General features: G+C 45.2%; 2 protein-coding genes, 1 long non-coding RNA gene and 1 pseudogene across 4 annotated transcripts; 3 read left to right on the top strand and 1 right to left on the bottom strand.

The window, feature by feature from the left end:
- The first annotated feature begins 1734 nt into the window (after positions 1 to 1734).
- On the top strand, positions 1735 to 7615 carry LOC121835765 (annotated as a pseudogene).
- Positions 7616 to 9181: 1566 nt separating this feature from the next.
- LOC120838992 lies at positions 9182 to 11447 on the top strand. The gene is made up of 2 exons (XR_005715215.3): positions 9182 to 9294; positions 10572 to 11447. It is a non-coding gene; the product is annotated as an uncharacterized LOC120838992 (long non-coding RNA).
- A 4968-nt stretch (positions 11448 to 16415) lies between these two features.
- LOC8037695 (protein RER1) lies at positions 16416 to 29681 on the bottom strand. 2 transcript variants are annotated; one of them, XM_029992024.3, is made up of 8 exons: positions 29562 to 29681; positions 29064 to 29186; positions 25780 to 25884; positions 24040 to 24139; positions 23254 to 23332; positions 19584 to 19719; positions 18973 to 19073; positions 16416 to 16641 (listed from the first exon to the last, which is right to left on the bottom strand). In XM_029992024.3, exons 2-8 carry the CDS (start codon positions 29133 to 29135, stop codon positions 16623 to 16625), a joined length of 612 nt encoding a protein of 203 aa, XP_029847884.1. In that variant the 5' UTR covers positions 29136 to 29186; positions 29562 to 29681; the 3' UTR covers positions 16416 to 16622. The 2 variants fall into 2 exon arrangements, with proteins under 2 accessions (XP_029847884.1, XP_002412441.2); XM_002412396.4 differs by having other exon boundaries at positions 16416 to 16638.
- Positions 29682 to 29873: 192 nt separating this feature from the next.
- On the top strand, positions 29874 to 44281 carry LOC120835937 (tRNA pseudouridine synthase-like 1). Its single transcript, XM_040209162.3, has 7 exons — positions 29874 to 30126; positions 31595 to 31658; positions 36151 to 36344; positions 37560 to 37739; positions 38664 to 38901; positions 41375 to 41540; positions 43338 to 44281. The coding sequence occupies exons 1-7, from the start codon at positions 30077 to 30079 to the stop codon at positions 43496 to 43498; spliced, it is 1053 nt and encodes a 350-aa protein (XP_040065096.1). The 5' UTR covers positions 29874 to 30076; the 3' UTR covers positions 43499 to 44281.
- Positions 44282 to 53193: the final 8912 nt, after the last annotated feature.

The raw sequence follows: 53193 nt of genomic DNA, 5'->3' as shown, positions 1-53193 counted from the left end.
GTGAACATGCTAACATTTATTTTTTTTTTTCTCTGTCCGGTATAAAAGTAGCGTCAAATTTTGGGGAGCCAAGACAAAAAGAAAAGTCGGTCATACCGCGGCACGGGCTTAAGTTTTGGTCTGAAGCATCCCTTAGGTAGTGGTTCTGTCAACGCTAGCATGAAAAATTAGAGTTTGGTTTGATGGAATAAGCGGTGAACAAAGAATACACACCAGCTGAGGCATGGTTCAGACTGAGCTTTTGGAGAGATGAGCTACCAGCTGCATTCAGGCTACTCTGCCTGACCGTTGTAGTGGGTCCTCCTATGTGACATGGATAGTGTTTTGAAATGAAGGAGCGTTGCGAACGCTGCTAGTCTGCTCAGGTGCTTGGCATAGAGGCTGCACCTTTTGTATCTGCTTGCAAACGAGCATTTGCTCAAAAAGCAGAAATCTGCACACAGTGGGGTGCCAGGGATAGGCAAAATACATGCAAATATGTATCGAAATACAAATACAAAATACTTTGTCAAAAATGTATTTAATTACAAATCTAATTACATTTCCAAAAAAGCATTTAAGTACAAGATACAAATACAACCAATTGTATTTGGTCTCCTCCAAATACTTTTCCAAATACATTCATCAAAATTTGCGTCAGCAACTTAGGGCGTCTGTACGGGTTTCTGGGTATCTAGTTTTAATTTTGCATCACACACTCGGAAGTTAGTGTGCGAGGGCTCTAGTAACGTAATAGAAATATATCGCAAAAAAAAATGTAATCAGCTTGGACGTAATAGGTGAAAAAAGTACAGAGCTTCAAGCAGCTTTTTTTGTCTATTACATTTTGGTATAGACCAAAAATGAGAGATGACCAAGACGCGCAGCACTAGCTAGATAATTTTTTATTGTTGCAACTCGCACCAGTTACGAAAATCTGGACGACCCGCGCATTTAGAATGTTCCAGGCAAAAATATGGATGGAAATCGGGCTGGAAAGCATCGCAAGTTGTCACAGGCACTTATCTAGCCAGTCTGCCTGTGAATGTCGATTTCGTCACTTATTCTTGCCCTGGACTAGCTCCGTAATCAGTCACTAAACGCTTGTGCTTGATTGACAGACAATGCATTCGGTGCAGAACATAGCCTTTCTTCCTGCTCTGGACAGTGACAATAAATTTGAGGGATGTATTTTCGCCCACAAAATTGTATTTAGTTACAATTGTATTTGAAATACCCATGTTTTAGTATTTAAATACACACATCAAATACATTACCTAATTTGTAATTATAAATACAAATGCAAAATACTTGTATTTGAAATACTGCCCATCCCTGTGGGGTGCAAAGGGGACTGCTGCTTATCCGTTTTCTAATCTCTGCTTGCATGTGCGAGATTATCGTTGCTCAAAGTAGTGTTTTCCTAGCTACTCATGGAGAAGATTGGTGCTTCAAGACGTGCAGTCACAACAGTGACTCAAAGGATCGTGCACGGAAACCGATGGCTGTGACATGACAGCTTCGCAGCCTGTCCTATGGACCCAACACTCGTATAGCATGCACTAGTAAGAGGTTCAAATTCGCCCCCAAGAGCACTTTTCTCGCGTGCAATGAGAAACATTGTAGAGTAAAGGAAGGAGTTGCTTTGCCCCTGCATTTGTGCAAGTTACTACAAGTGTGTTGGCATCCGCTGGACATTTTACTTTTCTCTTCCAGACAGCAGGAAGGCGGGCAGAGCTGGGACGATGATTGGGGGGACTGTTCATCTACAACCACAAGGGGGAGGTGCTCATCTCCAGGGTTTACCGGGATGACATAGGGTGGGTGTTACACTGTTTCTAGGGTGCTTTTTTTTAAACTTTGCTTTTGTTGTTACATTATCAATTATTAGACACAACTGTGCTGGTAGGACCTGTCTCACGTGTCCATAAGTTTTTTTTAATCTTTATATGACGCATGAATAAGCTTAATTTGATGGTGTGCCCCACCTGCAATAATTAGGTGGCCATGTTAGAAAATGTTTGTGGCGTCATGTACCAGTGCGCCCTTGCCTTGTTGCTCCCTCCACTTCTTTTCTTGCCGGAAACTGATGCACAGGAAGGCAATGCAGTAGTACTCCTTGGTCACAAAAAGGGAACCAGAGGGAGCATAGGAAGCACACCCACATGGGGTTGCCTCAGTTCTGTCATAGTCACATGGTCACTAGAAAAATTAAATTTAAGTTCTGCAATAATTACAGCTTCAAAATATAGCAAAGCTTGTTGTACATTCAAGTAACCTTTTAAAAAAAATATAAAAAGTTTATAAAAAAATGTTTGTCTTGACTCCTAAGCATCCTCGGTTGTGCTATATACCGGCAGTTTTCATTTGGGCACAAGGTTTTCGTGAATTACTGGACGATGGGCTGGTGATGAAGTTTTCATGTAGCAGTTCTCAAAATGATTTGTTAGCCCTACATGGTACCAACCCCTACCTTTTGTTGGGGGTGGTCCATACTAAAGCCACTTTTGTTTCCGCAGTGTTCATTGTCTGTGCTTTGCTGGAGTTCTGCCCCAGAAGGTCCCATAGTGGCGTCGGGCACTTCTTATTCTCCCATTATCGTTGCATTAATTAAAACTTCAGTTGCACATTAATGCTAGCTAGTCTCGTCTACTCCCTCTACTTGCCCTCCTCCTTTGTGCCATTTGTGTCATAAATGTCTGCCCATTGGTGCACTTTTATGCACCCTCGGAGCAGAGTTGTGATGGCGTCGTTTGGGGCCGTAGCTAACGGCACATTCTTCCACACAGGCGCAATGCGGTGGACGCGTTCCGGGTGAATGTGATCCACGCCCGGCAGCAGGTGCGCAGTTCCCGTGACCAACATAGCGCGGACATCCTTCTTCCACATCAAGCGGGCCAACATCTGGCTGGCGGCAGTGACCCGGCAGAATGTCAATGCCGCCGATGGTCTTTGAGTTCCTGCTCAAGATGTGTGAGGTGATGCAGTCCTACTTCGGCAAGATCAGTGAGGAGAACGTCAAGAACAACTTTGTGCTCATCTACGAGCTGCTGGACGAGATCCTGGACTTCGGTTACCCGCAGAACACGGACACAGGCATTCTCAAGACCTTTATCACCAGCAGGGGGTCAAGTCTCAAACCAAGGAAGAGCAGAGGCCAAATCACCTCACAGGTGCGTGTGCAAGGGTGGCCCGCTGTTAACTTACTTCCCCACGTTTCTGCCGCTTAGCGTGACGCAATGTTGGCATGCCCAGCGTCCGAGCGCAGGTCACATTTTTACATTTGACCAGAAACTTTTCCACCTTCTTTCATCATGCCTGCGATGGATTTAGGAAGCCAGATTTGTGCTTATTTTTTCATCTCTAGTGTGTCTAACAAGCATCTTTGTCCTTGCCGAGCAGGTGACGGGTCAGATCGGCTGGAGGCGCGAGGGCATCAAGTATCGCCGCAACGAGCTGTTTCTAGATGTCCTGGAGTATGTAAACCTTCTTATGTCTCCCCAAGGTGAGGAACTTGCTGCTCACTCTGGAGTGCCCTTTTGGAGATCACTTGCAGAGCCACTCTAAAGTTGAGGCATTTTCTGTTGACGTTCAAATCTGCCGGTGCTTCGTCCCATATGTTCGGTTAGGCGACGCTGTGCTTGTTTCTAAGAATTCCAATTGTGACAAGACTTTATTACCAGCCTCGATGCATGGTGACATTGGGATGTATTGGTTGAGGTTGATAACCTTGTTATGGGGTCTCAAGGGACCATGAAACAAATTTTTCTATTTGGCTGACTAGTGCTCGCAGTAATTTGTGCATTTGTAAAGCATGGAGCAGGGATCAGTTTCTGTTTACATCTGATGGTTCTTGCAGAAAGTACTTTAAAGGGCAACTCCGCTCAATTCCGGAAAATTTAGGCTTACATGTGATTCTATTTCACAAAGCACTACTAAACAGCTCTACGTCTTCGGATTCGCAAAATGTGCAATATTATTTGTGTAATCTTAATTTAAACATCAGCTGATACCGAAACTTCGGTTGCGTCGGGCAACATTGGTATCGTGTCGCCCAGAGTCGTGTCCACGTCACGTCGAACCACGTGGTCTTGTGACGTTCGGAAAGGGAGGGGCGGGGGGGGGGGGGGGCGAGGGACAGGACACGCGCAGGTGGCTTCGCATGGCGTGGACGGTGATGGCCCGGGGGAGAGGAGGAAGGGGAGAAGACGAAAAAGGAGAGGGGAGCGGAGAAAGAGACAGATAAGCGCGCAGGGCAGCGCAAGTGGACGCCGTTGAGCCAACACCGGGAGGAGAAACTCATGACGTCATTGTTCAATTTCGCTCTGAGAAGTAAAAACAAACAAAACGTGAGAATGACGTAGTCATGCCTCTGACGTAGTGGCTCAACGTTGGCCGCGTCCATCTCCGTCGCATTGACTGCGTTGACGATTGCGCCTCACGTCGCACGCTAGAGTTGGCAGATTTTGGCGACTTGTCTCACTTGAAGGTTTGCTGGCCAGTTTATTGAATATATAGACGGAATTAGATCGTAATATTGGGCATGGGGGTCTTGCTATATGATACTGAAGAGGGCTACATAGTTTTCTAAATATCAAAAATGGAGCGGAGTTGCCCTTTAGAGGCTTGTATTGCTTTTTCTCGTCTCGTTTTCTGCCTAATGTTGTCCCATGTATGTCATTGTGCAGAAGAGAAGGTTGTCATTCCAGGCTTCCATTCCACAGTTCCTTAACTCTGCCAATAGGGCACATGTGAGCTCATTCGAAAAGGTACAGAATGCTTACAGTGTCCTGTCATCTCCAACAGGTCAAGTGCTGAGCGCACATGTGGCCGGGAAGGTAGTAATGAAGTCTTACCTCTCGGGCATGCCCGAATGTAAATTTGGCATCAACGACAAGATCACCATGGAAAGCAAGGGCAAGAGTAGCACCATGGACGACCCCACCCGAAGGCAAGTCCCGTGCCACCTCTTGTTACCCTATCCATACAGAGTGCATCGCAGCCAGTGCCAGCTAGAGCCACTGGAGCACTGCACTCCACTCCTTGGTTGTCTTGTGGGTGCCGCCATTCTGATGTCTAGTGCAGGCAGGCACAGTTGGCCACTGTGACAATTTGAAAATGAGACTTCCTCAGCTTTAGACGCGGTGTCGGGAAACTCGGGTTATATAGTCTTGCTCCGGTGCAAACTGTTTTAACGTTTTTGGGAGGACAGGATAAGTTTCCTTTATTTCAGATGGAGCTTCAGATAGCTGTAAATGATTTTTAAGCAGAAAGGTCGCTGAAACAGTGTTGCTTTGAAGCCTAGCTCATCTAGTGCAAACGAGCTGTTGCCAATTTTGTGCTGTTCTTCAACCACTGGAAGGCTGTAACCGTATCTACTGCTTTAGAGGAGTGAGCTTCTGTGGAGTGCTAACCTAGGCACTAAAACCATGGTTTGACACCGTCGACGCTCGAGCAAAAGCACCAACGTCGTGTTGGTGCTAACTGTCGCAATGCGTCGTATCTGTGGGGTGGAGCTTTGTTTTGGTCAGCCTTCAAATTCAGTCCCGGCTAGAGCAGTTTGGTTTTTAGTCTCTCGGTGTTCCAAGCACTGGTTATAGCTTTGGTAACTATACCTGTCTTAGTCTCGAGAACTGAAGTAAAGAGAGTCCGGCTCCTTGTAGAGAATTGCTAATTTCCCCCTTTATGCGGATAATTGAATTATATGTAGGCGAAATTTGGATCAGGTACGTTGTCTTATCAAGACGTGCACGTTCCAAATGCCAAAAGTATCGCTTTTTTTCCAACAACCAAATCTCGTAAGCATATGAGCAATGTGCAAAACTTGCTTTTCTTGAGGTTAAAAGGAGTATAATTCCCAAGTTGCAATCGAGCCTCAATAACTAACTTGGTTAGGAATAACCTGCGACTTGGTCCAGTGCCAGTTGCTTCACAAAATTGTATTGACAAGCACACTTTTATGTAGACTTGTTCTCAGCACTGGCACCAACACATTGTCACTGCGTCAAACTGCCATGAGTGGAGTGTTGAATTGAAGTGGGGGAATTTGTGTCAACATTTGTTTTACGCCACTGGATGCCACACCCTTGGTCAGCAATCTCCGCATGCCTCAGTACTGTTGGGGTATTTCAATAGCATGGGTGGAACCTAATTTTGTTACTTTTTGGGATTAACATGAACTGTTTGTTGATTAATTTGCTAAGTGCAACCATACCGAACTTCAATGTAACTAACCTGACTACTGTTCAAGATTAACTTACACAGGCTTGACTAGCTATTTTTTTTTGTGAACTAAACATAGGTATTTGTGCCAACAATATTATCTGGCTTATCTTTCAGCACGGGCAAGACATCGATAGCGATTGACGACTGCCAGTTCCACCAGTGTGTCAAGCTGAGCAAGTTTGAAAGCGAGCATAGCATTAGCTTCATTCCACCGACGGAGAATTCGAACTCATGAGGTATGTGGCGGCAATACTGGTAGTCTTTGTGCTGTTGACGAAACTAGATTGCCGGGCGGGGCTTACACACTGCCTGTGTGGGTAGACCTACCAAAAGTCGGTCTGGAGGTTTGACCTAGACCCACTCCGAGACGGAGTAGCTTGAAGGTGAGCTCTTTTGTGGAGTTTGACTGAGGTGCTGAAATGAGGTGTGCTGTGACAGAGCCCCTCATTGTTTGCCAGGACATGCTGTAAAATACTGAGCTAGCACCCATGGCACTGCAACTTCCAGTGGCATAGCCAAAGAAGTTTAGACTATCCTCAAAAAAAAAAACAAAAAAAAAAAAACAATTCCTGGTTATGCTACTGGCGAGTGCCTATTGTTTTTCATAAGCATCAGAATTGGCTGGGGTTTGTGAAGCTTTTACAAGTTTAGCTTGCGAGTGTACCCATCCCCAAATATTTCTGTAATCATTTCTCGTCTGGATGGGTGCCCATTCAATATTTTGTAGCATGGCCGGTAGTTTTTCCACTTTGATGCTATTTAAAACTGCCAAAGCGTGAAAGTTTCAGTATTTTGCACGAGCGTAGCATGTTGCAATTCAAGGTGAGGGCAGGTGAACAAGGGACAGCCGTAGCAGTGAGTTGTGGTGCCGCCCAGGTACCGCATCACCAAGGACATCAGCTTCCCCTTCCGGATCATTCCCCTTGGTTCGGGAGGTTGGGCGCACCAAAATGGAGGTGAAGGTGGTCCTCAAGTCCAACTTCAAGCCTTCCCTCATCGGACAAAAGATAGAGGTAGCGTCTGCCCTCCTTGGCGCCAAGTTGGGTCTCTAACTACGGTACAGCGGGAAGGGGCGTGTGCATGACTGACAGGATAGAACACGGAAGAGTTACGGCCAACACCAGAGCCGGTGTACAGTGATATTTGTGCATGGCTTTGGGAACTTGCAACCCTGGTAGTTGTACCTGTGTGACTGAAGTTGTTCTTCACTGGGCTTTTTTCTGGTCCTAGGGTGCGCATTCCGACGCCCCTGAACACGAGCGGGGTGCAGCTCATCTTGCATGAAGGCAAGGCCAAGTACAAGGCCAGCGAAAACGCCATTGTCTGGGAAGTGAGGTGGCCGATAACTATGCATATTGCTTCTTTTTGCTACGCTCTTGAACCAAGTCGTGGGAATTGCTATACAGTCTAAGGTCCGTTATAAGAGACCTTGATTTAGATTTCGGTCTGTTGTAGAAGGAGTATGTTGTATGCAGATATAAAGTTGAGTCAATGGTGCATAGAGGAAAACCAACCGAACCTCACAAATCGGCATGTTATATCCAAATATCTGTTGTAGCCAGGTCTGTTATAATGAGCTTAGACTGTATCAGGGTTCTGTTATACTAATCTCTAAAAAAAGTAGTCAAGATGTACATGGGGGGAGAAGGAGGAATGCAGGCCAAGCTGGTGTGATCCTTCTATCATTTACTGGGGCTAGGGTAATCCTGGGGGTACATTACAAAAGATGTACACAATGTGCCAGACCTGGCAGCATGCTGCAGATGCTGCATACAAGATGCTTTCCTGACTTGGAAGGTTGAGAGCATGAAGTACATACACCTGAAGGCCATGTTTTTTTTTTTTTTAAGGGGGGACATGGGCCTAAATTTTCAATTTATTTGAAAAATTAATTTTTCTACTTAGTTTTTTCGGTTTTAAAAACTAAATATCATTACACTAAATTTTATAATCATATGCCAAAGTTATGTTTATTTAAAATATTTTTAACACATTGTGAGGTGGGAACAAAGTAAGAGTTCAATGTTTGAATAAATTTTTCCTCAGTTCCACTTTTTGCTGCAAATTTCAAATAAATCTTTCGTTCGAAGGTAAGTGTTCTGATACCACAATCGAGATGTTCTGAACTGAAATCTACATGGGGAATCGGGGCTATCTACTTTATTTTGTGGTAAGTTGAAGTCCTCATTGAGAAAAACTGTTTTCAAAAATTGACATAGGACAGATGCATCCCCTATATTGAGGTAATGACCCTTCCTAAAATATTTACATTTGAGTTCTAACAACTAGATAGCCCAAAGTTTTACATCCCCCACTATACATTCAAGTAGTCAGAATGGTGCTTAATAGGTTCATTTGCATATCATAGATTTACAAAGAATGACAGATCTTCTGATGCAGGTATGTAAAAATGTCCTAGAGCATAGGCGTAGGCTTCGGGGGGGGGGGGCATCGGGGCTCGTGGCCCCCCCCCCCCCCCCCCCCCCCCCCCCCCTGGTGAAATCCAAAAAGAGGGCCGTCATCCTTAACGACATGCTGTTTACGTGCCATGTAACGAGCATCTAGTAGTGGCATGTGAAGAAAATAACGCCCACGGTGCCTTTATTGACAAAATACATGGGAAATGGAATCCCAGCGTGCCTTCGTTAGCTTCAATTTATAGTTCAAGCGAAAAAGTATTGCGCAGCCCCCCCCCCCCCCCCCCCAGAACTTCTCAGCTCCCCCCCCCCGGGAAAATGGAAAGTCTACGCCGCTGTCCTAAGAGAGCTCAAAGGTTGCAAAATACACCTACATCTTATGTTAAACCTCCCCTGCAAATTTCATTTGATCACTTGAGTAGTTCAGGAGTTAAATCTCTAGCTAGTGTCCCCTTCTCAACTAACTTTGCCTGGACGTGTCTTGACCTATGGGTGCACGAGCACTGGCTTGTCCGTAAGCCAGTGGGCTGCACCCTCAAAAGATGTTCTGTTTGGTACAGGATCAAGCGTATGGCAGGCATGAAGGAGACTCAGCTGAGCGCCGAAATCGAGCTGCTCCAGACGGATGCCAAGAAGAAAATGGAACAGACCCCCAATTTCCATGAACTTTGAGGTGGGTCATCGTATCCGGACTGCGACCACATTCGATTGACGAATTGGTCGCCAGTGCTGCCAGGATGGGACAAAGTCTTGTTTTGATTTTGGCCCTGAGAATTCTTAATGTGGAGCCTTTGAATGTTCAGTCCTCCATTAAATAGAGCTCGACAGACCTGACACTGGCATGCAAACCCTTCTGTAGGAGATGGAATGTCTCTGAAATTGGGGAAACCGATTTTACTGTCGTAAAAAGCCCCTTAAAATTTAGAGTGAAATATACAGGGTGTTTGGTTTTATTTCTAACAGATTCATTAAAAACAACTGTGAAAGGTGCACTAATGCAGTCTGTGCAGGTGAGTACACATAATGTGGGTGACTTGTTAATGAACTTAAATTAGTTAAAATAGACAATTCTAGTCAAAGAACTTCCCAAGTAGCATCTAAAACCACTAAATCGGTTAGTTTTAGCAGGACTTGAAGCACGTGGGGGTGCACTAAAGTTGCCACATGTGGAACAGGCGGTGGGAATACGCAGTAATATTAGTTTCATTACGTTTTTGCACCACTTGCTTTGCTGTTAGTGCACGAGTGGTTAATTTAGTGCCCTTCCTTGTTTCACACATGCTTCAAATCTTTGAAAAAAATTTACAGATTTAGTGGTTTTTGATGATGCTCAGCAAGTTCCTCATGCAAACCACATGTTTTCACTAATTAAGATATAAATAATTATATTTGTTCATTATGCAACTTACTGTGAGGATTTACCTCCCTAATGTTACATCCTTTAAGGCCTTATAGTTCATTTATACAGTGTGTTAGTGTACCTTTTATGGCTTTCCTTTAATTGATGAATCTGTTCAAATAAAGAAATCAAATGCCCTGTGTATTTTGTAAAAGTTGTCATAGTTTTAGTAAATTTTGCAGCTATCCTTAACATTTTTTCCTTCAGGCTCCTTTCTCGTTTTGACTCGGATGCACTCAAACTCGGCGAGCACGCAATATTGTTTTTAAACGCACTTGTGCCTTTTTTTTTTTCTTGAAGCCGCATTTTGCGTCAATAATGGCTGCAGTGTTTCTGGTGTTGGAAGGACTTCATTATGTAGTCGGTGGCAGGTTCAGAGCCCAGGAGATGGTCTGCCTCAGATGGCACTTGTAACACGTGCAGCCAAAGCCCGCCGGAAGGCAATGAGTGCGTGCTGGAGGCAGACCATCTACTGGATTGTTGGCCCATTGTCAAGTATGGGCATGCACCGGCTTCCTCCGCTTGACCCAGCATCCGCGACGTTGTTGCAGGTTCCCTTTGCTCCTTCTGGGCTCAAGGTGCGCTACCTCAAGGTGTTTGAGTCCAAGCTAAACTACAGCGACCACGACGTCATCAAATGGGTGCGCTACATCGGCCGGAGTGGCCTCTACGAGACTCGCTGCTAGCCTCCCCACCGTCGGAGCTCCCCTTCCTTCTCCTCCTCCTCCCCCCACTGTCCACTAGCTAACTCTGTCGAGCATTCCCCAGAGGCCAATCCGGTGCACCCACCGAGAGTTTGACTGTCGGTGAGGTCTTGCCAGGGTGGCGTCTGTGCACCAACCGCTTCCCTGTGGGCTCGTTAATTTATTCGCCCCGTCCGGACCCTTCCTTCGCCCCTTTCGACTTGCAGACTGGTGGGCTTATTTGGGCGTTTGCTCGTGTCTTTCCACTCTAACCTACATCGGCTGCCAGTCTATTTCTTTCCTCGTTTTTCGGTTGTTTTTCTTCGAGCTGCTCCTGTGATTTCTTGGCCTGTTCTTCTTTTATTCGAGGCCTTATTTCTTTTATTTTTTGTGTGGCTTTCCCTTTTTTTTCTATATATTTGTTTAAATCTCCTGTTGAAGACTCGAAAGACCACACCCGTTGGGACATGCGCCATATTCTCCGGGGAGGCTCTTGCTGTTCATTATTCGTCTGCTAGTGGTGTACCCTCCAGTATCGAGACGAAATAAAAAAAGGGGTAGTCTGCACTTAGACCGGGCGGGGCTGCGACATCGAACCGTTGGTGTGCAGCGTCCCCCGGCAGTGCGACTGCCACTGCAGCCACGTTGTGACGAATGCTTTGGTGTTGTCCCACAAGCATGAGAAGTTTCACAGGCATTATGGCACGTCGAGTGCGCGAAATAAAAATGTATGTTAACATTGTTTGTGGCGTGCCATGTCCTGCTTCCCACACATTTAGTGAAATTGTGTGGTAAAACAGGTTCAATGAAAGTGTGATGCAAGGTACTACTACATGCCTGTGTTGGGAAGTGTTTAAGTCGGCATCAACTGGCCACGCTGCTAGCACCAATACAAACAGTTAGCAATACTGATACACAACCAATACAAAATGAAAGTGGCAATATGGCAAATAGTTTGTCAGAATGGTTGACTCTAAAGAAAGTTTGCTCTAGCTATACTTTGTTTGAGCTTAATCCCAGACTTGGCTGATGCTACGAGGTAATAGGACCGATCAAGCAGCGTCAAAGGTGCGAATCCCAATGTCTTTATGATTGGTTCAGCGATGATGGAACACTTTGAGAAAGATGAACTCCATGATGGTGCTCTTCTGACTCTGATTGGTCCCATTAGCTCATAATGTTGGATGTGTCTGGACTTAAGGTGAAACTAAGTATAGAGTGGATCGGCAAACGAGTCCTTGAATGTTTGGACACCAATTTCAGATGCATCTGGATGACAGCATGTGTAGCGGCGCCAGTCTGTTGAACAATGTTTCGTTGACTCAATGTTTCGTATACGGCTTCTTTTTTTGCAACATTTTGTCGTGCTCGGGTTAAAACAAAAGGGTTAACCTTTGCAAGAATGCGAGTGTGGCAAATATTACCCTCGCTTCTGGTATACTTCCAGCAAGCGAAGGGAAGACTAATCGATTCTGTCCTAGAGAGATTTTGCGGACCAATCATTGCAAAAAAGGGGTTCACAAAATGTAATGTTGACGAAGCATGTGTCTATAAGATCAAGTTAACAAAATGTAATGGATTTGCAATGAAAAAAGTTGCTACATTCGAAGTCTTCGTATTGTTGCTCTGAAGAACAACATTGCGCACTCTGCGACGGAAATCCGCTCAAAAAGCAAACCCAATTTACTCTTAAGAGGGATGTCTATGTTGGGAAAGCCAGCTCCAAGAGCCAGACCACTTCCCTTGTTGCGAGCCACTTACCTGAGAAACCATGACCCTAATTGAAACTTCCCGCAAAGCAAGAAACATCCCATGTCTCCAAAACCATTCACAACCTTCAGAGTCAAAACAGTTGTAAGCCTAGGCAAGTGACAGACAGCAGGTTACATTTTGTCTGCACTTTCAACACTAAGTAAAAGCTAAAGAAATTGCGAAGGAAAAACAAGGCCGAGTTGCTCATTGCCAATAAAAGGGTGCCCTTTTGCGACCTTCTATACAAGAGCCCTTTCACAGAGATAAGAGGCAAGTTTCGACGTGTAGATAGCCCACAGTACCAGCACTGCACTTGCATTTTTCCTTCAGTACCTTTGGGGCCAATAGACACACAACCGCTGATAAAAACAAAAATATGCTCGGGGTCATTTGAACCCGAACCATGCTGCTTAAGCTTGCTTTGGGATGATGCCCATTCCTGAAATAATTTCGGCAACAAATATCTTCAAAGCCCTATACATTAATCACAAGCAAAAGATGAAAAAAAAAAAAATTATTTGGTCCATTATTATTAAGGATGACGCGAACCACCCTTGGTTCGAGTTCGAAAGGTTTCAATATTTTCGAAGCGAACTAAGGTTTGAATTAGAAAAATTTCGATATTTTCGTACCGACCAAGGTTCGAATTCGAAAAATTTGCAACTTTCGATCACAGTGGAGTTTCGAATTCGAAAAGTTCGAAGCTTTTACGGTTTCTAAAATTTCGGGTTTGAATATTTTTTTACTTGAGGTTCGATGAATTCGATGATTTCGAACTTTCCTAACTTCAAATTCGAGATATTCAAAAAATTTCGAATTTCCTGGGATCTGAAATTCGAAAAGTTCGAAGCTTTCGAAATTCTTTAAATATAAAAATCAAACGCTTCGAATTTTTATGAACATAAAGTTCGAAGATTTCGAAGCTCTTTCTACATAAAGTTCGAAGGTTTCAATTCTCTTCTAACGCTAAATTCAAAAAAGAAAAAAAAAAAAACTTTCGAAGATTTTAAGTTTTTTTAGGTCCAAGTTTTCAAAGTTTGATTTTCATGTTCCTTCACAGTTTCAGTTTCAAATAATGTTTTCACGACTCACTGGTCTTCACGAAATCAGGTATAGAAAAGTTAGGGCGTGATATTTAGACTGCGAAGTTGGGTCAGGCAATTAAATGAGACGACGAGCGTCCCGGATGTGCTGGAATATTTGCCAGTGCAGAGTGACGTGTGACCATAGATCAGTAATTGTGACACTGTTTTACGATACTCTTCCAGTTGGAAACGGCCAGGGGCGGGCAGGAGGTTGAAGCTCAGAAAAGCCTTGAAGCGACCTGGTAAACTACCTCCCTACCCCTTGCACGCGGGTAGTAATCTGATCGAACGCCGCCCGAGTGACGCTGGCATATAGTAAATTAAGTTTGTAATTGTCCTGGAGGTTTATTTTTTGGGACGGAGGAAACGTCTCGCAAAGAGCACAGAAGCCGACACAATTCGAGTTCGAGGAGCATTCTACCATACAAGTCTTTCAAAGTTCAACGAACGTCGAACTTTTACCCTAAAAGTTCAAAGTTTGTCGAACTTTTGACATGTCAGGATTCTAAACTTTTCGAATTCTCTTGATAAATAAGTTCGAAATTTATCGAATTCCTTAGCGTAGGAAGTTCGAAAGTTCGAACGGCTTCGATTTTTTTAGTGCAAGAAGTTCGAAAATCGTCGAATTTTTTGGTCTATCAAGTTTGAACGTTCGACAAGCATAGAATTTTGCAGCGTAATAAGTTTGAAAAGGATCGAATTTTTTAGTGTCATAAGTATGACGATTCGAAAGGCGTCAAACTTCTTAGTTTAACAAGTTCGGATATTCGACTTCCGTAGAATTTTACAATATAGCAAGTCTGAAAATTCAAAATCTTTCGAATCTTTCGAACCGCTTGATTCGATAGTCAAAACTTCGGTTCGAAAAAAGTTCACGGCATCCCCAATTATTATTGGTGGGAAGTAATGGGTACAAACAACTGCACAGACCTTTTGGCATCTGCTGAGCTTTTGATGGAGACATTACTTCGGCTTGTTTGATGCTTCGACACTGTTTACAAACAAGTCGGCGTTTGCCCCCATCAGGTGTGGGCATTCCGCGTGCACACAAACCAGATTCGCGTGAAGGGTCGGTGCATGCGCTGCAGAGCCATATATTCTGGCCAGAGGGGGTGGCAACATAGGCGCTAGGGGGGGGGAAGTGAAGGAAAGAGGGAAGAGCACCAAAGGAGCAAGAGGAAGGAGAGAGCAAAGAGGAAACGAGCGCCATTTCGACGCAACATGTGCTCGATGCAGAGCACTGTTAAGGCTATGCGCAGTCTTTCACACCACTCACCGCCCTCATGTCCCTCTCTCACTCATGCCCCTCACGCACTTATGGCCCTCGCGCCACTCGGGCCCGCTTCGAATGGGGCAATCTCGCCCAGAAACTTGACGTCGCAGCAACCAATTGCTGCAATTTGCCATCATCATGAAATTTTATTTTGGTTGCACTATTTAGACACAATTACGTGCTATAAACATATTTTTTTTCCATTTAAATCTTGTTGAGAATACTAATGCATCTCTCTGATACAGTTTATTTCCATAAACTATCACTTTCAAACCAGAACCAAATCTTTTGTTGTCATCACCGGCACGAGGCATCACGTGAAAATATCGCGTCCCCGATTGGATGCAGCCGCTTCAAACGTCTTCGAATTGCTCAGAGTTGCTCGCTTGTTTCGAGCCGAATCCGATCTCAGCCATTTGTGTCGATCTAGGGAAAGCTAGGGAACTTGCCATCAACACCAAAATTGCTGAGAGTTGCACAGTCTGAAGGGGGCCTCACGCCTCACCGCCCCTCATGGCCCTCCCCGCCCTCACACCCGTTACGCACTCATGGCCCTCGCACTCCTCACGGCCCTAATACCCTCACGCACTTATGGCCCTCACGCCCCTCACGAATTTTCCTAGTTCAGAAACTCACTCACCTCACCTGTGAAAATGAGGGTAAGTGGGGGCCCTCATGAGTGAGGTTCGCCGAGGTATGGGCATAACAAGTCAATGATGGCCACCGGTAACAATGATAAACATGCCCTTCTCTCCACTGTTTACACTGAACCTACTTACCCCAAACAACCTTCAAATTTAAAAATCTTTTGAGGCCTGCACCTACTATTGTAATTACCGTGCCTATGTGTGGTCTATGGGCCGTTGTCATTTGAACGTTCAGAGTTTGAAAAAGCAGACAGTTTGAATGGGAAGACGCATTGAATGTCGTTTGCGGGTGGCCCAGACAACTTGACCGTTTTCCCCCGCTCATGTTGCAACAAAATAAATCTGACTATCCCAAGCCTCTGTGCATTCAACCCGAAGTGCTTACCGCAGAAGCAATCGTGGTCCGACGGCGTCTGGTTTTCCCTTTCCGCATTGCCAGTCAAATTGGGCAGGCAGAAAAAAAAAGTGAAAACTGACCTTTGCATCTTTCCTGGCTCTTTTGGTGCAGCCCCAGCCAAGGCATTTTGACGAGAAGGCTGGTTTCTTCCGAAAAACACGACAATGTCCGGCCCGCATGGCGACTTCCGCCCACATGCCAGGCCGGAAGTGCGCCCTAAGAGACACTATTGCGGTGCAACATGGTAGATTTGAGTTGGTGCATACCATCTTTTGAGATTTTCATACATTGACAAAGACACATCCAAGGTGTTCAGTTTGCAGATGCACAACCACTAAGAACGTTCAAACCTGAAATGTAGAATTATAGTAGAGTGGAAGCAAATGCAACTAATGGACGAGAGCACAAAGTGTGCACAAGGGGGTCGGATGTTCGAAAACACCCTCTGTATAGGGGTCCAGATCTATTGTACTGCAGCCACGGTGGCAACTGTAGCACTATGGACCGACCTCTTGGTCCTGTGCCATAGCCTAGTGCTGTGCTCAGAAAGGAGGCCAGTTTCAACATTGTGCCACAGGCTGGGTTTTTATTGAGAAAGGTGTCTGTCCACTCGCCGCTGGAGTCAACTACCCCCGGGGCCACAGTGTCTCTGGGTGATGGACGCAATGCAATGCAGTCCGGGCATGCGCACACACCACTGCACCGACTGAAGGAGGGGGCGGGGCCTTGCCTTTGTTCGCAAGGACTGGTTCTCTCCTCTTCAGCTCACAATTCCTCTACACTACTGAAACAGAGAACCGCAGTTTTACTCGCTGGCCCCGAGTAGTGCTGCAATCTTGTCCCTCTAGCCACTCTACTTGCACAATTGTGAGGCCAAAGAGATGTGGGCTGCACATTTCCACGAAACCGTCGCACTGCTAGCACAATACGACATGTATTTGCGGACCATCCTTGCATTGCTGCTTTTTCGAAGTGCACGCGGGGACTGGAAACTCCATTCCTCCGTTTCTCTGCATAGCACTGCTGAAGGAATGAAAAGGGCTCTCTCATCCCACGACTTCTTCAAAATGCATCAATGCATACAGGAAAAGGTGTTCTTGTGTGGTTTCACCAAAATGCGCTGGTGCACACGAGGAAAGGTGCTCTCATTGTGTGGTTCCTCCACTATGCACCGGTGCATACAAGAAAAGCCCTTGCTCTGTGGCTTCTCCACAATCCACTGGTGCACAGAAAGGCTGTATTCCAAATCCTTCCCCAATGGATCTGTGTTACTTCCGCGGGTCGTGTCACGTGACAACACAGACTGAGAAATGCTGGATGCGAATAGGTTTTAGAATGCGAAGGTACAAAACTCTTACCCTGGAGTAAAATCGAGTAAATTTTGAAGCACTGCCAAGGAAAGGTGTTTTCACTGTGTGGCTTCTCCACAATGCACTGGTGCATACAAGAAAAGACTCTCCCATTGAGTGGCTTCTCCACAATGCACCAGTGCATACAAGGAAAGCTACTCATTGTTTGACTTCTCCGCAATACACCGGTGCATACAAGGAAAGGTGCTCCCATTTTGTGGCTGCTCTACAATACAACAGTGCACATAGAGAAAGACAATCATTCGACTGCATCTCCATAGTACATCGGTGTACGATGAAGCACTTTGCTGAACTAAGCACCATTCACAATTTGGTCCCCTAAAAGGCTAAACACTTCAAAAGGAAACTAAAAGTGTGGCTATCACAAGAAAACAGATTATACACCTAATGCCATTCAATTGTGAAGGAAATATTGTCAAAGGAAACTTGTCCAGGTGAGTGCAATTTCTGGACAGATTACTTAGTGCTCTCACCTCAGCACTTGTAATGATCTCTTGATTTATGTAAGCAATACAATGCGCTTGAAAAAGGTGCTCCTAAGTAAGAGCTCGCAAGCTGAAGAAACAAGCAAGAATCTTTTGAATACCACTGACGGCATGAATCGGAAGTTTAGTGGGGACCACACCCGACCTATAAAAGTAATTAGAGGTGCCAGTAGCGCTCAATCACAAAGCACAAAAACTTTGTAAAACGAGGTAACAAAACAGCGTCACCGAAACCTGTTCGGCAACCGGGAACAGGACATGTAAATACCGCCTTTATTGGAGTAATAAACGCACCGTTTACGAATGAAGACTGCGCAACCATTTTCCCCCAGGGCACGTGTATGGCCATTCATTGCGACAAAAAGAGGGACACAGATAATGCTCTATTATGGAAATGCTATTTGTGCAGAGTGCAAGTTCTCAGAGAATTGTTTTCTCGACCTGGTTATTCGCCAAGTTTTGTTCGTAGAATGCAACGATTGGCTGTACGCATGCTCTGCGGAAAACAAGCTGTGCGGGCCTCAGTCGCAAACAGTGCGTCTGTTGCCCGAGCAAATGCGGCACTTCACAAAAAACCGGCAGCTCACATCCAGTCAGAGCAAAGAACCGGAGACAAAACGTTCCTCCCCTGGAGCGGAGGACAACAAACGGCCGGCGTGCCACCTGGCTCGAGCTAATTGTTTTATTTCAGAAACGGTACAACAGCACGCACGCATCTGTAAGCTGGTACAAAAAAGGGGTCGGATTACGAGGCTGGGAGGGCCCAGACTCCAAAAGGCAGCCACTGAACAATAAATACTGCAACTCAAAAACTCCCGAGAGAAGAAAAAAAAAGGGGGAAAAAGAGCCACACCTTCTAGACAGCAAAGCTGTAGGGCTGGACGTCACCGAGTCGCATCCGAATGCTGACGTGGTGCTCGTGTCCTACCTGCGATTCTTGCTGGACTCCGAGAGGCGACAAAGAAAATCCAGCCCCTCGTTATCTAGGAAGCAATGGAAAGGATCCCTCCCTGCCCCCTCCTTCAACGTCGGCTGACGCAAGCAATCTATATATATGTATGGATGTATGTATATTTTTCTCTGGTGTGCGAACCACGCGAGTGATTGGTGGCGGCTCTACGAGTGGAGGTCCTGAAGCCACAACGCAGGGTCCTCGGCGGGGTCGCCGCCCTCCCCCCCTCGAGGCCGTTTGGTCTCTTGCCGCCGCTGCGTGTCGAGGAAACTCCTCGCCGGGCCGCAAGAAAGGAGGGTGAGGCTCACTTGGAAAGCGTTCCCCGGGAAACGGCGCCGTCCGTCATGTCTTTGGCCCGGTACCGGGTCTTGCCGTGGGTCCAGGGCAGATACCGGTACTTTAGCATGTGCTGCGACGGAAAAACGCCATGTTCAAACGTGCGCGTGTCACCTCGTCTGGCAGAAACGTCTAACCTGTCGCCGACCCAGGATGTAAATAGACTCTGAAAAGTTGCCACAATACGATGAACATAGGTTCCTATGAGCTTCACATACCGAGAACAAACAAAACAAACTCAGCTGTTGTACATACAATATTTCCAATAGGCTTACAGACACCTAAAAGTTCCCCAATAGCAAGCACACTTCTTGTTTCCTCGTCCACCTTAGCGTCTAGTATTCATTACGAGGATTTGTCTTCGCACGACAGACATCCGAGCCTTTTCGGGTAATGCAAGAGCAAAGGTTCACAAAACCCTCGTCCTGGTGCCAACAAACAACTCGTCGCATGTCGCTCTTGGTTAAGTATGAGGAATGCCGTTCAGGCTCAACAGACGAATAGAGGTGCCAAAGCAGGTGAGAAGGAGTCGGTCAGTCGATCGAAAGTCCTTCGTCAGACCGGCCCGGGCAGCGTGCCTCACCTTGATCTGCCTCTTCATGGTGATGCAGAATAGGGTGATGAAGTAAAGCAGCAGGATGGGCCAGAAAACCGGCACATTGAAGGCCTCAAAGAAGGTGCACCCAATGCCGACAAGCGTTGCTTTGGTGGCGGAGTACCTGCACGGGCGAAAGACCTGCGTCGAGCAAACCAACGCTTCCCGTGCGACTACTTTGCAAGCAAATAGAACCTAACTTGGAAACGTTCAGACACAGTTCACTCCCCCAAATCGAATCAAGCTGCAGAAAGTAGATTGACACATGCATTGCCTTTTCCTTGAGGGGGGCATATGAGCATGGAATTATAATTTTTCAAAAAAAGAGCCTTTCTCAAAAATGTTATATTCGTGTTTATTAACTTCCAAAGAATGGCCTCAGAAACTCATTTATAAACACACGAGACTTGTCTCAGAAAAAAAAAAAAAAGGACCTTTGGCATGCCGGCAGCTTTCACACTTATAAAACTGGGGCCTGCTCCGTGCTCTCTGGCAGGTCCATATCACAAAAGCGAATGACATTCTAGCGACAAACGACATTTGAGCGAATCGACGTTTTAGCAAATAATGGGGGCGCGTGCTAAGCCACCCCCTCCCACACGGCAAAAGTCTGCGGCGGCTCATTACAAAAATGTTAACCCACCTCGCCCACCCGTAAACGCTATTTCGCAACGGCCGACTATTCGCTAAAGTGTTATTCCGTAAAACGTCAGCGTTCGCTAAAACATTATTCAATCAACCGAGTGCCTCCCGCTCTTTGGCATAGCCAGAACGTGTCACCCCCATTGGAAGCGCCTTTTACTCTCTAGGTTTAGCCCGTAGAAGCTTCCCAAGTTTAAAAGTACCAATGGCCAGAAGAGCCCCACACATGCAAACAGAAAAAAATAGGGAAATATGGTACAAGCAATTTTATTGGTCGAGACCCGAAACATTGCTTAATATTGGTCGTGTCCGGTGACATGATATTGTGTTATCATTCAGCAGCACCATTTTGACAGTATATTTTCCATTTCAAATCATACTGCTACTTTGCAAACCTCCTTTACCATCATTGGCCTCTTATTGTAAAATCACGAGTGAGCGCCCACTCAAAATTTGGAGATAATCGTGTAAAAATGGGGGATGGGCACTCCTTAGGTCAACAATATGTAAATACATGTCCTTCATGTATTTTCCAAATGTTACAGAATTGAGGGTTTGGCACTTATTGTGGAATGGGCAGATGCTCCGTATTTTAATGAAGTTCTCAGCAGTTCATCTGTCGATAAATGCCCGCTACCAAAGTTTGCTTGCATACAAATGACGCAACCTGGTGGCCAATGCCAGGGGAACAACGAAGTCTCAAAGAAGGTGCTACCTACCATAAAATACCGCAGAAGCACCCACTTCGTTCAAGCACCTACTATTTACATTTCCCAAAGTTGGGAATTCTGCACATTATACACTAAAGGGGGACACTGAAGAAAAGTAGACTTCTGTACCACTTGCTTGATTTCAGTCAAATTTGCAGTGGAAGTTAATATGAGTGGCAAGACCATCCCTGCCAAATTTCTTTGTCCTATAATTCTGAAACTTGTTACGAATGTTACAGCATGGAAGTCACTGCGTTTGCTTAGGAGAACTATCGTTTTAAAATAAAATAAAAATTCGTGATTTTTTTTGTGTAATCTAGTTAAAGGAATGCCCATAGCACACACCCAGCTAGTTATTTTGCTATATTGCATTGTTTTTTTATAAGTGTAACTGCATCAGAAGATTAACATGTTTTGTTCATGTCTGCGCTTTTTTACAAATATATGTTTCTTTTAGCAGAAAAGAATGTTAAAGTAGAAAAACTAACCAGCCAGGTTATCCCAGAAAACCACCTAAGAATAATTCTCTATTCTGTAATAGGAAAATGATAGTTTTTCTAAAGTGAAATTTGCTGCTGAAAAGTGGAACAGAGAAAAATGCATTCAAAGTGCTCCAACCCCTACCTTTTCTTTAGAATCGGTGGACCGAAAATAATTTATAAAAATTTAAATATGCAGTGTAAACTAATGAAACTTTCTGGGAATACTCGCTAGATGCTGGTGGATGTAAATATGGCATTTTTTCAAAATCTGAATGCAGATGGCTTCCCGATTCCAAAATGCTATCTCGTTCTCCCAGATTCACTCTAGTTAATTAAAAAAAATTATATTCTGTTTGCTGCCGAAACCGAAACATCGTTCTCCCTAGTTTTTCCCCAGTTTTCTCCGCCACCCAAGCGTAATGTCACGGGTGTGCAGCGAGGTGCGCGGCCGGCAATCGGGTACGCTAGCGTCCACCTTTCTTGCGTCTAACCGCGAGAAAACCTGGGCGTTCATGCTATTTAAGTTGATAATTATCTATATTTGCGCAAAGTATACCTTGGCCTACGTGCAAAACTATAAAAAAAAAAAAAACGAAAAAAAATGGGAGCAATTGCAAATTTAAAAAAAAAAAAAAAAAAAAAAAAACGTTTTTTAACTTGGTATGTTTAAGTAGAAGATGGCTGGCGAAGAAAGGTCGAAGAGTCACGCAATACATTTTTTAACAAATTGCCAAAGCACCACAGAAAATGCTCGGAATGTAGGTACAGATGCCCCCCACGCTCATACAACCTGAAGGAACGTGCCATTTGTTTTACATTTCCTTTAGAAAAGTTACCGTTGCAGGCGCCAGCACGTGTAACTACTCTTGTGGCATGAATATGCTCCTTGGTGCCTAACTAAGTAATTTAGCAAAAGATCTATAGACCATTTTTGAAAAGCGCTTCTGGTCGATGCCATTTTCAGCGTTTGTGCGTGTGGCACGTACATTGCTCACCTTCCAAAGCGACAAACATGTGCGTGCTAGGCTGGGACCTAACAGATGTAGACTGTGATTCTTGTAAATAATAAAATGTATAGAATGGAGCGAACTGCATTCGTGTAGATCAGATGGCAGGTTACTGGTCATGAAGATTGTGTTAAAATGACAATTAAAAGAACTCTGCAACCACCAAGCCAAACATCAAGGAGCAATGGAATGCGTATAAATACACTGTTCATCTTCAAATAAAAAATATTTGCTTGAAGATACAATAATGCGTAAGGTACAGAAAGACATCATAAAACTTTTAATTCAAAAGTAAGTTAATGAACGTTACTAAAAAAAATGTGCACCCAATTTTTTTTTTTAATTTTTGGAGTAGAATGCAACACATTGAAACAATCATCCACGAGAGCACATTGGAAGGGGGTAATTCTGGCCGAGCTGTCCACAATGTGAAGGGCGACTTTTTGCAAAGGTGTCGCCTAACTGAGCAAACGCATGCTAACTGAGCATAGCATGACGAGAAATCCGCAGATGGTCTAACATAATCCTTGGCTCTTTGCTGGGGCACGCCAAAATAAACGCCCTTTGTTGGTCTGGCACATAGCCTCGCCTCCCCCCCCCCCCCCCCCCCCACACACACACACAGACATATACTGTTTTATTTAGCATTGACACTTGTTTTCTAGAAGACATAGTAGGGGTGGTTACATCATGCGACCAGTGTTCGAACAAGGCCAAGAGTGATTTTTACAATCTGAGCTAGCGTCAAGGATTATCTCTCGCTCGACATGATTATTGAGCAGCCGTGCGAGACTCTAAAAAGGAGGGGCGTCCTCACCAAAACTTGAACTCCGGTAGCCTGCGGATGAAGGGCCTAAACTCCTCGTTGACCTTCGTTGGCAGCTCTGGCCCGTCCTCTGCAACCCGGCAAAGAGAGGTCACAAAAGCATGCGGGGAGAGCCCCGCGTTCCAGTTTCCACGCACGTGAAAAAATTTGGAGCGGTGCATTCAGGCTTTGGCCAGTTTGCAAGAAGCAGCGTCTCGTTCAAGATTGCTCCAAAGGAAGCACTGTCAAGGCCAATGCGCAAGCCAAGTGGCATTTAGTCTTGGCTAAGATGCTGCTTCTAGCGAACTAAACTGTGGAGGTGACAGCATGCACAAGAAAGGGCAAAGCCTCCAACATGCTCCCCCAAATATGCTTAAACATGAGACATGTTAGGAGATCTCAAGAAGATTGAAAAAGGGAGAAACAAGGGGAAGACACAGAAAGGGGACAGATGCACCAGTTTCTCTTGTTGCGTGCCTCTTTTTGTGTGTCCCTCAGTATATCAAATGTGCCTAGCATTTTGACAGATGTAAGTTACGTTAGTAGGGGCTTAGTAGGCGTTTACTATATCCGGCCTCGAGACTTCTGCATCCAGTTTACAATCTGCTTGTATGACAGCATTGTCTCTGCTCCTGAATGCACAGTTTCAGTTTTGCGAGCCGCCAATAAGCTTGGCAGCCAGTATTTCATCAAACTGAAAATGCCACTAATTTGGAGAACTCAAATGCACAGAAAGCGGTAGAAGCTTAAAAGATTCAAACACAACTCAGCAGCACAAAACGGCCACGACAGGCTCACCATAGTCATCCCCCATGGCAGGATCAATCTTGGGTGTGAGGAAGGCTATAAACAAGTTCAGGTGATAGATTCCTAGTGCATATGTTACAATGTACCAGCCCTGCAAGGCAACAAAAGGCGGCATGTGTCAGAGAAGCAGCCTATCAAGACACTCTGATCACATAACAGCAGCAAAAATCGGTCACTTTTATGTGTCAACAGACAAGCATGTAAAAGCCTCGAGGTACACCTAAGCATTTGTCGAGAGTTGTGAATGCAGAAGCATGCACGCCGCTCTTCGCTCCCTTCTTTCGTCTGCGGCGTACGGCGCGCTGACCTTGGGCGTGGAATGGTGGAGCCACTGCCTCGCGAACACGCAGTGCCATCGGGTGAGCAATCGTTGAAACTGAGACGCAGCGGCCAATGGGAGTTTCGTCAACGCGCACCAGCCAATGGGACCGAAGCCGAAAATTCATCAGCTTTACTTTGCTCCCTTGAAATCGGGAAAACTAAATGCCGTGTCTAGGCTTTTCACGTGGTTTCATAGCTGGGTGCTGGCCACACTTGAATAAAGGATTTAAGGTGCCGTTTTCGTGCTTCAAACTGAGGACGTCGGCTCGCTCCATGAGACAGTTAATGCTTTCACATTAATATGGCTCGGCAGCAGCACTTGTAAAAGATCACTACATTTTGTCCTAAGTGATGGCACATAGTACCAAGATACTACCCACTGAACGTTTTAGTACGACTAACGCATTTGATGAGCAAATTTAACAAAGTCGAATTTCAACCAGAGGACCGGCACAGAGGAACACGTCAAAACCCCGGGGCAGAGGCACCACAGAAAAACGAATGGATATGGCTAAAACCTCCAAATCAGACATCGGCTTAACGTTTGCAGCGTATGTGCATATTAAGACTTAACGTTTATTACATTTTCGTTCCGTGTGACGAAAGAGCGCTGCTAATTGGTATGGCCGGCGGCCAAAAATAGTCATTTTGTGCAGGATGTGACACAGAACGAATGAAAACGGGCACTGCGTCACGATTCGGTGGAGCACACGGACGTCTGAGCTCGAGGTTGGGTCCAATGATTCTGGCCACAGCACGTTGCAAGAGTTCCGCTTAAGATGGTACTACCTGTCCAAACAAATTTCACAGCCCAGTCAATTTTGGAAACCCAAAACTCGCGTGGGCTGTTCACTCTCCATGATCATACATTCAAGATCTTTTTTTTTAATATAAATATGAGTTCAATAATCAATGGCATCAGAGGAAAGCAGTACCAGTCCCTCGTGTTTTCAATAAGCGTGTAATGGGTTGGTTAGTTAAAACATTTTGCTTTTGCCTCACTGCACATTTAGGGGGTGCTTTCAAACATGGGGCATTAGTTTGTATAAGTTTAATGAAGAATGCTATGTGATTATACTATAGCTTCATGAGCAGCAAGTTTAATTGAATATGTACTTTCTTGCCAGTGGAAAGTGAGCGACGGGTCAGTGATGAAGTCACCCGTATAATGTTGATACAACTACTAGATATTTTCGAAGTAAATGTAATGTAACAGTGTTATATCTTTCTTCTTTGAGAACTGATAAAAAATAAATAAAATCTTATGAGTAGCATCAATGTGTTTGCAACTCCATTTCATCTGTGCTTAGGCCACTGGAACCACAACTTTTTAAGAGCCACTTTTCCAGCTCTGCTTGCAACCCCCTTTTTGCAACCCCACAGGCGAGTATGTAGCATACAGCATCTCACCTGAAGGTACACAATTCTGGCCATGAAGGCAAGGAGAAGAAGGATAGTGGCCAGCCACCTGAAGAAGGAATAGGGTGTCCAGGCATCAAGCAACCGCTGGTAAGTCTGGGCGACGGGCAAAAAAAAACACCGGTTAGTCACCAGTTGCCATGGATTTGGATCACCCCGCGCCAGGGCACTCTTTTCATTTGCTGCACCTCTTGAACTATTATGGGAGTGGATATATTGCCGGCAACCAGCACAAAAATTTGGAAAAGATTACAAGACGCTTACGCTTCGCCTTTAAGATTGTTTGAAATTCCCACGCGTGGTAATGTGGCTGTGATGTCATGACCCTTCAACCGATCCTGAATTTTCCCGTCATGCCACCGACATCGGCTTTTCTGCGACACAAGCTCCTAAAGGGGCACTGACAGGTCAAAATCATATTTTTTTTAATTTGTCGTCGAGCGCCTAAAAAAGAGCACTTCCATTCTCCGATCATCCACAGTTCTACATGCGTCGAGCGCCGCCATGCTAAGGGAGGATAAAAAAACCAGGATGCGACATCACTTCAGACTCCAATTTTCAGTATCTCAAGAAGAAAGGCCATAGTCCATTCGCAATTGCATTAAAAAAACATGTTTTACGAATGCTGTTATTAAATATTATAGAAATGTCGCTTACATAGCTTCTAAATTTCATAATCGATGGTGTCAAAAAATAAAAAGACACGAGGAGGGGAAAAACAAAAACCAAGAGCGCAAAAAGTTCATAAAAAATGTGTGCGTGGGAAATCGAAGGTGAGCACAAGCACTCCCATACTTTTGGTCACGTTGCCGCAGAAAGTTGTCACGAAATGTAGAGGGCAATCGTGCGCACCGCCACTTTTTTGCATACGTTGCTGCCTCTTCTAGTTTATTGGCCGAGAGGAAGGACGAGGGGGGTCGGGGCTTAGGTTATATTGCTCCAGTGTTGAACGTTACAGGGTGTAAGTATTCTCAGATTTGCTTTTGCTATCAGAGCTGCCATCTTCAGTGTTTACGCCTGCTTAGTTTCTATGGCGCGGCAGCGAGTGTCACATGTGCCGCTTTTAGGGCCCGTGGATTTGGTACCTGTTTCACGAGTAATTACAAGCATTTTGAAACAAAATTGAAACAAACTCTTGTAAAATGTTGGCGAAGCAGTGCACGCAATGGGAACGTGCAGAGTCTAGAGCCTAAACCATGAAACAGGTGTATAATACTGCCAGCATTTTTTTTTTTTTTTTCCAAGTCAGTCCTGCTTGCAGCTGGCATATTTCCTGCAGAAATATGCAGGTGGGAGTCGCACGATTGTAGCTGGCCAATTCAACCACCGGCAATTTTGTTCCCGGCCTCCTGTGCCAGCTGCCGGCAAGATATCCACATCCAATTACAATCCATACCGCCACACACTTGCACACATACACTCAAGAGTTTGCAAACAATGAACACAAATATTTTATACTGAGACAGTCAGCCGAGGTGTACTGTGCAACAACACAGGTAGCACAAGGAAGCAATTGCCAGTTTCCCTTCCTCCTTTTTTTTTCTTCTTTTTCCGGACTGAAAAGGCCGGAAAAGGCCGGGATCAAAAGCATCAGTAGGAAATGTGTTTACTTGGGTCAAATACGAAAAATTTGATAGAGACGCTCAAGACTGCTTACGTGTGGGAATGCGAAAGCATGATGCACGCACTAGGCACAGCTTTAGTCAGCTGGAACCGTGGAGCTGCCATGGCTTTGGAGAGCATGCTCGTCTTGCACCCCAGAGGCCCGGGTTCGATTCCCAACGAGACCAAAATGTATGAAATTTGATTTTCAAAGCCATTAATTTACTTTGTTAACAGGAACCTCTCAGAGAAATTTTTAACGGGTTTTTAATCTTTACGCTGTGCCACCAGCAGTCTAGCTGGCCCTTGGCAACAATGACGCCGTTACTATGGAGCCACATGGTGCGTCGCAGCCAATGGGAATTTAGGTGCCGTTTGCCGGCTTCACTCTATGGGACAGTTAAAGGGGTACGGAAGCAAATATTGAAATATACAAATTTCGTTTGGAAATGAGTTAAGCATGATAGATAATAACCATAAATGATAATCACACGTTTGTATATTGAACGACTGGCTATATTTTTCGTTCCAAACGGCGCACTCGAGCAAGCGCTCGAAGAGAAGCGAATGGAGAGCACAATGCGTCATAAAATATCATACGCAAAAAAAAAAAAGAAAAAATTTCTCGCATTGCTGACGGAGTAGCAAGGCTGGCGGGGTTTCACTTTTCCGTTGGTGGCGTCGTCAGCGTTGTGGTGGCGTCAACAGCGTCAATGCGTTACAAGCGAGCCTTTTGATGACGAGCGTTTCACATGTGAGATCAGTCGTGCGTGTCGTGTTTGTGTGGCCCACTCCAATGGCGCTTCAGGACGATTTCCTTGGGAACATAAACTTGAATGGTACAAGTGAGGATGAAGACACCGCCACCGCCCTCTCTGTATTCATTTCGGAGAGCGAGCAGCAGGTGTTGGAACCTACGTTGGAAACAATGGACAAGCGAACCCGATTCACAGGACATGAAGTTCTCGTTGTTTGGAAACTTGTTGATCAGCATATCGCTGTTGACCAAGTCGTTACCACAGATGTCAGCCACACAGAAGCGCGGCGACATCTCGACATTAAAAAGTACAGAAAGGCTTGGAACTGTACAGCAAAGTCAGAGGAACAACTCAATGACATTCCTCAACGAGCCCATCATGGCATCTTGTTGGCTTCCTTCATAAAAGGCAAAGGCTTCACAATCACGTTCAGGCGGAGGCAACTTACAACAGTTGAGCATACTTCCAAAGAGTGGTGCTGCTCTGATGTTTAGTGCGGCTACGTAGCAAGCTTCCCAACGTTGCTAGATGACTTCCCAACTAAGCTTCACAGGCATCCAGCAGGTACACATTGAAAGATGGTTTAGCTAGCTTTAAATTAAGTTTCCTGGTGCCTTTCCACGAAAGACTGGTGTTTTTCAAGTTATGATGCAACATGCAACACATTTAAGGTAGAAAATGAGAGCTGGAATTTCGTTTCCGTACCCCTTTAATGCTTTCATTAAAAATTTGTGACGGCCGCTATACTTTACGAGTCACACGGGAAAATGCGCCTATATGGTGTTCGTGCCCCCTGTGTCGCGCAGTGGAAGTTTCCTGACCAAGAACCCGTTGAATCTCGCACACAGGTCAACGGAGGATCATGCGTTACACGTGTAGAGGACGACAACTTCTTTGCTCCTTGCACGGGCTCACCTGGGAAGCGTTCCTGAAGAATAACGTGAGCGCGGACGGCTGCGGCCGGCCCGAATCTTCGCCTTCCATCATCTTGGAAGATGTGTGATGGAGGTCCCCGTGTTGACGGCTGACACTCCGGCACTTGGGGAAAAGACGAAACAGCGCTGGTTAGGACCGTACTGTCAGCTAGCGGCACCGGTCACTTGTTAACACAGTGGCCACGACAAGCAGCGAGGGATACACATTAAGGAATAACTAGCCTCCCTGATCGAAACCTGGCACTTATTTGATCAACAGGTGAAAAACACTTTTCAGGCGAGCTGTGACCAACTCTCCGTCATCGACACGCGACGAAATGAGTAAAAACTGCTATCCGTGAGCTCGGCCGACCGGCACCGACGCAGCCCACGTAGCTTCGGCATTTTCTCGCTCGTTCTAGGATGCTTCCAAAGGAACGAGAGGCGTCTATCGAGCGAATTTAAGGAGCAAGGGGCACTGAAGGAGACGAGAAGTTACCTCTAATCAGCAATAATCCTCCGAAGATAGGCCTAAGTGGCACAGATTAAGCTTCGGGCGCTCGGGCTTCGATCTGTGTGTAAAACGCCACGTAGTAGCACAAGGCACCGGTAGAATCTAGCGGAGTTCACACCTACTTTGCTGCGTTTGCAATGAAGAGACGCTTACGACCGCTGCCGTAAAATTATTTTAGTCGCTTAAATTATTTTTAAATCTTTCAAAACAATAAAGCACTTCGTGATGTTGAATGAATAAAATCGCTTAATTTGTTTTCTCGACTGGGTATTCAAAGTGGTAGATGGCAACCTGAATAAAAACATTTTAAAAATGGCGGCACCCAGTCGATGGTGTGTGTGACATGTGGAGCATTTGTGCTTTTTCATTTTGTGCCTCTGATATCTCATCAAACAACACTTTAAAATATGAGAATAGGTGAACCGATAGCAGAACATATCGTTCGCGCTATTTTCTGCCTTTAAAAATATTGTCGTAATTTATTTATGTGGTTTTAAGACATGTCGTCGAGGTATCTCCTAAAGTTCTCGTACCTGGGTACGAGATACAGGTGAGTTATTGGCACGCCTGGAACGACAAAACGTGAGCGCATCTGCTGCATTTTCGCAATCGAAGCGCATGCGACATCGACTTCACAACAGAAAGTTGATTTAAGCGAGAAGAGAGTTTACTGGGGCCGGCGGTCACCATGTCACCACTAGAGTTGCGCTTCCGTCCAGACGGAAGAGAAACCCGCCACTGAAGCTCCGTCCAGCATATGCAGGGTATCACAAAAGAAAATTTACGCGGTCTTTTTTACCGCAAAAATAAACTAAGCATCACCGAACACTCATTTTCCGCCCTAAGATAAAGCTAGAGGTCACAACCAGATGCCAAAGTTTCAGCCCGATCCGATAAGTGATTTTCTGAAAATTTCAATGGGAAAATGGAGCCCATTTTTGCCCGTTTTCGGTTTCTGGTGCCATAAAGCCCCACGTGTTTGAAAACTCCGTTGGCCACCATTTTCCCATTGAAATTTTCAGAAAATCACTTATAACTTTTGATTAAGTTATCAGATCGGGCTGAAACTTTGACATCTGGTTGTGACCTCTAGCGCTACCTTTGGGCGGAGAATGGGCGTTCGGCGATGCCTAGTTTATTTTTGCGGTAAAAAAGACCGTGTAAATTTTCTTTTGTGACACCCTGTATATAAATGAGGGTTCATCCCTATGTTCCACCTCTGACCCCTTTCTGGAATAAAATGTGGATCCTACGTTATCTTTGACGTAATCTTGAAGTCGAAATCACGTGTCCCAGCAATCCTATGCGGCCAGAAACTGTTGGAGAGGTGGAGACGAGAGCTCGCGGGGACGTCGGAACGCCGAGCTCTGGTTGGAATGATTAGAGCGGGTAAACTCGAAGCCTTTGCCTCCACTGCACTCTTCGAACGCGCTAGAATGTGGAACGCGAGCATCTGGCGTTTGGCTTTCGCATTCCAACGCGTTCAGCGAGTGCAGTGGAGACGAAGGCAGCTAAGTCGGCATCCAGATCCAGTGAATAGGGTGGATATTCCAGCATTTCCAAACCTTTATTTAGGAATGGCATTATTGCAACGCGAGACCTGAGGCTGGCTGCATTGTCGAAATGAAGTAGCGCTTCCTGTCTCCACTTTCCATGATGTTTCTTTTTGATTGCTGTGCATCATTTTGTAATTAGGTCCGCATAGTAAGAACCCGTTATTGTTGCTCCTTCTTGTAAGTAATCCATCGAAAACAAGGCATCCCAAGAAACCGACCGAGAGCCTGGGCGAAAAGAAACATCATATAATAATAATGATCCTTATTGGCTTAGGAAAGTCGCAGCGCCACAGAAAGGGAACAGCCGGAACAATAAAGGTCCGCGGTGCTGCATCTAGTGATGGTGATATTAGCTTGATTGTAGAAATTTGTTTTTCCAAGCATCTGTGGATGCTCTGCAGCCCGGCTGTCGTGCCTTGATGTGAAGACGGAAACATGAGTTGATATATGCTTTCCTCACAGAGGCATGCAGCGACAAAGCAGTCGACCCTGCTTGGAGAATTGGACCGTCCAGGGAGCCATTGAGGTCAGTTTCACATGGTGTTCCGAGTGCTACTAGGTTATTGCATCTAGTAGCAGAACTATAGTAAATTGCTTACAATCTATGAGAAAGACGCCACCCACAAAAAGCAAAGGCTTGACCTTCACAGGAGAGGTCTGCATATGCCAGTCGTGCACCATTTTTAGCAGTATGGTTCAGCATATATGGCTAGAAGACGAGAACCCTCAGGCTGCGAACACATTCGCTACATCTCATTGACTAATGGAGATGCCATGAGCTAGGTACATTGTTCTGATTGTGAATTATCTTTTGTATGGGAGGAGTGTTGCTGCAATGCCCTCGTCATACGCATATCTAAAACTCCTAGGCATTGCCCTTTTAAGGCTCTTCTAGCCCTGGAAGAGCGAGGTGACACTGCTGCCTGCACATAGATTACACTCTGCTCTGCAGGAAGCGGGACTTCTCGCACGTACGATTGTCACACCTTCCCTCCTGGCTCATCATATCTTTCATCCCGTGGTTGCTTCAAAGATGCCATCTGCCCCCTTGGCTCGACCAGAATAAAGAGGGTGATACAAAATTCATTTGCTGTCGAACCGCTATATTTTTGCAAAAGGTTAATTCAATAGATTATATATATACTAGGTACTCTTTCTACCTCAGGGCAGCAACGCCATTTCCTTTTTGCGTCCTTGCAAACGTCCGAGGAGGAACAAGCCCCATCATGACACCACTGCTTGCAACCTCTTTGAAATAGTTTATTATCATTTATCCTGGATAGTTAAGGGATCGGTTAGCAAGAGGTTTGTTGGAAATATTTTATTACTCGTGTAATGTAACCAATTACCTCATATATGTCCGACTGCTAAGCAGAACTACCTTGCCAAGTTTCCAACTTTGTCATTTCTGTAGCACTTTAGTGTCCTAGCAAGGAGATGCCCTGCGTTTGTAAAGACTAAAAGGGTCTCTAATGTTCATTTCCAAACACCTGTGTGTGGTTAGATAAGTGTGTGTTTTTCGGTGTCTCATTCTAAAATGTCAGAAAAATGGTGCGCTTTTATTGAGGGGGCAATTTGCAGTGTGGCTATTTCCATTTTCTTGTGCATCCGGTGGAAGCTTAGTTATGTCATAAGAACGGCTGACTGGTCGTTGGCAGAATAAGGTCATCAGCAGTGTTTATGTACAGATATTCTAGACATGATAAATGTCTGGAATCGTTCGTTCATGGCCAGGCCTCAAACACGTGAATTCTCGTCTCGGGATCCCACGCTTGCTTTGCTTTGTCAGTACTTCCATATAAATAAGTTTCAACAAGTTACTCGAGCATGTACATATTGTAATACCTACTAAAGGTAGCTTGTAGAAATATTATGAACTCTAATTTAAACAAATCTTTCGGTACCCTGACACCGTTGATTTGTGACAAAACCCTTTGGAGCCCAGTATCCTCCCTACCCAATGTCACAAAGGTCTATGGCACTTCAGCGACACTTTATAACCATGGAGAACATAATAGCGCTTCACGACAGGGACGAAGGGTAGGAACAAGACAACACAATGCGCTAACTTCAACTGGTTTAATCGTCAGAAAATCAAAGGTATAAATACTCTGCATCATCGCGCCATTCAACCAATCCCAAGCCACGCCACTGATCGCAAGAACTGTATCTCTTTGTCAGCCAAATCGATCGACGCCACGCTGACACATCGATCCCCGTAGTTTCTTATCAGGTCCGCCTCTATAATTTCCCTTACCGTCTTATCTCTATGTTTTCTAATGACAGTGCACAAATTAAATTCAGGTTTGCACCCACAGTCATGGCAGTGCATGGACAAATGACCGTCACGCTGTCCGCTCACTTTTAGGTTTGGACAGCGTGACGGTCATTTGTCCGTCACGCTGTCCGCTCACTTTTAGGATTGGACAGCGTGACGGTCATTTGTCCATGCACTGCCATGACTGTGGGTGCAAACCTGAATTTAATTTGTGCACTGTCATTAGAAAACATAGAGATAAGACGGTAAGGGAAATTATAGAGGCGGACCTGATAAGAAACTACGGGGATCGATGTGTCAGCGTGGCGTCGATCGATTTGGCTGACAAAGAGATACAGTTCTTGCGATCAGTGGCGTGGCTTGGGATTGGTTGAATGGCGCGATGATGCAGAGTATTTATACCTTTGATTTTCTGACGATTAAACCAGTTGAAGTTAGCGCATTGTGTTGTCTTGTTCCTACCCTTCGTCCCTGTCGTGAAGCGCTATTATGTTCTCCAAGTTTCAGTACCAACTCGCCCAAGAATCCGCATTACTTTATAACCATGTTTTTATGCAAATTGGAATAGCCAAGTAAACAAAGTGTCTACCATGGTACATATAGTTTTTAAATATTACACCCGATTTATTTGCTGACAATTAGTACCTTTAAGCACATTAATCGATCTAGTCTAGTTCCAAAAAACAAGTGCAGGCGATAGACTTATTTCGAAACTCGAAGCGCCTCATTGTGGAGTACTGCCACGCTATGTATCGAAGGAATGAGTGGAAAGCAAAATCCCTCCATGCTCCACTCCTGGCTCACAGGTTCCGAGGTTAGAATGCATTCGGTGACTGATTTATGGGAGTAGTTTTCTGGATAGCTTATTAAAATCAAAATGGAGAATCTTTTAAAAATGCCAAGTGCGTATAGTGTTAATTTTAACTTATTACCATATTTTCTGGCGTACGAGTTGCAGTTTCTTCCCCAAATTTCCATCGGTACGTATTGTACAACTTATACATTTTTTTTTATAGTGCCGGGACGAGCTCTGATAAACTGGCTGCTCCCGTTTGTGTGTATATCGCAATTACAATACACAAATGTAGTCTTATCAATGTAATTTTGCAGTACCAACCATACATAAATTAAAGTGCATATTAGTAGCAACAGTCTGTAATAAAAAAGGATTAAAGGAGAGGACACATAGAAAAACAGACACAGTGCTGACTATCAACTCATGTTTCTTCTTCTACTTCTTTCTGTAAAGCAAAACCAAGGTAAAAAAAAATGAAAATTCTTGTTTATTACACAGATTGCTTTGCCAAATAGTATAGTTCTTTGGCAGATAAGGAAACGGAAGGGGGGCTGACGCACTTATCGAGTCGCATGATCTTCTCGGCCTCAATAATTAGAGAAATTAATGAGGCCAAGAAGATAGTGCAACATACTCAGCGACAAGTTTGTCAGCGCCCCTTCCGTTTCCTTATCTGCCAAACAACTATAGTACTTGGCAGAGCAGTCAGTGTATTGAATTAAGATTTTCAGGGTCTTTTTTTGTTTTCTTTATACCTTGGTCCTGCTTATACAAAGAACTAGAAGAAATGTGAATTGATAGTCAGCACCGCGACCTACTGTAATCCTGACCTGCCCACAGAAGGGCGTGCCAGCACGCACCTTGTAGTACAGGCCACGGCTGCAATGTTTCCTCACGCTATGACTTCACGGTGCTGCACAAAGGTCTTTTTGTTTCCTAGGACATCCACATATCAATCGAAGGCACGCGAGGCGTGGCGGCATTATCTGGTCCTGACCTGCTCTCCTCGCGGGATCTCGTCAGTCAGTGGGCTCATGACAGATTTGACTGCCAGCACAATGGCTTTTTATTAGTGATCTGAGAACGTGCCTTATTTCGGACGCTGGCACGAGAGCAATCAGGGCTAAAAACACCCTTGCGTGCCCGTGCTTGAGAAACGCTCTTTCAATCCAAACAAACATGAGAACAATGCCGGCGATGCGTCCTGCTGCAGTGTGCTACTGCAGCCTGCTGGTGTCACTCTACGGCAGGTTTTCTGGAAAAACAGTGATCAGATATCATCAGCCGTGCACCCTGCGGATCGCGCGCTAGGCAGGTAGGCTGTGAACCGAGTTTGGGTCGCAGAAAAGCCTTTGCTGAGCGCCCCCAACGGCAAAGCGAGGCACTTCATCGGCGACAGCGTCTCCCATGGGGAGCCATTCTGTGGGCAAGTCAGGATTACAGTAGGTCATGGTCAGCACTGTGTTTGCCTTTCTATGTGTCCTCTTCTTTTGCCCCTGTTTATTACGTGCTGTTTTCACTAATATAAACTCTGACCAACTCGCCCGAGCTTCCGTCTTAAAAAAAAAGTGGATGCAGCTCATAAAAAGGTGTGGCTTATATGTACCAACTTTTTCAAGAAAAACGGACGTTAATGGGGGCTGTGACTAGTGACTGCTTACAACCTAGTTCCTTAGAGCCTCTTGACATTCTTTTACAATGAGAAAAAACACTAGTGCCATCTGTCGGGTGGCCGTGGAACACTTGATGTTTCCGTACATTCCCTATTTTTTTATGCGTCATTCTTTTTTTTCTTTATTTTTGTGCATTGTAAGATTGATCTGAAATTGCAAAATTTCAAACGACTGCATTTGTGTTAAGATTTTGTTACTAACAAGTGCACTAACATGAAACCTTAGGTCGTCACTACAAGAGGCAGATTAAAATACTGTTCGGTCGACGCAGGGGGCACTGCGCAACCTGAGGCCGCTGAGCGAGCCGGTACTAATTCTCGCCAGCCGCACGGACACCGGGGTGCACGCCTCTCTCAGCGCTGGGCACGTGGACCTCGTTCCGGCAAACACCGCACAGTGCTACCAGCCCCTGCAGATCTTCAGCGTCCTCAACAGGCACTTTGCACGCAGGGATCACGACATTGTGTGAGTCCGAGCGACCGTCATGGGCTTCGTCCTCGCTGAGTGCATCCAGGCACTTCGCTTTGGGACGGAGACAAAGGAACTAGAGGCTGCTACCGAACATGTGTTGCTCAGGAAATACTTCCAATACTGAATTTGTGAGAGGAGGAATCCTCGTTCAAGGTGATGCACTTACTTTATATTTGCATGGAGGTGAACTGCAGCATGGCAGTGGGCTTTGCAGACTCCAACAGCTTAGCTACTTCGCTGTGGCAATGCTACGGATGGTTTCATAAATAGCTTCCACATAGAATAGCTTGACCATATTTGAAGCCGACAGCATTACTAACCAATCTTCTTGCAGCCGGCACAATACTGTCAATAAGTAGTCAATGGATAAAACTGCATATTAAATGAAAACTACCCTATCCCTCTTTAGGCGAGGGGAGCTGTTCGAGGTACCTTGAGCTCTTTATTTTGCAGAGGGTCCAGATATCTGTCTGTTCTTTGTATATTTCTCAGTCTGACGTATATTTGAAAATCTGAGTATTTATGTAGCATTTAACGGTTTTATTGAAGAGTATTTCCGTTATTAGGGTTCAATTTGAAACAAAAGGCCCATATACCCAACCATGTTGTTGCATTATGCATCATGCTCGTATTAGCTCCGGAGCTGTAGGTGGACAAGCAAGCAGTTCATCTCTCTCCTTGGAGTTTAGGGGCAGAGCGCAAAGTAACTTGGTGGTTTTGTACTCTAATTGATGTACAAAAAGTTCAGTGACTAAAATACACTTCGAGTGAACTTCATCAGAGGCAACAACTAAAGTTGAGTACTTTTTAATACGCTAATTTTACTTTGTATCCTTTTGTTCCCAACAGTTGTGAGTGCAATGAAAATTGATTGCAATATCATTTATTTTTATGTGGAGCTGGCGTTGTCTAGAACCGATAACAATTGCTATTTATGAGCCACGGTATCAAGTAGCCCGTTGAAGGGCCCTGTGAGAAAAAAATTTCGAGGAGATCACTTTTAATTTTTTATTCAAGTAGCGTAATAAGCAAAAACTTTTGAACCTTGGCTTTACTCCAGGACTGAAATTTCTGGTGGACTTTCGACATTCTGTGATTCACGTTTCATCAACGCACAGCAGAAAAGCTCTGAACGGTTTCTCGGGCAGATCCAATACTTTGAGCACAAGGTGCTACTTACCAGCTCTGTCTTCTTGCTGCTTTCATCAGAGTCCGAGAGGTGCTTCCCGTGCCTTCATGGTTCCACGCCCGCTACCTGGCCAAGTCGCGAAGCTACGTCTACCGTGTGGCCGTCCTGCGGCCTCATGTCCTCGAGCAATCCACCGTTCTGGGGACCACCATACGCCACCTGTTGCCGCTGAACGAGATCAACTCCTGCTGCGCTGTCCCGTAAGGACCTCCTTCGTTGGTCTCGGCAGCAGATATTTTGTGGCATGTGGACGTTCGGACGGCATGGAGTTAGGTTGCCTCAGAAACAGAGCTCCGAGTCATTGCTGTAGAGCGTAGGTTTTCCAACTTAGTTCCTGGAAACCCAGGAGTTCCCCAGAGTATTCTTAGAGGTTTCTAGAGCTCCCAGATTTCCTCCATCATCCCTACCACGAAGTAAAGTGTTAACCAAGTTTGGACATTATTTTAGCGGGCATGAGCCAACCATTGACGCAAAACTATGGGCCCAAATAGTGGCAATTGGGTATATAATTGTTTACACAAAATTGCTTTATTGCATCAGTGCCGAGTCCAGGAAAAATTCCTCAGCCATCAATCGAAAGAGTTTAAGGTTACTCTAGAGGTGCGACGTAGCCAGTGCAGCATGCGACTGCTCACCACGGGTTTTAACGCTAGAGCCTTCTGAGAGCTCTCTTTGTTGCTGTTACTTATTTTATTCCAAGATACTGCAAATTCCTTTTCGGATTTGTTAATATAGCAGACATTGGTAATACAAAGGACTCAATGCAAATTGAGGTACAGATCTGTAACAATTCGTGACATTTCACATCTCTCTTATTTACAAAAGCAAATACGGCACTTACAAATCAGTCGTAAGGTGCATCTCAACCGCTAAATGGAAGGTTTAGTGCTGGTGCAGCCGAAAATAGTGTAGGTGTCTTAGTGTCTTCAGTGTCTTATAGCAGCAAAAAGAAGTCTTAATTTTTGCTTTGTATTTTTACTTCTTGTGTTATGCTGTTGACTCTCTGGGTGAGTGAGTGAGTGAATTTGTGCTAGTGAAATTGACGTGTGCCATGTTGTAAACAACAATAGCCGGCAATGGCGATCTTCGTAAGAGCCATCCCAGACGTGCATGCACCTGTGCAGGCCTCTGGACTTCTCCCGGGTGCACGAGGCCATGGAGCTGCTCAGTGGGGAGCACGACTTCCGCACCTTCAAGAATGTCGGGCGCACCAAAGCCGAAGACGAGGTCAACACCGTGCGCAACGTGTTGAACTTCACTCTGCGGCCATCGCAGCCAGCTTCGGCCGTCGCGGACCCGCTCTATGACAATGTGGACCTCTGGGAATTCCACATCAAGTCGAGGTCTTTCCTCTACAGGCAGGTTCGTCTCGTGCACCTCACAGGGTGTTGTCGTATTTCGGCAATATACGGGACTTTAGAAATGGAGGAAATGGCATGCGGCTGAGGAGAAACGAAACTGGATATCGCCCATGGGCCCATGCATTCATTGCTCGTGTATACGAGACCTCTCCTTAAACATACTTAGCTATTCCGTAAACTCCACCAGGTTGCATGAACGAGTGACACTGACTGAGGTGTCTTGATAAAAGTTTTGCCTCAATTTGCTTGCCATCACCGACAATCATTATTTGAGTGCTTTAGAATTGTGCCACAAGAGTGCTAGAAGAATGTGGCTCTTCCACTAATACTAAATATACTGAAAGGTCTGTCAAGAGGTGCCACTTGCTTTCAAGTACTCTTACAAGGAGTCTTCCAAGTGGTACTACAGTCCACAAGAAGACTTCCAAGCAGTATCACTGTCTTTCAAGCATTATTGCTAGCCACAGAGTCTCTTTAATGGTACAGAGCGCGACACTGTTAGCGCGAACAAGCGATCGCCGGTTTTTCCAGTTTTTCTCTTTGAAACCAAGTGATTTCATCGAAGTTATTATTGCTACGCAAAGAGCTAAATTAGTTCTATAATGTAAGCGATAAAATTTCGTGCTCGCTAATAATATTTAGATGTAAAATGCGAAAATGCGCCGATGTCGTGTTCGCGCTAACAGTGTCGCGATGTGTACAGTGTAGACCGCATATAACGTATGTCGCGGGAGTCGCGAAAATCCGCACTATAAGTGGTACCGCGTTATAACCAAAACATCAATTTTTCAGGCCAAAATACATGCCATGAGACAACTTACCTTTGTAAAAGAATTTATTTTATGTTAGATGAAAAATAAAGCTTAGTTTGAGGAAAGTCTTTATTTCATCAGACTAGTACAGTTCTGTTCAAGTGTGTCACACATTTTGAAAGAAATTAGCGGCTTTTGCCTGGCGCAGCCTTTTAACGGCGTCGCGGGTTGCGGACGGACGTTGCGAGCGTTCAGGATTGCTAACCCTAATCACTTTTCTCCGGAGATGAAAACGCGTGAAAATTCGCATCCTTCATACGGTACGCGCCAGTAATACCTTGAACTTGAGCACACGCATGAAATGCGCCAAATAAGAAATCCGGGCGATGTACTGTAGTCGAAGTAAACAAACACGACGACACGGGCGTTTCTGTCGTCTTGAGAGCGCCGCCACGACATCGCCGCACGAGTAGGTGAATCTTCCCTTCTAGTACGTGCTGGGTTATCATAGCGACACACAACGAAAATTCACAGTCAAGGATAGCGCTTTTACGCAGAACGATGAGATGAACTCCGTCTATGACGACGATCACAACCGACGCCATGTTTGCGGATAGAAGCAGCCGGCTTGCGACCGGCATGCAACGCGCGCGAACACTTCTCCTCGATCTGCGATTGGTCTGTCGGTGCGGTTGTTTGTTTCTTTGTTTCCAACGCAGCGGAGGGACGCACGCACATGAACGACACGTGCGTGCATCCCTCTGTCGCTACGGCGACTGAAGCCTCTCTCTTCGCTTCTCCCCACTTCTTCGAGCAACATCCTCGCCCCGCGCCGTCAGCGCCGTTATCTAGTGTCGCACAGGGAAGCGTGCCCGCTGCTCCGGTCGTCGGCGCGGTCGGCGGGCTGTGCCAAAAACCGCACTATAGCCGGTATTTCCCTTCGCGCGCCTGCATTTTAAGCGGTGTGTAAGTACATGGAGTTCTATGGGAGGCGAACCGGTGGTTTAAAAAAACCGCGTTATACCCGGTCCTGCTCTATAAGCGGTTACGTTGTAAGTGGTCTATACTGTATCACTTACTTCCTATTGTAATCACTAGCCAGAAGGGGTCTTTAATGGTATTACATACTTTTTAGTATTATTACTAGCCACAAGGAGTTTTTAAAGTGGCACCACTTACCACAAGTGATGGCCTAAGCGGCCTGCCAAGTGTCAGCACTTGGCTATAAGTGGTCTTCCATGTGCTACCCTTTGCTTTCAAGTGATTGCACATGAATCACAAGCTCTTAAGGCTCGTCGATACACTTGCGTATACCTAGGACCGAGTTCTTGCGATTTCTTGCGACGAAAGAATGACCTGGCATGCTGGCACCCTCTGTGGGGTGACCTTGGAACTGCATTTCACTAGAGCAAAGGTTTCTGTGGTTTTTGCAAGATCAAACATACATACTTTCTATGAAAAAACGGTTGTTTACAACGATGTCGGAAGTTTTGCATGCCAAGAAAGAAAGATTAATGCACGATAAAAAGTAGGAAATATACTGAAACTGTAAGTGTTCTATGGCCACCCAATAGATGGCGCCAGTGCGCTCTCTGGTCATAGGAGATTTTAAGAAGTTTTGAGGCTCCCGGTCGTAAGCAATTGCAAGTGTGTGAAACAGCCTGCATGCTGCAAGACCGGTGCTAGTATGAGAGAAGCTCGTCTGACACCCTCCATTCGCAGGTGCGCCGCATGGTAAGCGTGGTTCTGCACGTGGGCATGCACCCGGATTCATTGCCGCTGGTGCGGCGCATGCTCGAGAACCCGCACAAGGACAGCTGGGACAACAAGGTTCGCATCGCTCCCGCCTGCGGACTCTACCTGACCAACATTGAATATGACCCCGCCCGTAAGTTGGCTGCTTTTCAGGCTCGCGCGAATCATGTCCAGTTTTTCGTTCCACTGCAAGCAGGTCTTATCATGTATAGCCTAAAAGCCGTCTGTACTGTACTAAGCGCGGTACTGTTTTAGAGGTCTCTTTTATCGTCCAGTACTTAGACTGTGTCGGTGTTCTCATGGTCCTGACATACTATCCAAAGTATCCATTGGAACTTCATTATGAGGAAGACTATCATCTAGTAAAGATGCAGATCTAAAAATTGCTAGTAAACTAAAGTTGAAGTATATATTTTTACTACTGGTACAGGCATTTGAGGTACCGATAATAGTGAAAATATTGAGCTGTTAAAGATTTGTTTGTGAAAAAATACTGCCTTTAGCGAGGTTCTACTGTAGAGCAGTTCGTTGAAGAGTAGATAGATGCATGGTTGGTGTGTCAGTGGCAACCATCGTTGAACAAGACTAATCTGTTTTTTTAGCACAATACTCGAGATTACCCTGGCATTTTCTTTTCTTTTTTCTAATGATATTTTCACTACAGCATCAATATTTTTACTGAAACTTCTGTATTGTAGTAGCTCTAGCATTAAAACTATCTTCCGTACTGTGACATCACATTCCCTTGTTGTGTTGTAACTTGTGTAGGTTTTTGTAGTAGTTCTTGAAATTGAACAGTTGTATAAACCAGGGGTTTCCCCATGAATTGAAATTAGGGGGTGTCTAAATTTTTAGGGGGTGAGGGGGGGGGGGGGGCACTTTGAGAATAGAGGAGTCGTTGCAAGTTAAGGAAGTGCCTTCAGAAAAACAAGGGGGTGTGTACATCCCCCTAAGTTAGGTGTAGGGAAATCCCTAGGCTGTAAATATCACCAACAGTCTTGCGTGACCTTTATTGATAATCCATATCTTTGCAGTGTAAAAAAAACCTGATTATGGTTCTGCTTTACTCGATGGACAGCAGCAGGGATGTCTTTCTCATGATTGTTCGTTGATATCAGTGCTATATCCATTGCATTTTTTGTCTGCAACAACTTTGCCACTATCCTTTCAGCGGTTTATGCACTATTTTACGGGGTATGGTTCTAGGTAACACTATTGAGTGGTCTAACCTTCACTTTGTCATAAATTATGTTTGACTGTTAAAAAATAAACACTGACGAGACGGTGATGTGAACCAACTGGTTAAGTGCTCAGGGATATGCAACTGTTCTTTTTTTGCCTTTTTCATCATTTTATAAACTTTAGTTTAGGCAACAGAGAGAAGGTCTTAGGTCTTTGCGATGCGTAAGGTCTATCAGCTCTTCTCGTCTGTCTCTTTATTGCCATTTTGTGATTCTCTGCCTTTTTAACTGCATTAATAAAATTCAGGCTTTCTGGAGCTACAAAGTAACTTTAAATAAATAATAAAGGAAGTTACATAATTTTGATTTTTTGGGGATTGAGTTTGGTATAAATTTCAAAATCACAATGCCACTGTTTCTAAAATATATACTATGCGTGATTTCAGTGTGAATACTACAGTGGAATCACGCTGAGCAAACTGTGTTTTCTCAGCTTGACATATGAGGCAAAAAGCTGAGCAAACTGTATTTGCTCAGCTTGACATGGAAGACAGAAACTATGAAGGGAAACTCATGAAGTCTCTGTGGCAGTATTTAAAAGATCACGACCAAGAAGTGCTCCTAACTAGGAAAAGAGTGAGTGCTCAGGTTAGCCTCATGAAACATAGAAGTATTGTAACTCTCAGATGAGAGCAGACAAAAGTAGACTGAGAGTAAAAGCTGTGTGGTCTATTTGTTTTTCTTTTCAGATATGGATCTTGATGCCGATCCTCCCGAAGAGGTAGTTTCATATTTAAGTAAGCTCAGAGATTTTGAGCTTGTCGACGACGAAGACTCCGACGAAAACACCGATGAAGAATCCGTGCAAGAGAGCCACAATCTCGAGGAACATTCTTCGCGGTCCATATAGGACTGAGCATCGTAGATAAAAAGCTTGAATCAGTGTTGTTTAATCATTCACCATTCAACAGTGGGCTCACAACATCACTTCTCACCGTTAAAGAGCAGTTCAATCATGCCGCATCATAGATGAGGTCAGCTCGATTCTTACACAGCCAATAAATGCTCTGTCTAAACCCACTGAGCACTTTGGTTGCAAGCCATGTAGTATACCATTGTCTTATTTTGAGAGATTGATGGCCAAGTGTGTTGGTGCACTGCATCTTGGAGCGCATGGAGCAAAAGCTCAAACTGTTGAACAGTGCAATCCTAGGTTCTGTATCTGATTCCCTTCATTTTTATATGGATGAGTGTCACATACCAGTGTGCAATCATATACAATCACTACTTAGTAGGCTTGTGCAAATGGTAGATTTCGAGTTTGAAGTGAATGTTGCTTTAGGCCAAATATTTTCTAATAGAATATTGAACAGTTCTTATCTTTTCACTACTGTTCCATGCTTAAATGAAAACTCAGCTGAACTCGTGAAGGTTGTTCCCAAGCTTCCACTTGTAAATTTCTAAGCTAATTTAAATCTTACTATAGACCAATGTAGGCATTGGCTTATAGTAAGATTAAGAAACTCTAATGCCTACATTGAGATGGCAAGTAAACATCACATTTGAACTAAAATCAAGCCTATAGAGATGCCCAGCTATACCTTATTGAGTGGATTAAAAAATATGTTTGTGCTATATGCTAATTTTGTTCAATTTCGAAGTTGAAAAATAAAAAAAATACAACTACGAGTGATTAACGCAGGTTGTCGTGACATCTTTGCCAAACATATTCTCTCGCATATTAGCCACAGTTAAATTAAAAAAAAAAACAAAATTACGGCAATATAGGTATCACAATTCACACATTTTTTGTTTGTTTTTAAATACACCAGGCGCATGCGTGAAACCACCCCGCTCTAAAAGTGTGCTTTTCTTCTGAGTATGTGACTGCAATATTTGTAATTTTCGAAGTGTGGATCGGGGCGTATGGGTGGTGTTAGCCCCGTTGAGCGCGCTTCTTGCCGAGCACTGGTGCACTGCGGGAAAGCAACACCCGCGGAAGCTAGCTCCGTCGGTGTTGCTTCTCCGCAGTGCACCAGTGCTCGATAAGAAGCGCTCTCAACGGGGCTAACCAGCCGCGATCAACACTTGGAAAAATACGAACATCGCAGGTCATCTCGTAGCGAATAGCGTATTATTCGAAACTACTAGGTATTTGTATATTTGCAAAATCATACTACTTAACAATACAAGATATAATCTGAGGTTAGCAGCACTAATGCACTGGCAAATTGTTCCTCTCAGATTCCGAACCATTTGTCGCCAGATTTCAAGGGCTGAAACAGAGTTGCGAAAATAAAGCATTACATATATTAGGCGTTTTATTTTAATTCGAGCATAATTTTTTTAAGGGGTGAGAGTTATACCCCTGTCAGACGGCAGCTAAAATGGCATTTACACCAAATGACATTCAGTGTAAATGTCATTTAGGCACTGCCACACGGCAACTCGAATGGCATTTAACCTAAATGCCATTTCGGGTAAACAGAGTTCTCCAAACTCATTTACGGCTCGCAAAGCGTACTCTCGATGGCAGCGCTCGACACATATTACGGGATTGTTTTAAAAAAAGAAGGCATATATTACGGAAACAATTTTTACATCGTTTTAATTACGAAAATAATTTCTTTAACGCGTATTTCGCACGCACTTTACGTTCCTAATTGTTTAATCTACTCACGACTCCAGTTACCCAGTAGGCCTAATGGCTCTGAACCGCTGAACTTGTCGTGTGCTCGCCTCGGTCGGCTCTCGGTTCGTTGGTTCCACTTGCGATGCGCTCCTCATTTACGCGTTTTTACGATATCGGAAGGAGCGCCTGCCGACAAAAAAAGGCGACCTGTCCCGCGAGACGTCGGTACTCAAACTATGTGAGACGAGCACCTCGAATGGTCTTCGGTAGCAGAAGCGGAACGGCGGGTTCTGCACCGGCCTACGGGCGATTTGAGAAGCCCTCCGTTTCCTCAAGATATACGTCGCGCTCCATCACAATACCGAAACCCCAAGGAACATTTTTGGGTAAGATATAACTTTAACGGTGGGCATAGCCAACAGGAGCACGCAAAACAATTATCGGAGCGGACGACCGCCTAGTATTCGTTTTGTGTGTGTGGGTCGTCGCAGCACTGCGTAGTACTGGTAGTACCTCGAACGAGTACTGCGTACCTCATAGAGATCATATACTAAATCTAGAGGAAAAGGTCCGCCATTTTCCCATACATTCTGGCTGCCGCAAGCGGCGGACCATGCAGGCAGACCCTCTGGGTCCCAAACACGGTTACATCATCAGAGCAGTTTCGTGAACTTCAACAATCCACGAACTTACCGGTGGAAAAATACTCGCGTTCCTTTCGAAGGTTTCTTTTTGCATAGCGCGCAGATTTACGGCCTCGCGTTAACGCTAAACTAAACCATATACCCGGCTTCGCTTGTGGGGCGCGGCTGGGCGCAGTTGAGGAATACGAAACTGCGCAACCACCAGATTTCAGAGATTTCGACAGAAGGGAAGTTAATGCAGCGTGATGACTTTATTGCTTTTTATAAGCGTTAGAATAGCTCAGAATTTAGTTTACAACGTTAAATTATCACTGTTTATATTGCTGAGAGTTTACACTCTTCGCGTTTACCGCGTTTACCATGGCAACGTTGCTTTCTTTCTCTCGTGTTCTGTCGCTCTCTTTCGCGATCGTTCACTCGGGACCCAGGATGTCGGCGCTCGGGATTTGCCACTCCTCCTCACCCACCTTTACCCCCCTGGCGTACCTCGAACGAGTTCATTGCACGGCCGGCTTGGTCGTGGTTCATACTAGCTGACTTCGCCTAGCAGCGCTTTAAATTTCGCGTTTGTTGCTCTGGCAACAGCTTGCGAAGTTGGCTGAATCTTTACTTGGCTGCCGCGAAGTAGAGATTCTGGGAAGAATGCAATACGACAAAAAGAGTTTATTTTTCTTTAAGTGGTACAAATCTTGTAAATGCCCTGTTCTAATAAACGTAGTGTAGGTATTCGTCACCCTGACTTTTGACCGGCTTTTACATTCCCATTGACATCCTCCAAAAAGAAATAAAAAGAAATGCTGCGTGAAGTCAGTCTCTCAATGTTTCTATTTCTAGCTTTCTTTGATGTTGGATAATCCCATACTGTTTCAAAACGAAATATGTTACGTGTGTTTACATGATACGTGCACAATTTTATTCCAAAACATCCTGAAAATTGTTTAATAATGCATTGCATATATACATTGAATAAAGTTGCTGCACAGTTGCTACTTGAGATATTTATGTGTTCCAGAAAACATCTGCTGCTGGGGGCCACCATAGAAGTAGGCAAAGTAGTGAGCTGGCTACATTACAAAGGAATCTACAAGTTCCCGGGATCACTGTCTCTAAATAAGTGGCAGTTTCTTGCAGTCATGGCCACTTTTGTGACACTCTCCTCACTTGTTTTCAGACGTGCAGTGTAAAAGTATCGCAGAAAGCAACCTGGGTGAGGTACCTTCTAGAAAAGCAGCAATAAAATAATTGTGTGAGGCTGACGATGACAGTCCAATAGCCAGCATCAAGGCTGTCACTGGTATTGACGCCAAGATACCTGAGACTAGTGGCGATGTCAGTGATGATGCCACAAGTACCAGAACAGGCCGACGAAGCAGTGGTATAAGGGCCGGCACAAACAGTAATGTGCAGCTGAGCTGACAAGTGTGAAAAGGAAAAGGCCACATAGCCATAGAAGCTGTTTCGGCTCGTTGAAGCAGCCGACATGCCCCACTAGAGCACTCGGAAGATGCGAGTCGCAGTAGCAGTGCCACGAAATGTTGGAGAAGCAACTGCTCGCATTGCGCAGAAGGTCGAGTGGGTAACTACGTTTAGTAAAGAAGGCGGTCATCGTCTTAAAGACGAAAATTGATTTCGTCGCTGCAAATCTTATGGAGGCGAAGGAATTGTGAGAAGGGAATAGAGTTGATTTGGGATCTAGGATGGATCAAGGAGTAAAGAAGGTAGCTATGGCTGTCAGTGGGTTTATAGTGCACAAAGGTGTGGAACCTGTGACCGTCACTAGTGACTTTTAAGTCTAGGAAGTTGACAGCGCATTTCGATATCAGTGAGGTAAACTTGAGGGAGGGGTAGGCGTTACAGAGTGCAAACCACCACGTTTCCACCCTTATTGGCTGGCTTGGTTACGAGGTTAGTGCGGTTTCGAAGGGAGTTTAGAGCAGTAACTTCTTGTGGGATTGCGTTGCGGTATTTAGAGATTAGTTTGCTAGAGGAGTTGGCAAGAATGCTACGACATGCTTTGATTGAACTGTCAGTTTCAGGGTGTTTGGCGGGAAGCAGGGTCCGGATAGTAGTCTTTGGGTTAATGGTGTTGAACATGGTGCGATTAAAGTTAGACGGATGCTGGGTGAAGTGGGCATCTAAAAGTAGGCATCAGAAGAATTGTTTGCTGTCCACATGTAAAAACAAAAAAGGGTAAGGTCGGCTTTGAAGTGCAGGAACGAAGGACGGGCCCTTCGATAAGATAACGTGTTCAGGGGCAGTGAGGGGTAAATCGTCTCGTATGGCGACATCATCAATGCGTTGGACGGAAGCCTCATCATTTCGGGGCAAGAGAGTGTATAGTTTCCTTGATTTACAGGTGAGACCATCGGCATAGAGATATGAGTTGACTTCCAGAATTTTGTCAACAAGTTTGCATGAGTGTGAATCGAAAGATGAGTCAAGGGACTTGAGGAGTCTTAGCGACGGTGAGCGTTTGGCGTAACTGGGCACAGTGGTCATTATGATATCTTAGATGTGCCTTCACTAGCTGGAGAGCAGCATTATCTAATATTTGTGACACTTTTGAAGGGCCGGAGGAATTCTCATTGGCAGGTTGTAAGGAGGGCCGGTGTGTTTGCACGCAAGACATGTCGGAGTGCCGCACGGCGTGGTACCAGGGAGCAAAGTCTGAGGCTTTGTGGTCTGGTTGCTGCATACTGGAAGGGATCATAACTTGGGCTGTCGATAGGAAGTTAGGGCGGGTGCTTTAGAAATAACTGTAGAGTCTTCGAGGCGTGAAGTGGTTTCCATGATTAGTTTGCCGAGCCTGGGTACGGAGGGATGGAACGTAAAGATGAGGGGGTTTCAGAATGGTTGCTGCATACTGGAAGGGATCGTAAGTTGGGCTTCGATAGGAAGTTAGGGCGGGTGCTTTAGAAATAACTGTAGAGCCTTCGAGGTGGGAAGTGGTTTCCATGATTAGTTTGCCGAGCCTGGGTATGGAGGGATGGAACATAAAGATGAGGGGGTTTCGGAATGGTTGCTGCATACTGGAAGGGATCGTAAGTTGGGCTTCGATAGGAAGTTAGGGCGGGTGCTTTAGAAATAACTGTAGAGTCTTCGAGGTGGGAAGTGGTTTCCACGATTAGTCTGCCGAGCCTGGGTACAAAGGGATGGAACGTAAAGATGAGGGGGTTTCGGAATGGTTGCTGCATACTGGAAGGGATCGTAAGTTGGGCTTCGATAGGAAGTTAGGGCGGGTGCTTTAAAAATAACTGTAGAGTCTTCGAGGTGGGAAGTGGTTTCCATGATTAGTTTGCCGAGCCTGGGTATGGAGGGATGGAACGTAAAGATGAGGGGGTTTCGGAATGGTTGCTGCATACTGGAAGGGATCGTAAGTTGGGCTGTCGATAGGAAGTTAGGGCGGGTGCTTTAGAAATAACTGTAGAGTCTTTGAGGTGGGAAGTGGTTTCCATGATTAGTTTGCCGAGCCTGGGTACAAAGGGATGGAACGTAAAGATGAGGGGGTTTCGGAATGGTTGCTGCATACTGGAAGGGATCGTAAGTTGGGCTGTCGATAGGCAGTTAGGGCGGGTGCTTTAGAAATAACTGTAGAGTCTTTGAGGTGGGAAGTGGTTTCCATGATTAGTTTGCCGAGCCTGGGTATGGAGGGATGGAACGTAAAGATGAGGGGGTTTCGGAATGGTTGCTGCATACTGGAAGGGATCGTAAGTTGGGCTGTCGATAGGAAGTTAGGGCGGGTGCTTTAGAAATAACTGTAGAGTCTTTGAGGTGGGAAGTGGTTTCCACGATTAGTCTGCCGAGCCTGGGTACAAAGGGATGGAACGTAAAGATGAGGGGGTTTCGGAATGGTTGCTGCATACTGGAAGGGATCGTAAGTTGGGCTGTCGATAGGCAGTTAGGGCGGGTGCTTTAGAAATAACTGTAGAGTCTTTGAGGTGGGAAGTGGTTTCCATGATTAGTTTGCCGAGCCTGGGTATGGAGGGATGGAACGTAAAGATGAGGGGGTTTCGGAATGGTTGCTGCATACTGGAAGGGATCGTAAGTTGGGCTGTCGATAGGAAGTTAGGGCGGGTGCTTTAGAAATAACTGTAGAGTCTTTGAGGTGGGAAGTGGTTTCCACGATTAGTCTGCCGAGCCTGGGTACAAAGGGATGGAACGTAAAGATGAGGGGGTTTCGGAATGGTTGCTGCATACTGGAAGGGATCGTAAGTTGGGCTGTCGATAGGCAGTTAGGGCGGGTGCTTTAGAAATAACTGTAGAGTCTTTGAGGTGGGAAGTGGTTTCCATGATTAGTTTGCCGAGCCTGGGTATGGAGGGATGGAACGTAAAGATGAGGGGGTTTCGGAATGGTTGCTGCATACTGGAAGGGATCGTAAGTTGGGCTGTCGATAGGAAGTTAGGGCGGGTGCTTTAGAAATAACTGTAGAGTTTTGAGGTGGGAAGTGGTTTCCATGATTAGTTTGCCGAGCCTGGGTACAAAGGGATGGAACGTAAAGATGAGGGGGTTTCGGAATGGTTGCTGCATACTGGAAGGGATCATAAGTTGGGCTTCGATAGGAACAAACAGAAGACTTAATAGATACAATCCTGAGTGTTTTCTCCAGAAGCGGTAAAGGTCTCAGTTTTACGTATAAACAACCTATTCTAAATGTGCTGCAGTTCCTGGACCTATCTATAAAAATCTCAGATCACCACATTTGTTGGTCCTACCTACCACGCTCCAAAAAAGAAATTCTTAATTACCAATCTGCCCATTCAAAATTAATAAAAAGAGGGATAGCCAGTTCGTGCATGTATTCAGCTTTGAAAAAATCCTGTCACCACACCATCGAACAGAGTTTCAGCACTCAAGTAAACAAACTCTCAAGATCCGGCTTTCCATCAGCCATGTTAAGTGAAGTTGCGGGCACTCTGATACAAACCTGTAAAGGATCGACCAAAAGAAAAAAGAGCAAAGACCTTACCAATATCCGACCACTAGTTATACCATACATCCACAAGACGTCGCACAACTTAAAAAATGTTGCCAATAGATACAACGTGCCCATGGTGTTTTCAGCCCCAAACAAACTGGGTAGAATTTGCACGCTTGTGGACAAGAACAATGACAGCAGGGCTTGCTGCATGAAAAACCACAAGGTGCACTTTGTGTCTTGCATTCTACAAGTGGTTTACCATCTTCCTCTGTCCTGCGGGAAAACCTATGTCGGACAGACTGGGCGTTGCCTCAACGACCGCTTGAGGGAACATAAACAGTCTCTTCAAACCACCACTGGAAGCCACCTAGCCATCCACTGCAGAACCTGTGGATGTGATCCAGATTTTTGTGCAACAACTGTTCTAGCTTCCCATAAAGAAAAAACAACAAGAGAAATAGTGGAAGCCTTTTGGATAAGAAAGCTCGAATCCACATGTGTGAGCCAGCCATCATTAACACTACAAGACAGCGAGTATGAGTTTATGGGGGCAGCTGCGCACAAATACGTGTATGGTCAAGGCTTCGGAGTGCCGGCACTGGACATGCCTAGGACTTTGAGAGATTGATTTTCATTTTATTTTATTTTGTTTTCCTTTTCAGCTATAATTATTTTAGGTGTAATTTTATTTAATTTATTAGCTTTTTCACATCTTTCTCTTTTCCGATATATGTTCATGTGTGTAGTTTTCTTCCTTCTCCTTTTCATAGTAAATCGTCAGTTGCGAGTCAGCGCTTGCCTGTTCTGTCTTCCTTTTCTGTCCCTCTCCTTGTGCGCTGTTTAATTATGTATAGCAACCACCAACTAGCCCAAGTATCCACCATTTCGATAGGAAGTTAGGGCGGGTGCTTTAGAAATAACTGTAGAGTCTTCGAGGTGGGAAGTGGTTTCCATGATTAGTTTGCCGAGCCTGGGTATGGAGGGATGGCACGTCAAGATGAGGGGGTTTTGGAGTGGTTGCTGCATACTGAAGGGATCGTAAGATGGGCTGTCGATAGGAAGTTAGGGTGGGTGCTTTAGAAATAACTGTAGAGTCTATGAGGTGGGAAGTGGTCTCCATGATTAGTTTGCCGAGCCTGGGTATGGGGGGATGGAACGTGAAGATGAGGGGGTTTCGGAGTGGTTGCTGCATACTGGAAGGGATCGTAAGTTGTGCTTCGATAGGACGTTAGGGCGGGTGCTTTAGAGATAACTGTAGAGTCTACCAGGTGGAAAGTGGTCTCGATGATTAGTCTGCTGAGCCTGGGTATGGAGGGATGGAACGTGATGATGAGGGTGTTGCATGGTGGTTTAGATCTTGGTTGGGGAAATAGAGCGTTGTGTCGCGAAATGTTAGAGACGCGACTGCTCGCACTGCACAGAACGCTGAGTGGGTAGCTACTTTCAATAAAGAAGGCGGTCATCGTCTTAAAGGGGCACTCAGGTGGATTCTGAGATAGTCTATTTTATGTCATAACTCAATCTATGGACTCTAAGCATCCTAAGAAACCCGAAATTACATACAAGGGCGGTCAATCTCGCTATTTAAAATTCTATTAAAAATTGCGGCATGCCCTCCTTTCTGCGCTGTGGCGCAGAACGCCAGAGGGTGCCATCGGACGGGAAGGCAACAGGGGAGGGCACATGACAGCCAATTACGAATAATGGCTTCCCGGCACACTAAATTTTCAAACATGTGCGCCTTTGAAAAATCAGTCCGCCGAGAAGCTGTCACTTGTGACTGGCTGTCGCGTGCCCTCCCATGCTGCCTTCCCGTCCGGTGGCACCCCCTGGTGTTCTGCGCTACGGCACAGAAAAGGTGGCGTGCCACTATCTTTAATTGGATTTTTACTATGAAAATCGGCTGCCCTTGAATGCTATCTTGGGTTTTTTAGAATGCTTAAAGCCCACAGATTGAGTTATGCCAATAAATAGACGATCTCAGAATCCACTTGAGTGCCCCTTTAGGGTGTTGACGGAAATCAATGTCGTTGCTGCAAATCCTACAAAGGCAAAGGATCTGCAGCTTCAAACGCCTTTTTGAGCTCCAGCACTGGTTTGCCCAGCGGACGACGCTGCACCCTTTTGTCCAGGACACCACACACCAGACGGTCCCATAGCATGGCTGACAAGCTCTCACCAAAGTTGCAGTGTTCGGAGAAGCGGCGTGGGGCGGGGACGAAATTCGAGATGCTTTCTCCAGGCTGTTGGCTGCACTTATGAAACGCAAAGCACTGAACAATCACTGACAGGCACGGTGTGAAGTGGGCGGTGAGCTCCAACACAATGTCCGCATAGGGAGTCCACTGGCACACACAACGAGCATACGACGGAGTAGATTGTCGGTCCACAAACGCTACACGGGACTGCG

This window comes from Ixodes scapularis, unplaced genomic scaffold (genome assembly GCF_016920785.2).
Source record: "Ixodes scapularis isolate PalLabHiFi unplaced genomic scaffold, ASM1692078v2 PGA_scaffold1__304_contigs__length_218370807, whole genome shotgun sequence".
Taxonomy (NCBI): domain Eukaryota; kingdom Metazoa; phylum Arthropoda; class Arachnida; order Ixodida; family Ixodidae; genus Ixodes; species Ixodes scapularis.
The sequence above is the reverse complement of the archived record's forward strand: the minus strand, read 5'-3'. Positions and strand labels throughout refer to the sequence as shown.

Excerpts from the sequence above, each read along its gene's own strand:
- LOC8037695 (XM_029992024.3), bottom strand. The coding sequence starts at position 29,135 with ATGATGGAAGGCGAAGATTCGGGCCGGCCGCAGCCGTCCGCGCTCACG. Across the intron at positions 23,333-24,039 it reads TGCCATGGGGGATGACTATG|AGGACGGGCCAGAGCTGCCA; the intron begins GTGAGCCTGTCG and ends GCCGGGTTGCAG. Across the intron at positions 19,074-19,583 it reads CCATGAAGAGGCAGATCAAG|CACATGCTAAAGTACCGGTA; the intron begins GTGAGGCACGCT and ends TTTCCGTCGCAG.
- LOC120835937 (XM_040209162.3), top strand. The coding sequence starts at position 30,077 with ATGTCGTCGAGGTATCTCCTAAAGTTCTCGTACCTGGGTACGAGATAC. Across the intron at positions 36,345-37,559 it reads CGCAGGGATCACGACATTGT|AGTCCGAGAGGTGCTTCCCG; the intron begins GTGAGTCCGAGC and ends TGCTTTCATCAG. Across the intron at positions 37,740-38,663 it reads AACTCCTGCTGCGCTGTCCC|GCCTCTGGACTTCTCCCGGG; the intron begins GTAAGGACCTCC and ends GCACCTGTGCAG.